The sequence below is a fragment of the Daphnia magna genome, linkage group LG8 (genome assembly GCF_020631705.1).
Source record: "Daphnia magna isolate NIES linkage group LG8, ASM2063170v1.1, whole genome shotgun sequence".
Lineage (NCBI taxonomy): Eukaryota > Metazoa > Arthropoda > Branchiopoda > Diplostraca > Daphniidae > Daphnia > Daphnia magna.
Genome location: NC_059189.1, coordinates 8565448 through 8636932, shown reverse-complemented (window position 1 = coordinate 8636932; position 71485 = coordinate 8565448). Strand labels below are relative to the sequence as shown.

The 71485-nt window shown below is 42.0% G+C and overlaps 5 protein-coding genes and 2 pseudogenes across 6 annotated transcripts in view; 6 read left to right on the top strand and 1 right to left on the bottom strand.

Annotated features, from left to right (window-relative positions):
- LOC116928671 overlaps window positions 1-1238 on the top strand; it is a 1245-nt gene extending 7 nt beyond the window's left edge. The window contains exon 1 of the mRNA XM_032935763.2: window positions 1-1238. This exon is cut by the window's left edge and continues 7 nt beyond it. Coding sequence (XP_032791654.2) covers window positions 1-1238 — 1238 coding nt within the window.
- Window positions 1239-8599: 7361 nt separating this feature from the next.
- Window positions 8600-9610, top strand: LOC116928669. Its single transcript, XM_045178432.1, has 3 exons — window positions 8600-8682; window positions 8755-8972; window positions 9027-9610. Exons 1-3 carry the CDS (start codon window positions 8600-8602, stop codon window positions 9608-9610), a joined length of 885 nt encoding a protein of 294 aa, XP_045034367.1.
- Window positions 9611-10531: 921 nt separating this feature from the next.
- On the top strand, window positions 10532-11235 carry LOC116928668 (annotated as a pseudogene).
- Window positions 11236-16751: 5516 nt separating this feature from the next.
- LOC116933862 lies at window positions 16752-19571 on the top strand. Its single transcript, XM_045177623.1, has 6 exons — window positions 16752-17453; window positions 17518-17660; window positions 17966-18023; window positions 18097-18273; window positions 18348-18923; window positions 18983-19571. Exons 1-6 carry the CDS (start codon window positions 17223-17225, stop codon window positions 19499-19501), a joined length of 1704 nt encoding a protein of 567 aa, XP_045033558.1. The 5' UTR covers window positions 16752-17222; the 3' UTR covers window positions 19502-19571.
- A 24828-nt stretch (window positions 19572-44399) lies between these two features.
- On the bottom strand, window positions 44400-47458 carry LOC123475218 (annotated as a pseudogene).
- Window positions 47459-47646: 188 nt separating this feature from the next.
- Window positions 47647-49436, top strand: LOC123466541. Of its 2 annotated transcripts, XM_045177621.1 has the most exons (4): window positions 47647-48049; window positions 48111-48618; window positions 48658-48709; window positions 48787-49436. In XM_045177621.1, the coding sequence occupies exons 1-4, from the start codon at window positions 47722-47724 to the stop codon at window positions 49432-49434; spliced, it is 1536 nt and encodes a 511-aa protein (XP_045033556.1). In that variant the 5' UTR covers window positions 47647-47721; the 3' UTR covers window positions 49435-49436. The 2 variants fall into 2 exon arrangements, with proteins under 2 accessions (XP_045033556.1, XP_045033555.1); XM_045177620.1 differs by having other exon boundaries at window positions 47648-48049; window positions 48111-48709.
- A 42-nt stretch (window positions 49437-49478) lies between these two features.
- Window positions 49479-50642, top strand: LOC116935904. The gene has a single exon (XM_032943111.2). It carries the CDS (start codon window positions 49479-49481, stop codon window positions 50592-50594), a length of 1116 nt encoding a protein of 371 aa, XP_032799002.2. The 3' UTR covers window positions 50595-50642.
- Window positions 50643-71485: the final 20843 nt, after the last annotated feature.

The following is a 71485-nucleotide window of genomic DNA, read 5'->3' as shown; positions in this document are numbered from 1 at the left end:
ACAAGACCATCCCAGGCGCAAATGGGCTGGTCGCATGTGCAAGCAAAGTCGGCTGGCTGATCTTCGGCACGATAGATGAAAAAAGTAAGGCGGAAGAACAAGTGTTGGCCGCGGCTATAGACGTGCAAAAGCCAATGATGGACTTAAAAGAATTTTGGAGTCTAGAACATATGGGAGTAACCCCGCAAGAAAAAGCAGAACGCGCATTCTTGGAGACCTATCAGGATACGATTCTGCGGGCAGCCGATGGGCGATACATGGTTTTGTTCCCCATCAAGATCGGCCATCGCAGAATCGAATCCAACCGGAACATCGCGATGATACGGCTGCAAGGGCTGCTGGGCAAAACCCAATTGGAAGATAAGCTGAAATACCACGAGATATTCCAGCAATATATCAGAGACGGATTCATCGAAGAAGCCGGCCGAGAATTCACCGGTGACTGCACATACTTACCTCACCGCTTGGTGATTAAAGTTAGCGCGGAAACCACGAAAATTCGGCCAGTGTTCGATGGATCAGCCCACATGAAGGAAAGACCTAGCATCAACGATGCTTTGGAAATAGGGCCAAATCTAAACCCGGAAGTATTGGCGGTCTTGTTGCGGTTCCGACAGAATCGGATAGCCTGGACCGCAGATATCACTCAGGCGTTTCTCCAAGTTGAGATCCGCCCGGAGCACGGGCAGTTGATAAGGTTCATCTGGGTCAACGATCCTAGAAAACCTCAGCCCAGATTGATCGAGTATAGATGGAAAAGAGTGCCGTTCGGGTTGTCATGCAGCCCGTTCATTCTCAAGGCCGTCATCCTCAAACACCTGAAAGGGTTTGAAGGAATATACCCCGAGACAGTGCGACAGCTACAACAGCAGTTGTACGTTGACGACTGGCTAGTGGGGGAGACCAATGTTGACGAAGCGGAGAAGCGTATTCGCAAAGCGAACACGATCTTCAAAGCCGCAAAAATGGAGCTGTTCAAATGGATCTCCAATAGTGCAGAATTGATTGAAAGACTGCCGGAGGTCCAATTTAAAGAGACGGTCACGAACGTGGCAGCAGAGGGAAAGTCAGCCACAAAAGCCTTAGGGTTGATCTGGGATCCAGCATCGGACAAATTTAGGTTTGATCCGACGCAGGTACTCAGAGAAGCACGAGAAATTGGTGACAGACCCACCAAACGGAAGCTTTTCAGCCTGGCACTGAAAATCTTTGACCCTTTGGGCTCATCGCTCCGGTGACGTTGGTGGGGAAATTCATCATGCAAAAGGTCTGGTTGGCAGGATCAGGATGGGACGAGCCCATTCCAATCGAGGTAATACCTCATTGGAAAACTTTCATTGACGGGATAACTGAGCTGAATAATACATGTCAGCCCCGATGGTCGGGGGAATATGACGGGAGACTCCATTTGTTCTGCGACGCAAGCAATGACGCCTACAGTGTGGTGGAATACCTGCAGAGAACCGACGGGGAAGACCCAGTGATGCTGTGCAGCAAAACGAGAGTAGCGCCGGACCCCAAGAAATCAGTCTCGATCCCGAGGCTGGAGCTTCTGAGTGGGCTCTTGGCAGCGAGACTCGGGAGCTACGTCGAGTAAGCGACGGAAACACAGATCAAGAGGATACTTCTGTGGACCGACTCAGCGATAGCTTTCTGGTGGATGAAAGGCGAGGCTGGTCGGTGGAAGCAGTTTGTCCATAATAGAGTAACGGAGATAAGGCGGACAGTGGAGACTAAGGAAATCAGACACTGTCCAGGGTTAAAAAACCCGGCGGACGTGGCTAAGGAGCTACGGTGGCACAATTGAACGCGCAGAAGAGTTGGTGGTCTGGCCTATCGTCGATGGGAAAAGAGAAAGAGTGGCCCCAGTCACCAAGCTCAGCGACCGAGCTCCAGTTGCAGGAGGTCTCGGTCGAAGAAAAGGCAGACGAGAAAATACAATGTGCGGTATCGATCGAAGCAAAGTGGTACGAGAGATTCAGCTCCATGCGGACCATGGTAAGAGTCTTGGACACGATGCTGAGAGCGATAAAGAAGTTCAAAGGCAAAGAAAGTCCGGAAAGCCAGGTTGCAACGGTCAGATACCGGGGTAGAAAGTTGAAGTTCCCCGTGTTGACCACAGACGAAACTCGAGAGGCAACGCTCGAGCTTTACAAAGAAGCCCAGGCGACTCACTACGGAGCAGTGGTGAAGAGCTTTAAAGCTGGGAAAACAGAAGTCCCACATGAGTTGAGGAAACTCGGCCTCATGTGGGACGAAAAAAACGAGTTGATCAGGTGTCGAGGCCGGCATCTAAATTGGATGGAATACAATAAAAAAGCAGCGCTCATTCTGCTACCGGCCGAACACATCATAACCAGAAGACTGATTGAACAGACGCATCTTTGGTTGAAACATACCGGAGTGATGGGGGCACTCAGAACGGATTTCTGGATTCCGAAGATGCGGCAAGCCATCAAAAAAGAGACGAGTAAGTGCACGAGATGCCGGAGAATGGACTCGAGGCACTTCGATGAGAAACCGGCGCCACTACCGTTGGACCGCCTGCAAATGTCGAACCCGTTCCCGATAACGGGAGTAGATTTCACGAGCCCGTTCCCAGTGGAGTCGCCGACAAAACGAGGGTATTCGTGTGTATTTTCACCTGTGCCGTAACGAGAGCTGTCCATCTCGAAGTTACGACCGACCAGGAGATCTCCACGTTTGTCTTCGCGCTGAGACGATTCTTTGCTCGGAGAGAGTACCCTAGGGCACTCTACTCCGACAACGCAGGAACGTTCACGTTGGCCGCTAAGTACCTGAGAGCAGCGTACAGAGACAGCAGGATGTTTAACACGCTGGTTGATCTCAACATAAAGTGGAGATTTTCACCGATTCTGGCCCCTTGGTGGGGCGGATTCGGGGAAAGGATGGTGCAGACCGTTAAACGGCTGCTATACAAAACGTACGGAAGCGATTGCATGGAGTACGATCTATTCCAGACGGTGTTGACAGAGATTGAGGACACCATCAACACCAGACCGTTGACATATGTGGCAGAAGACGATACGGAGCCACTAACGCCCAAGCAATTGGTCACAGGCTACCGACAACAGCGGCATCACCCAGTCGATGACGAGTAGAGAGAATACTCGGACCGGGTGACGCTGACAAAGAGAGAGAGGATCAGGAGAAACCTGGTGGCTCAATGGTGGAAAGATTTCTACACGGAATACGTGATGGATTTGGAGCAGTTTCACTGCCCAACTCCAGGACATGTGAAGGAGATCGAATTGGGACAAGTCGTGTTGATTCACGACGAGTCGGCCAAAATAACGAGATGGAAGTCCGGGAGAGTAGTCAAGTTAATCCCCGGCAATGATGGAAAGACGAGGCGTGTGAACGTGCTCATAGCAGATAAATTCAGAGGTAAAGAGTCGATCATGATAACGAGAGACCCGAAGAGTTTATATCCGTTGGAGCTCCACGCGGGCCAGATAGATGACGACCATCGGAACACCGGACCCTACGAAGACAGTGAGCTTTCGCGAACTCAGTTAGACCAAGGTCTAACGGGGGGAGTGTCGAAAATTCCGACGGACGAAGCTCACAGCCATCATCCGGGTGCTAATCCTTTGGCCGAAGAAGGCTAGACTCAGACGAGTCACCCTTGGTGGAGTGCCGCGCTACCGAGGGTAAGGAAGTCCATTAGCGGAAGCAAGTGACTTAAGACGGCCTACGGCTCGCGAGAGCCGTAGATTGGAGGCTGGAGCTCGAGACTGTGCTATTGGAACTAGCTGAGTGCTTTTCCATATATATGGAGACACCTGTTGAGGGTGAAAGGAACGACGTGAGGGTTGAACTCATTGAGGCGGAGCCTGCAGGGTTCATCCCGCCAGATTATAGGTTTCGTTCCCGCAGGGTTATCGGGAGGTTTACTGATCGATAACCGGCAATCATCAGCAGCGGTTCCCTCTATTACAGGATCGGACGGCCAGACAAATTAGACAACGATGTAGTTTACTGTGTATAAAAGGGGCCGTCGTGCCATGATAATACACTCACTTTTTCTCACCGAATTGTCGTGTAAAGGTCGCTCATTTCGCTCCAGTAACCCGTTCTATTCCAGAAAGGTCCGAAGCTCTCCTGCCGCCGCCTCCTCCAGCTTGCCAGCCGCCTGCACTGACGTGCCAGTCCGCGACCGAAGCAGCCATCCCGAGACTTCTCTTCAACCGCTACGAGTAATACTCTGGGGCCGTTTACGCTGTTGAGCCTGATAAGGCTTAACAGACTTTGAACGTGCTCTAGCCCGACAAGGCGAACAGCCGTCACCGGACTTACCAGTGCAAGCCCGATAAAGGCGAACGCAGTAGTCGTTTGGAAAAGTTCTACGGCACTACAGAGAAAGTTAAACCGAAGTAAAGGCACACAGTCTGGCAGGCTTACCACCGTAAGACCCGACTGACCTTCTGCGCCAGCAGTAATCTGGCCTTACGGGACAAGATTCCTGAAAATCCTTAGCCTACACACTTTTTTCCACCGAATTTCCTGGCTGATCTCCTTTATTGGTATTGTTGTTTTGATTGCATTTTTTCCTTGTTGTTGTTGTCTGTCTGCTGTTGCCACTCCGCTGCTGTTGTTGGGATTGCTGCATTGCTGCCTTTGCCGCCTTGCCGTTATCCTGGTCTACGTCTGTCAGCCGCCTTCCAGCCATCAACCGCCCGGAATCTTACAATCATCCGCACTTTAAGAAGATCTCATCATAAGTAATTAATACTCTAAACTTTTCTTGTACCTTTAGTTGTTGCTGTAGTGTCGCGGCAATAACCGCCATATTCGTGTTCCGTTCTTTACGGCCAATTCTACCTTCATATACGGACACCCTATAAGGTGTCAGGTCGAGAAAAATAAACAGAACATCTATACGCTGGGACTCCGGTGCTAGGCCTGAGAAAGAAATATACAAATACGCTGGCACTTCGGTGTTAGGCCTAAAAAATAAGAATATTAAGAAAAATATACAGTAAAAATATGTACCTGAGTCGGCAGTCTCCGACAAAAAGTTTACTAAAACTCTATATGGTCCTTCGAACATTTATTTTCAGTGGCAGAACAAAGCCAAAAAGCTGTGTACAATTTTTTCCAAAATCTACTGGACACAGACGTGCGCAGCTATACGCTCTGGACAGAGCTGGAAAAGAACTTGCCAAAAGGAGTATTCAGGAAATTGAGGTTGCCGGAACCCTTTCCGGAGCAACGCAAGCCAGACTCGAAAAGGCCAAAACCTTACTCGAGGCCAGCACCAGAACCGCAAGACGCCGTGCCACTGCTGAGCCCCGAAGAAAACAAGCTCCTGGAGGAGTTAACCCACACCCGAACAACACAGGCTGCAGTGATCGCAGCAGCACAAGCATCAGCCCAAGAAGCTGAAAGAAAAGCAAAAAATATACTTGAAGCATCTTTAATCTGAAAAGAAAGAGAAAAACTACGTCTCCGAGAAGAAGCTCTAGCCACCGTAGCCAAAAAAAACCCGGTTCAAACCCCGCCGGAGCCACAACCTGTGCCATCAAAACAACGACCCACCCTGCTGGAAAAAATAAATCTGGAAATCAAAGCGCAGACAATTCCCAAACCACTGCCGATAGAGGTCAGATCAGTCGCGTCAACACCCAGAAGACGTTACAGCAGAATCGTCCCAGCGGAGAAGATAAATTAGAGGCTGGCAAGAAAGTTTGCGAGGCACGGATTAGATACGTCCTCAGAAGAAGAGGAGGAAATTCTCAAATCTCTAGTGTCAGCATAAAAAACTGTTTTTGTTCATTGAGAAATAAAATTCTTTTGTTAAACAGAAAATAGCTTGAAAATTCATTTATTTGTAACTTAAGTAGTTTCTCTAATGCTATATTAATTTAGTTATTGTTTTTCACAATTATATTATAATTGTTTTTCTTAAACACGAGACGGGATTCTCTATCAGCTTTTTCCTCACCCTTGCCTGACCCAAACCTACCATCCCATCCAAGAAAGAAAAAACCAAATCCAGAAAAAGAAAAAGACCCGAAAAATATTTACTTAGGGAAATTAAGCAAATGCTACGTGGAAAGTCTTATTTTTAGAACACATAATATATTTTCTTTGAAAAATGATATATTTTCTTTTTGCAATCTAAATAGAAAGCTATCACGTCAAATTTTTCTGACAAATTTTTTTACTCAAAGAAATTCATTCTTATGTTTTACCAATTTATTTTCATATTGTGTCCGTATCTATCGGTATCTTAACTTAAGGAAGGTTGTTAAAATGACGAGATCATCAAAGAAAAATCTTCATATAATGAATTCATATTCAATATTCAAGTCATATTCAAGTCCTTTATATCGAAAAGGACAAGCCGAAAATGCAAAATTACCAGTAAAGTTTAACTTAACTGCAAAAAACACCATCACTAGAAGACATAAAGAATCAAGGTTGAGCAAATATTGCATAAACAAATTTTTCTTCTTGTCCATTCTTTTGAAATTTTGAATTTGATGTTTCTATATTTAATCTACTTCAGAGTGATGATGATGTGACTGTTTATGAAACAGGAAGAGAAGGACTGTGGTGATATGCTTGGTTTACGGACAACTCACGTTAACCAACGAATGGATTCCATCAAGACATTCATAAATGTTTCATGAAGTTCGCAATTAGTTTATTGTGTGATGAATAAATAAGACATTGCTAGTTATCTAGGACGTGTATTTCACAAGACACTTTTGTGACATGTGTGACAAAATTATCTCGTAAAGTAGACCTCTGAGATAACTAGCACTGTATTAAAAGATCATCGATATTACTTCATGCAAGCGTATAATGTCCAAGCCGTAAATGGGAATTGAAACATTAAATCGTAATCTATCGATATTGGTGAATGTTTTGTTTTCAATGAACTGTTGCTTTTGGTAGGATGAGATAGCATCATAGCAAAACAAACCATTAACAACATACAGATTCGCGAGAATGAATAACACCTGACGCTTATTGTTGGAGCCTTTTGACGTACAGTATCCTGCACAAAAATCCAAACACCGATTTAATTTTTTAAAGCCACCTATTGGCGGGGTAAAGGGTTTTTTGTTTGTTTTTCTTTAAGAGGGAGGATAGACGGGGTGATGGACACATAGGGCAGGGTTGGGTAAGTCTAGACATTTTTTTTATGCCTTAAGGTATTACGCTTTAAGGCAAGTAACAGGTCGGGACATTTTTGCAACCCCCAGGTTGGTGTGTTTTTTTGGACAGTTGGAAATGTTGGACTTAGGCTGTGTAATATTCATTACTTAAATAAATTATATAGCTGCCGGTGCACGGTTGTGTCGATACCGATGGCATATATGTAGAGCCTCGGATTGCGACGCCGTAGATCAGTGTTTGATTCCCGATAAGGAATTGTGAAATATTTCGTATCGTTAAGATATTCTTCATTCGAATTTGCTGGGAATATTAATTTCTTAAGAACAAATGGGATTATTATTTTTTAAATTATTTAATAAACAAAAAAAGCACATATTGCTCGATGAAAATTTGTTTTATAAATGAACGAGAATTTCTCATAAGTTAACCATAATAATTCATCACCTCATCTGGAATCGAACACCGATCTCCAGCATCACATTCAGAAAGGCTACAACTACACCATTGACAACGACGTAAACATTTACAGGCAGCCGAAACATAAGCTAAATTGTTTCGGTAAGCAACATTACCAAGCCCAAGCCCTAAATTTTCAGCTGTCGTTTTAAAGAGCACACCACCCTGGGGGTTGCAAAAATGTCCCGAACTGTAACTTGCCTTAAAGCGTAATACCTTAAGGCACTTTTTTTAAATGTCTAGACTTACCCAACCCTGCCCTGTCGTGTCCATCACCCCGTCTACCCTCCCCCTTAAAGAAAAACAAACAAAAAACCCACTACCCTGCCAATAGGTGGCTTAAAAAAATTAAATCGGTAATCGTATTTTTGTGCAGGATACTGTACTATTGGCTGAGTGTTGTTGGGTAAACGCCACCGCAATCAAAGGTGGAAACAATGGGAACCATCTGTGGAGAATGGAAACTTTATTTCTACTTTTAGAAAATGGCAATGCTGGCGGAATTGGTACGATTTTCTCTATCTAGCCCAAAAAAGGTCTTATATTTTTTGGTAAACATAAGTAAAGATTACTTTGAAGCCATTTCGAAAAAGGAAACACAAAACCTAAATATTAATGAAAAAATCTTAGCGGATTATTATTAAAAACTATTCCAGTCACTTAAGGAAGTATAGTTTCAGTAGCCAAAACAGCACTCCCACTTCCGACATTTAACGGAGATATCACAGCCTGGAAAGGTTGGAGGCTGATGTGGGCCACCTACGACCAAAACCCACAACTGTCAGAAATAGAGAAGTTTCAATATCTACGGAATGCGCTGAAAGGGAAAGTGGCCGAGTGTATCGCTCACCTACAATTTAGCAAGAAACAATATAAGAACGTGCTAGACTAACTGGAAAATAGGTTTGGAGATCAGAAGAAGCTGAAAAACAAAGTACGACTTTACGTACAGACAAAGTACGACTTTAAGGAATTCTGGACTCTGGAACACATGGGAGTCACCAAAGAAGAGCTAGAAGACCCGGGATTCCTAAAAACATACCAGGAAACGATTAAAAAAGGTCAAGATGGAAGGTATGAGGTACTGGTACCATTCAGGAATAACCGCAGGTCTATAGAGACCAACAAAAACATAACCACAATCAGGTTAACAAATATGCTGAAAAAGATGACCAAAGAAGAAAGAACGGAATATCACAAGATGTTTGACCAGTATGAGGATGATGGATATATAGGGGAAGCAGACACCAGTTACAACGGAGTTTGCAATTACCTACCATATAGTCCAGTCATCAAGACAGACGCAAAAACAACGAATATCAGACCCGTGTTTGACGGATCGGCGCACCAGCAAAATAAACCAAGTATAAACGACCTATTGGAAACAGGGCCAAATTAGAACCCAAAAATCTTGGCAGTCCTGCTAAGATTCAGACAAAGTAAGATTGAATGGACAGAGGACATAGCACAAGCATTTCTTCAGATAGCAATACAACAGGAACACGAACAATTGATCAGATTCTTATGGGTAGACAACCCCAATGAAGAACCAGTTACGATCAAGGAATATAGGTGGAAACAAGTCCCCTTCGGGCTATCTTGCAGCCCGTTTATTCTAAGAGAGCTGATCCTGAAATGCATGGAAGAACACCAAAAAGTCTTTCCAGAACTAACAAAACGATCAGAGGATCAACTTTATGTGGATGATTGGTTGGGGGGAGCTGACTGCATCAGCCAAGCGCTCATACTCATAGATCAAGCAAGGAAATTGTTCCAGTCAGCGAAAATGGAACTTAGGAAATGGACAACAAACCACGAAGAGCTGAGAAACTCACTAGAAAATGTGTTGCAATTCCAAAACGACATTATAGGCATGGCCCGAAACTCAGATGCATCCATAAAAGCATTAGGGGTTACATGGAACCCCACGACAGACACGTTGCAGTTCAACCCAGACAAAGTTGTTGAAGACGCTAAAGAGCTCAATAAAAGACCAACTTAAAGGAAGCTGTTTAGTCTGGCGTTGGAGACGCGATTTAATTTTATTCATCCTTTGTTATTGCATGTATACATGGCGTTATGTAGACCTTTATTGTTTTAGGCTTTTGGCCCTTTAATTGTTGCATAGCGGGCAGGATGGCATCTCATTGAATTTTAGGCCTTGATTTATGGGTTTAAGTATTCACTTGTGGATGTCAGTTGACATATTGCGTTCTCGACATTGACACTTCGTCTTAGACCTGATTTGAATCTTTGTGCATTTCCGTGGCATTTAAGAGAGTAACTTAACATTTCAATTGTTCGTTGAATCCCCATTTTATGTTTGTTAATTTTAAAGATAAGGATTGCCCGTGATTGCATGTTGTCTGTCGTTAGACTTGGAAGAAGGTGCATGAGAAGCACATGTGGAATTGGTGAGACACGTTTTAAATTGCTAGTTCAATTATTGTTACGACTTGCCTGACCTAATTGAATTTTGCATGTTCAGACATTGTCTCTGTCTCCCCATTTGCTTGGGAAACCTGCGTGGCAGGATTGATTCACCCAAGCCTGGTCCCTTCCAGGTATGCGTAAAGTGTTTCATGTGTAACCTATGGCATTATGTTAATTGCATGATTGTACTCCGTAGGATTTGTGTTAGCTTTTGATTCTTTATTGACGCGAGTGGTTTGTTCATTTGACGTTCGGAGTGAAATACAGTCCACTTTTTTACCACCGAGCTACCATCTGGTCCTTCGAGCCGGAGACCTGATCAACATTGACTGACCTCGTAATTGAGTTGACAGGCCCATGACTGATTGATTGAAGAGATTTGGAGCTCATCTTGTGTTCTGAACTGAATTGATTGACCTGAGAAAGATCCTGGGCTCGCATTCTTGATTCAGATAAGCTGAGTGAAACGGACGGCTCTCTTTGCTTTGCTATGGGGACTCAATCTGTAGCAGAATGGACTTTGGAGGCCTGTAAGGCCAAGTAACGAGGAATCCGCTTCAAGATTACTGGCTGTTACAATCGCATCCAGAACATCGTGACGAATACTTTGTCACGCCGAGACGCTGAGAAGCAGCTTACTGATTCGCGTAAGCTCTTGGGCGAGTTGGAAACGATCCACGACCTGATCATAGAGCTCGTGGATGACGATGACGTGGCAAGGGCCCAGAGCACACAACACCTAACGTATGCCTCAGCAGAAGACGGTGCATCAGCCATGGTCGAGAATTACCTGCTAAGGGACAAGATGATACCTCTTCAGTGGTGCCAGAGACAGAGGAACAGATTGCACGACGAATAGCGTTACAAACCGCCGAGCAACAAGTACGAGACGCACGCGCTGAATTTGAGGCTGCCGAGCAGGCACTCATTGACCTGGGAGATGACATATCTGCTCTGGAGGAAGGGGAAGCGAATCCGTACGATTCGGTGTCACAATCTGGACGAAAAGCACACAAGGAAAAGGAACCGAGTTTGACTGACGTTGCTGAGCCACCTGACCGCTGGATTGATACATATCTGGCCGGCAAGGAGATGCCGATTGTTCGTGATAAGGGGGCCAAATCGTTGGTCAACGTCCAGCTGGAGGCTTATACGGGCCGTGAACTTGATTGGTTTGCTTGGATCAGCATGTGATTTGCGCTGGTTCACATTACGTGCAAGACTCCTAGCGAGAAGCTTGCCATATTGAAGAATTATTTGATGGGAGACTTAGCCGATATTGTGCATGGCCATGGACGAGGTGAGGCTGGTTACAAGGAGGTTCTGCAGCGATTGAAGAGCACATGCGGGAGTCGAAAGGTGATTCGAGCGGCCCATCTTCGGGAGTTGGATCAGATAGAGGCTCCGCGCAATGACCACATTCTTTCAAACGCTTTGCTGAGCGTGTACGAACCCATCTCTTCAACCTGTCGATTATTGGTGAGACGGGCAATGTTGACATCATCGAGAGACTGTCCCTCAAGCTGCAGCTAACGGATCGTTTGGCCTGGAATAATGGATGGGGAGCCGAAATCGATCATCGGAATATCAACGATTTTGGCCGCTGGCTGACAGCCAGAACAATGGCATACCAGAATGCGTATGCGATTGCGGATGAGCAGCAACGGCTAGCGAATGGAGTAAATCGGAACGAGTGCCCGCAATCATCCCAGGTGCCAAATAGATTCCTGCAGCAACAGCAGAAAAGGAACGTCCTGGCTTATCATGTGGCGTCTGCTGGTCAAAGGGAGAAATGAAATGGATCCGCCGGATCGAGTTGGGGAGTGGATGAGAAGGAGAGACGGCCGATGGATTTTCATTGCTTCAAGTGCAAAGGTGCTTATTGGCTTGAAGATTGCCATTTCTTTAAGGATCTCCCGATTAGTGAGTGGATGAGCTTTGCTCAGCGTCGAGGGCTGTGTTATGGCTGCTTTGGTGTTCGTCATGGGGCCATAACCTGCACTTTGAAGAAGGCCCGTGGCGTCAAAGGCTGTAAACTAACACACCAACGACTTCTGCATAAGAAAAACAGTGTGTAGGAGAGAATTGTTCGCCCACGTGCAGCACGCTCTTAACAGCATCAGATCGCGTTCAAGATGCTTCCACTGGACGCCGAAACAGCTGACGGAGAATTGGTGCCGGTAAATATCCTTATTGATGAAGGAAGCGATTCAACTTTGTTTTGCACAGCGCTGGTCCGTCGTCTTCAATTGGCTGGGCAAAAGCAAACTTTAATTATGGAAGGAGTGGGTGAGGAGTCGTCCACCCATAGAAACTTGGAATATTTGTAGATGAAACTGAAGACCGCCCTCTGTAAAATTGTGACGATCCACGGCTCCACGATGCCTTCGATTGCCAAACCGGTCAGAATTGTGGATTGGGAGAAGCTGATAAAGCTCTGGGCGCATTTGATTGACTTTCCGCCCTTCCGTGTGTGCAGCGGACGTATTTATATCCTGATTGGATTGGATCATAGAGCGCTAATCACCCCAATTGAATCCCGTTTTGGACGGAATGATGAGCCGACAGCATCTAAGACAAGAATTGGCTGGACCCTACAAGGAGCGGTTGGAATCGGAAATGAGGGCAACCCAGCAAGAGTTCATCGAGTGTTCACCCCGTCAGATGCTGGTCAGCGATTGGTGGAGCAAGTCAGGCGCTTCTGCGATACGGAATCGTTCGGGACGGAATTCCAGGCGGATGGCATGTCCAGCGAGACTAGGAGAGCAGTTATGAAAATGATATCGGAGCTGGAGAAGCTTCCAATTGGTTACGCAGCACCAGTTCTTTGGAAAGATGGAATACCGCCGGGCATTCCGGATAGTCGTTGGACGGCCGAGACAAGATTGGTGAGCTTGAAGAATCGGTTCAGCCGGAATCCGGAGTACGAAAGGTTCTATCATGCTGCCATGGAAAAGAACTTCATGAAGGGATACGCCCGGCGAGTTCCGCTGGAAGAGGTTGCGGAGAGGCCAACAAGATATTTCTTGCCTCATTTTGGAGTCCCTATGGTTGCTGGGCGGCCGGAACTACTTTTAGTGTTCGATGCGGCCGCCAAATCTGGAGGGAAGTGCTTAAAATATTTCATCACCTGTGGAACTGCATTGCAGAACCCTCTTCCAGCGGTCGTTATCGGCTTTCGTGAGGGAGACATAGGCTGGTCTGCGGATATTGGAGCGATGTTCAGTCGGATCCGGCTGAAGGACATTGATCGACCGGATCATCGGTTCCTGTTGCCAAAAAGGGATGGGTTCATTTCGATCTGCGAAATGACACGAGTTACGTTTGGGGTGTCATGTTCACCTTAGGTAGCCATCCGTACCACATGGCGAGCAGCTGACGACGCTGGACTAGACATGAAGGAGGCAGGTGACGGAGTTCGCTCAGATATTTATGTTGACGACTATCTGGCTTCAGCTGGCAATATGAGGGACGTGGTTAGAAAGGCAACTGGAGTCAAGAAGGTGCTTGCGGATGGCGACGGATGCTTTCACCTTGGACACTGGGTGTCCAACAGCAAGGAGTTATAAGCAGCTGTTCAGCCGGTTGCAGAAAGGGGAGCTGCTGTTGGAGCGATGTAATGCAGCCTTAGTGATGATCCGGGACTCATTCTTGGAATTGTTTGGAACCCTTCCACCGACAGGCTGTGATTTCGTGTGAAGCTGACGACCGTCAACTACACCAGGGTGGGCTTGCTGGCCCAGGAAGCTGGATTATTCGATCCTTTAGGAATAACCGCACCGATGACAGTCAAAGCGAAAATTAAGCTGCGTGAATTGGGGGTAAAATGCCTGAGTGGGACGATGCGGTGGTTGGCGATGAAAACGCTTGGTGGGAGCAGTACTTCAAAAAGATCGAGCGGTTGAAGGAGGTCGAGTTTGCCCGTTGCCTCTTCCCAAAAGCGGAGGAAATTGTGCGGACCGAATTTACACTTTTTCGGACGCGTCAGAAGAAGAGTGTGCTGCGTCCTGTTACAACCGTGTGGTCTATCGGGATGGTCAGGTGCTGGTCCGGCATGTTAAGACAGCCCCCAAACTGGCCCCTTTGAAAACGGTCTCGGTTTGCAAACTCGAGTTGAATGCTGGCTTGATAGGTGCACGGCTCGCCAAAATCGTCCAGACGGCCCTGAAGAGGAAAATGGATGGGCGATTCTTCTGGACGGACAGTTCTACTGTCCGAAATTGGGTCCGTGCTGTCTCATCACACTACCAGGTTTACGTCAGCCATAGGATTGAAGAAATCCAGACTCTCACTGAGCCGGATGAATGGCGTTTTATTCCTGTCCGTTTGAATCCGGCCGATGCAGCGACTAGATACCAATTAGAGGAGGATGAGATCCCGAGCTGGTGGTTGGATGGTCCAGCCTTTCTTTATGAAGAGGAGTCGGGATGGCCAACAGATCTACCTTGGATGGCGACCAAAAAGGAGCTGCAGTCCATCCATGTACATTTCAATTTGAGAGCAGCGGAACCATCGACAGCGAAGGATTGGCGAGCCGCCCGGAAAGCAGCTCAGGACGTTCCAGCATTGATCCGGTTGGAGGAGGAGTTACTTGACCTCGTGAAACGGAGTCAACAAGAGACTTACCCGGAACTGAAAAGGTTGCAGCAAAAGAAGCTGCTCCTGTTGACCCCGTTTATGGATGAAGCCGGCTTGCTGCGGCTTGGCGGAAGGCTCAGCTGAACCAAATTGCCTTAGGACGTGTTGCACCCGCCGAAATTGTCTGGCAAACATCCGCTCGCGAGACTCATCATCCGTGCATCCCATGAGAGTATGCACCACGTCGGAACTCATTTCATGCTGGCCCATACCCACCAGCATTTCTGGATCACCAATGGACGAGAGGTGGTCAAGCGAGTTCGTAATGAGTGTGTGGCTTGCCGTCGCTTTCACCCTAAGGCAGCTTTACAGATGATGACCGATGTGCATCGAGCTCGACTTGGCGCTGGGCTACCCCCTTTCACCTACACATCAGTCGATTATTTTGGGCCCATCGATGTGACACATGGGCGTGGAACAGTTAAACGATGGTGAGCTCTTTTTACGTGTATGGTGACAAGGGCATTGTAGGTGGATGTCGCTATTTCTCTTTCAGCGAGTGACTTCTTGATGGTGATGCGGCGTTTTGTGTTAGTGTATCGTGAGCTGGCTCACATGTTCTCTGACAATGGAACCAATCTGACAGGAGCTGAACGTCTTTTGCGTGTTGAACTGCAGCGTTTGAAAGGTGACAGTGTGTTTGAGACGGCGTTAAGAGCCCTCGGAGTTGAATGGTTCTTTCATCCGGCCCAGACGCCACATTTTGGAGGCTCGCACGAGTCACTAGTGCGATCAGTGAAGAACGCGTAATACGCCGCGCTGGACCAAGAGAAAGCTGTGTTACGCACACCGAGTGATGAAGTGTTGCGCACGCTCCCATTTGAAGTGGCTGGCCTTGGAATTCCCATCCGTTGACGTATACCAGCTCTGACCCCGATGACTTTCGGCCGTTGACGCCGAACGACTTTCTCAATCGGGCTCCTGTGGCTGACTTGCCGGTCGGAGATTTCCGACAGACGCTCCCACGTAATCATTATGATTACGTCCGGAGAATGACGAATCTCTTTTGGGACGTGTGGCGCGGATCATTTTTGCAATCGATGGTCAGCCGGAAGAAGTGGAAAATGCCTACGCGAAACTTCACCGTCGGTGTGTTTATTTTGGATGATTGAAAAAATGTTCCACGCGGACGCTTGCGGACCGGCAAGATCGTTAGGGTTTACCCAGGAGCGGATGGCAGTCTATTTTACCCGACCAAAGTATACTTAATATTTTAACTTAACTAACTTAACTTAACTTAAACTTAATTAACTTAACTTATAATTTTACTACTGAAGAAACTAAGCGAAGAGAGGAAGACAGGAAATTTGGGTGGGTAGGGGACGAAGCCCGAGTAAATCGAGAAAAATAGGGGATTTGGGTGGGTAAAGTAAAGTATATTATAGTACAGTAATATAATAAATTAGTAAAGTACAGTGAATGAAAGTCTACACAGTTTACTTAATAATTTAACTTTACTAACTTACCTTAACTTAAACTTAATATACTTAATTTATAATTAAACTACTAAAGAAACTAAGCGAAGCGAGGAAGACAGGAAATTTTGGTGGGTATACTAAGTATAGTAAAAATAAAATATTTACCAATATAAGTTATCCGTATTAAAAAATGAAAACTACACACCATATAGTCTAACAACCGAATGACCGGGCGTTATAATCACCTTTTTTTTCCGGCCCGATGGGAGAGCCTCTTGCGGGTATGTAGTTTTCCTCCATGCCTGTAAATCGCTAGATAGCAGTCCCACGGAGTGGAAAATCATTCGTATATTTATTAATATTTATTTTATAAATTATTTACAAAAATGGCAATGCTGATTTCAATTACTTCTGCTATTTATATTTCAGTCATATAAGAAAAGTATAGTTAGAGTACAATTAAAATTTCCAAAATGACATCGGTCCAAAAAAAACAGTTAATGAGTGATTTGAAAACTAACCTTGTAGACAAAATAATTCAGTTACAAAATGAATACCAGCTGAAATAAAACCTCTTCTGGAGACAAAAGTAAAAAACATTAAACCAGAAGATTGGACATTAGAAACATTGAAAAATTCGGGTTATACATTAGGGGAGAACGGGGCAGTTAGGGTAGTGTATATGTTGGCACTATCGATATTGAGATATGTTTTAATGAAACCTAAGTATAGGAAAAATTCACGCTTACGCAACCCGAAAATCTCCATCGTTTAAAAAAAAAATCATTAAAAAAGTCCTAAGGGTTCAGTAATAAATGAAACAATAATTTTGGCGCCTTAAAATCGTGTCATCAGCTTTGACAGATTTTTTCAATTTACGGGTTTCAGAAATGGAATAAAACTTTCAACAAATAATATTCTTGAAGGAAATTCTTTCCTCTTTCAATCTGATATTTGAGTTTATTATTTCTCCTTAGAGGAGTTACTGAAAAATCAATTTGATTAACGACACCTATTCTTGAGGCAAAATGGCCTGGCAACGTTGGGGCAGTTTGCGGGTATAAAATCTCTGTCGTCTAATGTCAAAATGGTGAGTCTTAAAAAGTCTGTCAATTTTTGTTAAAGATGGTTAGGCATTACATTAGAAAAACTGAACGTTGTATGTATCCAGATGGTTACATTTTGAAAGCTGTTAAGAAAGTTGTTGCTGAGAAACAAAAAGTATGTGATGTTTCCAAAGCAACCTCCATCCCAAAAAGATCTATACTGAGATATGTCAAAAATTTCTTGGCTGCTGGAATTCAAGATGAAGCTGAAGCAACTACAAGCATTGGGGGTTACCAAAAACCTCGTAAGGTAAATCTACTTATAATTTTTCTGTGTATGTGTTGCAATGTTAACTCTTTCTTGTTCGCTCTAGGTTTTCAGCAGCGAACAAGAAAGCAATCTTAGCAGTTACGTCAAAAGGGCCAGTGACATTTATCATGGAATCACTACCACAGACATGAGAAGATTGGCTTATCAGTACGCTACCCAAGAAAAATGTATTGTCCCTCTTTCTTGGTCGGTCAAGAAGGAAGCTGGAAGAGACTGGCTATCTGGTTTCATGCGAAGACATCAAGACCTTTCAATCAGAAAACCACAGGCAACATCTCTAAGCAGAGCTACCAGCTTCAACAAGCATAACGTTGATTCCTTCTTTGACAATGTTGAGGTCATAAGGTCTAGAGGCATTCCACCTTCTCGTTGGTTTAATGCTGACGAGTCTGGCTTTACCACAGTTCATGCACCTGATGGAATTATTGCTCGAAAAGGAAGAAAACAAATTGGTTCCATAACTTCAGGTGAGAGAGGCACACTGGTTACAGTCTGCCTTGCAGTATCTGCCACAGGAACGTCTATTCCACCATATTATGTCTTTCCACGGTAACATTCCTTTTAACTGAAATGTCGTCTTTTGCTAACATATTTGTCTCTTTATTTCAGAGTTCATTTTAAGGAATATTTCCTCAATGGTGCCCCTCTTGGTTCTGTTGGATCAGCCAATAAGTCTGGCTGGATGTCAGACAAAGATTTTGTTTTGTTCATGAAACATTTCATACAAAACGTTCGGCCTTCGAAAGAGAACGAAGTTGTTTTATTTCTCGACAACCACTCCTCTCATCTGTCGATCGAGGTAAGCCTATTGCTTCTATTCAAATTCTAGCCTTTTAATTATTTCTTATCTTATTGTATGTTCAATCTATCTAGGTATTAAATTTGGCGAAAGACAACGGAGTGGTCATGATAACTTTCCCTCCGCATTGTTCTCATAAGCTTCAACCCCTTGACAGAAGTGTGTTTGGTCCATTTAAAAGATACTACAATTCGTATTGCAGTTCATGGATGAAGGACCATCCAGGAAAACCTATGAGCATACACAACATCGCAGAGCTGGTTGGATTAGCCTTCCCGCTTGCAACAACACCAGCAAACATCACGTCTGGGTTTAGAGTGGCCGGGCTAGTCCCATTTAATAGATTTATCTTCGATGGTGACGTCGACTTTGCTCCATCTTTCGTCACGGATCGTCCTTTTAATTCATCACCAGTCCCTCCTATTGATGACTTCATAGAAATCCCAGCATCCAACGATAACATCGTCGAAGAAGGCCAAACTCCCGTTCCAGTCCAAAAAGACCAAACTCCCGTTCCAGAGAACCACATCGAGGCCAATGTTTCAACTACAATTCTACCCGACTTGGACAACATTGTGGTTATTTTCGAAGAAGATCCTTTGGCGACAGTTGAAAACGTTAATATTTCACTAGATGTTCAAAACGGAGAGGTAGGCCTAACTTTATTTCAATATATTTGCTGCAGCCATTAAATTCAATTTTTTTATAGACATTTGACCTGAGAGGTGTTCTCGAGGAGGATTCCAATAGAAATCCAGTGGAAATTATGAGACCCTACCCTAAAGCTGGACCGAGGAAAGGAAGCAGCACCGGCCGAAAACGAAGCACTGCCATCCTAACTGACACACCTGTTAAGGCCCAGCTGGAGAAGGAGAAGATGGCCACTGATGCGAAGAAAAACAAACTTGGCAAAGTCAGAAGAAAGTTAAATCCAACACCAGTGAAAAAAACTGCCAGAAAGTCAAGAAGAGCAAACCAAGAAAACAACAACCCAACCATTCCTTTGCAAAATTTACCCAGACCCTCTTCCAGTGCTCAAAATTTACCCAGACCCTCTTCCAGTGCTCAAAATGGATTAACTGATTCTTGTTTCTGTATTATGTGTCAAGAGAGTTTCTCTGAAAGCAGGCCCGGTGAAAAATGGGTGCAATGTGTGAAATGTTTGTTGTGGGCCCACGAAAACTGTGTGACCAAGAGTAAGCGGTTTTTATGTTTCGATTGTTCTTAGTTTTGTTGATGAATGGCCAATTTAATTTGTGATTTTCAATTTACTGATGTATCGTTAACATTTCCACAAAGAATATGCTTTTGAATCTTAACTTTCTTTATTTATTTATAAGTTTTACTGATGTACCGTCCCTTGGACTGTTAGTCCATAAGAATAACATGGGCTTTTATGCCCCCATACATGGAGCGAAGTGCCCCTTCAACGGGGCATCTCGTCTTTTAATTTTGATGTTTTCAAATTCACTTTTTGGCCTAATAAAGGTGAGTTTCTGTAAATTAAAAATTCGAGGCATATAGCTCATTCTCCTCTCTTTCTTTTAAGATAATCGGGAGTTTCGAAAGTTTATTTTTAAAGGTATGGTGGCCAAAAAACAAAAAATCGCGTCAACTAGTACAACTCTCCCCTATATAGATTTCTAAGTGAATTGATGACATCATCATTTACTGAGGAATATCTTAAAAGTAGTATATATATATATATAGTAATCATCATTCACTTTGAACGCTTGTGCGTTTTACCATAAGCGCCCGTGTTAAAAGCGCACGACTCCGACCCGCTTATTCTGGTCAAACGTATAAGCTATTTCTTATACATTTATATCGCTTAATAGCTAAAAATATTTTCTATTTATTGGTGAGATTGAAAAATTTTTCTGATTGCTGGTTTTCCCATCAAAGTAAAACCCAGCTATCTTTGAACATGGTGTTTCTTACATGTTAGCTTATGGAGAAAGGGTGTTTTTATTTGTTTAATTGTACACAAACAGCTTGAACCATTTGCATGCCGTTTGTTGGCATTGATGCGGATTTCATTCCTCTTTAGATGCTAGAAATCCCCTGGTACTAACTTATGAAATGAATTCCCTGAATTAATTTTTTGTCGACACATGTGTAATTTTAAGCGAATCGGCGCGGTGTCCCCCTCTGGCATACTCCCAGTACCACCCTCTACTTTGTACTTACAAGCGCGCGCTGAACAAAGGTTCAGCGGGTGGTACTGGGAGTATGCCAGAGGGGGACACCGCGCCGATTCGCTTAAAATTACACGTGTGTCGACAAAAAATTAATTCAGGGAATTCATTTCATAAGTTAGAACCAGGGGATTTCTAGCATCTACAGAAGAATGAAATCCGTATCAATGCCAACAAACGGCATGCAAATGGTTCAAGCCGTTTGTGTACAATTAAAGAAATAAAAACACCCTTTCTCCATAAGCTAACATGTAAGAAACACCATGTTCAAAGATAGCTGGGTTTTACTTTGACGGAAAAACCAGCAATCAGAAAATTTTTTCAATCTCACCGCTAAATAGAAAATTGTCTTAGCTATTAAGCGATATAAATGTATAAGAAATAGCTTATATGTTAGACTAGAATAAGCGGGTCGGAGTCATGCGCATTTAACACGGGCGCTTATGGTAAAACGCAAAAGCGTTCAAAGTGAATGATGATTACTGTATATATATATATAAATGTCAACTAATAACAATGTAATATGTAAATCACAATTTAGCACACAATAAATATGGAAAAGGTGGGGGATTCCCGAGAGACGTCCCATATTGGGTCGATCCGGCAAGATGACGCGCTGATAAAGCGGATCACGGAAGAGTCAGCCAAGGCGATGAAAAAATGCAAGGAAGATCTCCTTATTGAGCTGAGGCGGACTCGACTGATGGAACAAAGGGAGACCTCCGAAACGGGGGAGACTCCACATAAGAAAGACCAGCGGCGAAAAGCCGTCACTCAAGCAGCGCGTCGCGGCAACCATTTCTTGTGATACGAGAGACAATACCCCGGCGCTTTCGACTAAATCAACCAGATCTTCCAAGTCTCATAGCAGCAAACACTCACGGAAGGAGTCGCCCGGGGAAACACCTCGGTCCAGCAAGGATTGCCGAAAGGTCGCCGCGGAGAAGGTGCTGGCTAAACAATTTAAGAAGCACGGAATAAACACCGACGACGACGAGGAAGCCGTCCTCAAATCCCCGACAAGCCCTTACTCAGCCTGAAAAACCCCAAAGTCTTTTGTACATTTCTGTTATTGTTGTTGTACGAAAAATAAATATTTTTGAAAACCGAACTATCGTGTCTTAAGTGACTCAATTCTTCGGGAAGAAAGGGATAAAGAAAAATGACGGAATCGAGATCAGTCAAGACCCGAGCGGCAGTGGCGGCAGAGGTTTCTGAGGATCGGTTCTCGTTGCAAGAAGTAGCGTTGGACGAAACGAAAAACGACATCGCCAGCCTTAACGGGTGGGTGGAAAGAGTCGACGCTAAGTTCACAAAAGAATGTCAACGGCTGAGCCAAGAAGCTCAAACTGTAGCCGTCAGGCAAGATGGTATGCTCGTGACGTTAGATGCAAAGGTGCGAACGCTTGAAACGGAAGTTCGCCGAATCGGTGTGTTACTACCGCAAGTAGAGTTCCAGCAGCGTACAGAGACAGCAGGGTGTTTAACACGCTGGTTGATCTCAACATAAAGTGGAGATTTTTACCGAGTCTAGCCCCTTGGTGGGGCGGATTCTGGGAAAGAATGATGCAGACCGTTAAACGGCTGCTGTATAAAACGTACGGAAGCGATTGTATGGAATACGATCTTTTTCAGACAGTGTTGACAGAGATAGAGTACATGATCAACACAAGACCGTTGACATACGTGGCAGAAGACGATATGGAGCCACTAACGCCCAAGCAATTGGTGACGGGCTTCCGGCAACAGCAGCACCACCCGGTTGACGAAGAGGAGATAGAATACTCGGACCGGGTTATGCTGACTAAACGAGAGAGGATCAGGAGAACCCTGGTGGCTCAATGGTGGCAGGATTTCTACATGGAATACGTGATGGATTTGGAGCAGTTTTACTGCCCAACCCCAGGACATGTAAAGGAGATTGAGTTGGGACAAGTCGTGTTGATTCACGATGAGTCAGCCAAAAGAACGAGATGGAAGTCCGGGAGAGTAGTAAAACTAATTCCCGGTAATGACGGAAAGACGAGGCGTGTGAACGTGCTCACAGCAGATAAATTCAGAGGCAAAGGGTCAATCATGATAACGAGAGACCTAAAGAGTTTATATCCATTGGAGCTCCACGCGGGCCAGATAGATGATGACCATCGGAACACCGGACCCTACGAGGACAGTGAGCTTTCGCAAACTCAGTTAGACCAAGGTCTAACGGGGGGAGTGTCGGAAATTCCGACAGACGAAGCTCACAGCCCTCTTCCGGGTGACAACCCTTTGGCCGAAGCAGGCTAGACTCAGACGAGTCACCCTCAATGGAGTGCCGCGCTAAGGAAGTCCATTAGCGGAAGCAAGTGACATAAGACGGCCTACGGCTCGCAAGAGCAGTAGATAGAAGGCTGGAGCTCGAGACTGTGTTATTGGAACTGCCTGAGAGCTTTTCCATATATATGGAGACACTTGTTGAGGGTGAAAGAAACGACGTGAGGGTTGAACTCATTGAGGCGGAGCCTGCAGAGTTCATCCCGCCAGAATAAAGGTTTAGTTCCCGCAGGGTTATCGGAAAGTTTTCTGATCGATAACCGGCAATCATAAGCAGCGTTGCCCTCTATTCCAGGATCGGATGGTCGGACAAATTAAACAACGGTGTAGTTTTCTGTGTATATAAGGGGCCGTCTTGCCATGCTAATACACTCATTTTTTCTCAGCGAATTGCTGTGTCAAACAAAGTTTATTAGTCTCCCACTAACCCGTTCTCTTTCAGTCAAATCCGAAGCCCTCTTGCCGCCGCCTCCTCCAGCTTGCCAGCCGCCTCCCCAGACGAGCCAGCCCGCGAACGAGACGTCATCCCGGAGCCTTCTCATCACCGCACAAAGAGTAATACTCTGCGGCTGTACACTCTATTGAGCCCGACAAAGCCCAACAGAATCTGATCGTGCTCTAGCCCGATAAAGGCGAACAGCAGTTTCAGGACTTACCAGCGCAAGCCCGACAAGGCGACCGCAGTAGTCGTTGAAATAGTGCTACGGTACTTCAGATAAGTTAACCGTAGCAAAGGCATACAGTCTGGCAAGCTTACCACCGTAAGACCCGACTGACCATCTGCGCCAGCAGTAATCTGGCTTTACGGGATAAGATTCCTGAAACTTTCAATCGTTCTCGGCACTGCTCTAGCCAGACAAGGGGAAGGCAATACCGAAGACAACTAGTCGTGGCCTGATAAAACAAGAGCTGTTGTCGTAAGAGTGTGCTATGGCATTTACTGATAAATTTATCTGCCATCAACAAGGATACTCCGGCAAGCGTAACCCCGTAAGGCCAGACTATAACTCTAACCCAGCAGTCTCTGGCCCTTCGGAATAATATTCCTGAAAATGAAATCCATCGGTAAAACAATTAATGGACAAGATAGAATGGCGGAGAGGACCGAAATAGCTCACGATAGTAAAACAGTGGCCGAACATCAATAAAAGCAGACAACCCTCTCTTAGAAGAAATAAAGAAAGAGAAACCCCAAGAAAAAAAATTAGCCAATGCTAAATCCAATCATCAACACGTTGGTATGAGAGATACAGTACATTACGTACAGCTGTAAGAGTCTTGGCTGCGATTAGACGAGCATTGCGCAAATTCAGAAAGCAGTCGGAACCGGAAAAATCAACTGCGCAGACGGGGTAAGGGTCTTCAGAATTCCGTCCGTAAAAGAAATAGAAAAAGCAGAAATAGAATTCTGGAGCAGCTGAGTCGGCAGTTCCGACATTTGAATTTTATTCAGAAGCAAAACCTAAAAGCGGGTGCCCCCATCCGTAGCCTACACACTTTTTTCCACCGAATTTCCTGGCTGATCTCCTTTATTGGTATTGTTGTTTTGATTGCATTTTTTCCTTGTTGTTGTTGTCTGTCTGCTGTTGCCACTCCGCTGCTGTTGTTGGGATTGCCGCCTTGCTGCCTTTGCCGCCTTGCCGTCATCCTGGTCTACGTCTGTCAGCCGCCTTCCAGCCATCAACCGCCCGGAATCTTACAATCATCCGCACTTTAAGAAGATCTCATCATAAGCAATTAATACTCTAAACTTTTCTTGTACCTTTAGTTGTTGCTGTAGTGTCGCGGCAATAACCGCCATATTCGTGTTCCGTTCTTTACGGCCAATTCTTCCTTCATATACTGACACCCTATAAGGTGTCAGGTCGAGAAAAATAAACAGAACATCTATACGCTGGCACTCCGGTGCTAGGCCTGAGAAAGAAATATACAGATACGCTGGCACTTCGGTGTTAGGCCTAAAAAATAAGAATATTAAGAAAAATATCCAGTAAAAATATGTACCTGAGTCGGCAGTCTCCGACATAAAGTTTACTTAAACTTTATATGGTCCTTCGAACATTAATTTTCAGTGGCAGAACAAAGCCAAAAAGCTGTGTACAATTTTTTCCAAAATCTACTGAACACAGACGTGCGCAGCTATACGCTCTGGAGGAGCTGGAAAAGACCTTGCCAAAAGGAGTATTCAGGAAATTGAGGTTGCCGGAACCCTTTCCGGAGCAACGCAAGCCAGACTCGAAAAGGCCAAAACCTTACTCGAGGCCAGCACCAGAACTGCAAGACGCCGTGCCACTGCTGAGCCCCGAAGAAAAGAAGCTCCTGGAGGAGTTAACCCACACCCGAACAACACAGGCTGCAGTGATAGCAGCAGCACAAGCATCAGCCCAAGAAGCAGAAAGAAAAGCAAAAAATATACTGGAAGCATCTTTAATCAGAAAAGAAAGAGAAAAACTACGTCTCCGAGAAGAAGCTCTAGCCACCGCAGCCAAAAAAAAACGGTTCAAACCCCGCCGGAGCCACAACCTGTGCCATCAAAACAACGACCCACCCTGCTGGAAAAAATAAATCTGGAAATCAAAGCGCAGACAATTCCCAAACCACTGCCGAAAGAGGTCAGATCGGTCGCGTCAACACCCAGAAGACGTTACAGCAGAATCGTCCCAGCGGAGAAGATAAATAAGAGGCTGGCAAGAAAGTTTGCGGGGCACGGATTAGATACGTCCTCAGAAGAAGAGGAGGAAATTCTCAAATCTCCAGTGTCAGCATAAAAAACTGTTTTTGTTGATTAAGAAATAAAATTCTTTTGTTAAACAGAAAATAGCTTGAAAATTCATTTATTTGTAACTTAAGTAGTTTCTCTAATGCTATATTAATTTAGTTATTGTTTTTCACAATTATATTATAATTGTTTTTCTTAAACACGAGACGGGATTCTCTATCAGCTTTTTCCTCACCCTTGCCTGACCCAAACCTACCATACCATCCAAGAAAGAAAAAACCAAATCCAGAAAAAGAAAAAGACCCGAAAAATTTTTGCTTAGGGAAATTAAGCAAATGCTATTTGGAAAGTCTTATTTTTAGAACACATAATATATTTTCGTTAAAAAATGATATTTTTTCTTTTTGCAATCTAAATAGAAAGCTATCACGTCAAATTTTGCTGACAAATTTTTTTACTCAAAAAAATTCATTGTTATGTTTTACCAATTTATTTTCATATTGTGTCCCTATCTATCGGTTTCTTAACTTAAGGAAGGTTGTTAAAATGACGAGATCATCAAAGAAAAATCTTCATATAATGAATTCATATTCAATATTCAAGTCATATTCAAGTCCTTTATATCGACAAGACGAAAATGCAAGATTACCAGTAAAGTTTAACTTAACTGCAAAAAACACCATCACTAAAGGACATAAAGGATCAAGGTTGAGCAAATATTGCGTAAACAAATTTTTCTTCTTGTCCATTCTTTTGAAATTTTGAATTTGCTGATTCTATATTTAATCTACTTCAGAGTGATGATGATGTGACTGTTTATGAAACAGGAAGAGAAGGACTGTGGTGATATGCTTGGTTTACGGACAACTCACGTTAACCAACGAATGGATTCCATCAAAACATTCATAAATGTTTCATGAAGTTCGCAATTAGTTTATTGTGTGATGAATAAATAAGACATTGCTAGTTATCTAGGACGTGTATTTCACAAGACACTTTTGTGACATGTGTGACAAAAGTATCTCGTAAAGTAGACCTCTGAGATAACTAGCACTGTATTAAAAGATCATCGATATTACTTCATACAAGCGTATAATGTCCAAGCCGTAAATGGAAATTGAAACATTAAATCGTAATCTATCGATATTGGTGAATGTTTTGTTTTCAATGAACTGTTGCTGTTGGTAGGATGAGATAGCATCAGAAAACAAACCATTAACAACATACAGATTCGCGAGAATGAATAACACCTGACGCTTATTGTTGGAGCCTTTTGACGTACAGTATCCTGCACAAAAATCCAAACACCGATTAAATTTTTTAAAGCCACCTATTGGCGGGGTAAAGGGTTTTTTGTTTGTTTTTCTTTAAGAGGGAGGGTAAACGGGGTGATGGACACATAGGGCAGGGTTGGGTAAGTCTAAACATTTTTTTTATGCCTTAAGGTATTACGCTTTAAGGCAAGTAACAGGTCGGGACATTTTTGCAACCCCCAGGGTGGTGGGTTTTTTTGGACAGTTGGAAATGTTGGACTTAGGCTGTGTAATATTCCTTACCCAAATAAATTAGATAGCTGCCGGTGCACGATTGTGACGATACCGATGGCATATGTGTAGACCCTCTGATTGCGACGCCGTAGATCAGTGTTCGATTCCCGATAAGGAATTGGGAAATATTTCGTATCGTTAAGATATTCTTCATTCGAATTCGCTGGGAATATTAATTTCTTTAGAACAAATGGGATTATTATTTTTTAAATTATTTAATAAACAAAAAAAGCACATATTGCTCGATGATAATTTGATTTATATATGAACGAGAATTTCTCATGAGTTAACCATAATAATTCATCACCTCGTCTGGAATCGAACACCGATCTCCAGAATCACATTCAGAAAGGCTACAACTACACCATTGACAACGACGTAAACATTTACAGGCAGCCGAAACATAAGCTAAATTGTTTCGGTAAGCAACATTACCAAGCCCAAGCCCTAAATTTTCAGCTCTCGTTTTAAAGAGCACACCACCCTGTGGGTTGCAAAAATGTCCCGAACTGTAACTTGCCTTAAAGCGTAATACCTAAAGACACTTTTTTAAAATGTCTAGACTTACCCAATCCTGCCCTGTCGTGTCCATCACCCCGTCTACCCTCCCCCTTAAAGAAAAACAAACAAAAAACCCACTACCCTGCCAATAGGTGGCTTTAAAAAATTAAATCGGTGTTCGTATTTTTGTGCAGGATACTGTACTATTGGCTGAGTGTTCTTGGGTAAACACCACCGCAATCAAAGGTGGAAACAATGGGAACCATCTGTGGAGAATTGAAACTTTATTTCTACTTTTAGAAAATGGCAATGCTGGCAGAATTGGTACGATTTTCTCTATCTAGCCCAAAAAAGGTCTTATATTTTTTGGTAAACATAAGTAAAGATTACTTTGAAGCCATTTCGAAAAATGAAACACAAAACCTAAATATTAATGAAAAAATCTTAGCGGATTATTATTAAAAACTATTCCAGTCACTTAAGGAAGTAACAGTTTCAGTAGCAAGAACAGCACTCCCACTTCCGACATTTAACGGAGATATCACAGCCTGGAAAGGTTGGAGGCTGATGTGGGCCACCTACGACCAAAACCCACAACTGTCAGAAATAGAGAAGTTTCAATATCTACGGAATGCGCTGAAAGGGAAAGTGGCCGAGTGTATCGCTCACCTACAATTTAGCAAGAAACAATATAAGAACGTGCTAGACAAACTGGAAAATAGGTTTGGAGATCAGAAGAAGCTGAAAAGCCATTACACCACAGAATTGAAAAAACTACTAGCAACCAGGCTACCAAACACAGCTAGGACAGAACAATTACAAAAAATATACGACGGGGTAAACAACACTAAACTTGCGTTTGAAAACTTAAAAATAGACATGGCCAGCTGTGGGGATTGCATCACATCAGACATACTAGACGCCCTACCCAAATCTCTGACAGCTAGATGGTGGAGGTTACAAATGGATCGAAGAAGGAGACCCCGACGTGACTGCCATTCTCAAAGAACTAAGCAAAGAAATTAAGCTGAAAGAAATTTAGGAAGGAAGGCCACAACAAACAAGAGAACCTTTTGACTTCAGAAAAAGGCCACAAGACAGACCGGTAGGCAAACTAGCGCCGTGCTGCTTCTGTCAGCAAAACCATTTACACCACAGGTGTACCACGGGAACATCACAAACAAGATGCACCATTTGTCAAAGAAACAGTATGTTTTACCATTTTTTTTTCAGCCGATAGGAAAGTAACTATGGGTTCAATGTGATGAAAAATGTGATAAATGATTTCACTAAAAGTAAGTAAACTATCAGTTTGGCGATCTTAAATATTTGTAACAAACTTCCTTTTTTTGTTAACTAGGTGGTTAGGCTTGAAACGTGGAGACATACAAGAGTCTAAGGACTATGTTTGCCCCAATTGCCTTTGAGACTACGATAAGAGAAAGCTGTCTTATTCTTAAGGAAATTTTCTTCTTATCTTTAATCCAGAATGTGTGAGAAATCCAAAATGTGTGAGTTTTCGCTTCAACAACCCGTTTGTTAAACAATCTATTTATTTCGTCCATCATCGTTCTTGAAGCCGATCCGCGTTTTCTTGTATCTAAAAAAAAAATTTGCGAAAGATCCTATTAATATTTTTACTAGCTTATGTGTAGTTCAGCTTCCCAAAATGACGCTGATGTAGGAAGGATTTTGTATGGTTGTTTGCGTAAGTTTGCAGATGACGAAATTCTAATAAACGAGGGCCTTTAGTATATGGAACAGTGGCGAAAAGGAGAATTTTTTCTAAATGCAATTGTATTTTTCGTTTTAATGCCTCTGTTGGTCAGAAACTTGAAATCTAAGAAGACTTGCATCTTTTGTATTCTTTTTTTCAATGCCTCTGTTGAAAAGGGGGTGTGGTGGAACTAATAACAAAGGACGAAAGAAGGAAATAAATCTGCAAATAATTAATAACTATGCTGTATTAAGTGATCCATGAAAAAATGTGGCACTTATCATTGCAAAACCACCTATTTACATTGCGGAAGACCTTATTTTTAACTTTGTTTTGAAACCACTTCAATTTGTGTTAATGTGTGGTTATAGTTGTCGGTGCGAGCGGATTGATTCCGGGCTCACTGACTCCACCTGATAAGGTGATTGGAGCATCAGGAGACTTAAGCGGCTATTTGCTCAATCATTATCACCATCTCCAACAACAAGGAGCTCAACAACAACAACACCATAACCCTTACGCCCTGACGCATCCCAGTTCAGCCATGGCTCCTTCCCTTCAAACTCTGCCGTCTCCGCTTTCCACTCCATCGCCACCTGTGCCCATCGATCGATTTGGTTATTTTCCAAAAAATTTGTTTAATTGAATTGAATTTAACGTGCTAATTCAGAATACCATATTAGTTCATGTGATACCATATTAGATTTTGATCGATCTAATGTCGGAGACTGCCGACTTAGGGTATGTTTTTATAGGTATATTTATATTTTTTCTAGGCCTAACACCCAGGTGTCAGCGTATGTTTTTTCTGTATATTTTCTAGGCTTAACACCGAGGTGTCAGCGTATGTACTTCTCAGGCCTAACACTACAGTTAGCGTATATATATATTTTTTAGGCCTAACACCTTTCTGAGGTGTCAACGTATGAAGGAGACATTGCCGTAAAATACGGAAAACGATGGTGGGTTATGGCTACGACACAAGCAGCAATAACATAGATCAAGAAAAGATGAAAATATATAAATAAATAAATTTATTGATGTCTTGGTATCTTCAGGCACGGATGGCTGGATAAACTCCGGTTTCTGGGCGGCTGGATGTTGCACGGATGTCAGGAAAGGCAGCAAGGCAAAGAAACGGCAGCAATGGCGGCAAAAGGCAACAAGGCAGACCAGCGGCGAGCAGCAGACACAACAGCCCAACAAAACAATGGTGTGTTTAAACAATAAATACCGAAATGAAGGAGACCAGGCGGAAAATCGGTGAAAAATGATTGTGACCATGTTGTCTAAAAGTGATTTGACCTTCTGTACTTCTTATCGTGCTTTTTCTTTTGGCTGCATGCGGCTGCATGCGAAGCTCGAATTTTTGATAGCTCCTCCAGCTGTTTCTTCTCTTCAAGACTCAGCAATGGCGCAGCACTTTGCGTTTCTGGCAACGGCCTCGATTATGGGGTAGAACTTCGGGTGTCCGGTTTCTTGCTTCGTGGTTCTGGGAAGGGCTCTGGTAGTCCTCCTGAAAACACCCCTGGGAATTGTATTTTCTAGCTCCTTCCAGAGAGTGTAGCTCCTGACGTCGGAGTCCAGAAGGGTTTGGAAAAAATTGAACACAGCTTGTTAGTATAGTGGATGTTCTGATACTGTAATTAGATTTGAAGGACCATATTAAATCTTGTGAGATTTAATGTCGGAGACTGCCGACTCAGGTAAGTATTTCTATGTGTATTTTATTTAATTTCTAGGCCTAACACCGGAGTGTCAGCGTATCTATTTTGTATATTTTTCTAGGCCTAGCACCGGAGTGCCAGCGTATGAGACTTTGTGTATTTTCTTGCCTAACACCTTATAGGGTGTCACCGTAAGGAGAGAAGAAGTTGCCGTAAAGAACGGAAAACGAGGGCGGGTTATGGCCGCGACACAAAAGCAGCAATAACCTAACAGATTCAAGGAAAGATGAGAATATTAATTTTACTGATGGCTGGATCTTCTCGAGTTGTGGATGCTTGGATAATTTTGGTTATTTGAATGCCTAGGTGTTCGACGGTGGCTGGCAAATGGAGATAATGGCAGCAAGGCAGCAGAGGCAGCAAGGCGGCAAACACAGCGAAAACAGAAAGGCGGCGAACAACAAGCAAACGAAAACAGGTAAGGAATTCAACCAGTAAACAATACCAAATAAGGAGACCAGGCAGGAAAGTCGGTGGAAAAATTGTGTGGTCTCTGAACCATCAGGCTCGGGTTCTGGAATTTCTAACAGATTGTGCCTTGGCCTCAGCTACTAGATATTCCATGAACTTTGCACTGAATAGGTTCTTTCCGCCACCTAGAAACTTCTTGTGATCCAACAAGCTTACATACTCAGGGTAAATCTGGGAGAGGAAAAAGCACCTCGCTAAACAGTGATCTCCACAACTTAATTGCCGTGCGCATAGCTCTGGTATCGTTCTGGGTTTTATTTTTATGATGGTTACGCTTGAATGAGAAGGACAGAGGTTTGGCTAGATCTAGGATTTTTTACGGTAGTTTTCGGCTGGCTTTTTCTTGGCCTTAGAAACTTGCGAACGTTTAACCGCCTTTAGCCGTAAATAGAGCGATTCGTCCAGAACCGGATTTCCCAATAGATCCTGTCTCCCCTTCAGTCTTGGTCTAAAGGCCTCTCTTGCCTCCTTTACGTCTTGTGATGTTGAGCTTGTTACCACCCATTTTGCCACCGAAGTCGATTTAGCAGATGAGAGAGTAAATTTCTTGAAGCGCTCTGTCAGAATGTGAAATAGAGATAAACTAGAAGATGAGCTAGAAGACGAACTAAAACTTGAAGACGAATCGATGGAGGAGCCACTGTCCTACGACATTCTTGCACTAGACCTAAAAGTGGTCTGAGGTGGGCAAGGGGGGTGTTTTCCCTCGTTGCAATTTTTTTGCAACCCCTGTTAGCGAAAATAAAAGGTCAACACTCAGTTAATGTCAAATAAATTTACCAAAAATTGCTTCATGACTTCCAAATCGGTAAATTTAGATTGCAAGAATTCCTGGCAGGATGATGATGTCTGATTTTAAAAAATCATACAAGTTACAGTACAAGTTTTTAACTAAACGATTTGAACTTTTTCTTTTGACAAACCTCAAGTTCACCATAATTTGATGCTGATGTTGATTTTGTTGTACTCGAGGTCTCAGCAGACGGAATCACTTTCTCTGTTTTACGGGTGTCCAATTGCTTCACGACTTCCAACTCAGTAAACTTAGATGGCAAAAATTCCTCACAGGATGATGCCTGGTTAAAACGGGAAAAAAATACTAATTACAATACACGTTTTTTGCTGAAAAAGACAACAAATGAAGAAACAAAATTTTTTGGGACTTTTTGTTCCTTTCCTTTGTATTTGGGATTACTTTAAAATAAAATTTTATTAAAAACCAAACGCATAGATTAGAGAATATAAAACACCAATTTTTAGAACATCCAGTCATTTTTGTCTTTCTGCGTTCTTGATGCCTTACTGGCTTCCAATGCCTCTGCTTGTGCGACTCGCATCAAGGCTTCCTTACTTGCAACCGGATCTTTGGCTTCATTGGTCTCCTCTTCTGTTTGACACGATTTTCCTGCTTTTAACAATATGATTCTGTAACCGAAATGTTTTTCTGGGTCAGGCCCTATTTTTAGAAAAAAAGAAGGACATTATTTATTAAATTTACAATGAAACTGTAACACTGGTTAAAACTTACTGGGGAATCTTTTTCTTGATTCACGAAGCATTTTCTCTCCACTCTCAGATCCAGGTAACGTTTTGCCCCCGTGCAACTGTTGTTAAACTGAAGCTTGCAGGAGTTGGTTTGTGTGTGACTAAAATAGTGTCAACAGAAAAAGTTTGTTGAATTTAGTCACAATAAAAATCGTGATGTAAAAAAAAGGAAAATAAATAAATTTTGAAATTGGCCTACCAGCTGAGAAGATATGGAAGCAAGGATTCGGTCTCAAGTATACCTTGAAAGACTAGACCTATTCAACTTAGACTTATTGCACTCAACTAAACGATCATAAGTTATGGTTTCTGGTGGCCTTGCATCCTCTAATACTTCTTTAAAAATATCGTCTAAAATTGCAACCTGCTTTCTACCTGCCTTTGCCTCTTGCTCAGCTTAAAAAACGCACAGAATTTTAAATTTAAATATGTTTAAATACCTGCAAAACTAGATGCAGGGCAATGTTTTTAGTAAAAGATTTGTATAACTGTGTCTACCTCTGCCTCAGCTTCAATTTCTCCCACACAAGACTAGAAGACGAAAGTAACATTTAGTAAAAGATTTCTCTAGCCCTGTTCAAATTTAAACAATTTTGGTGGATATTGATGTTGATGTTCAAGCTTTGCGGGTTGGGCCTTAGGGGCGCTGGAAATGGGGAACAAAATATGCGCTAGTGGGGTCAGCATCGACGACTGCTCACACGGGATGAGCAAGCTCACCTCAAACATGGACTACTATAACTTAAGGATGGGATTCTTTCCCAATCTTTCCTTGTTAAAGGGTGCTGGGTGGGTTATTTTCGCGAAAAAAATTAAAATATATCGTTAAATGCAGCTTTAAAAGGAGATTCTAATCAAAAAACTTTTTCTTTATAAAACGTATCATTCAAGAAGATATTGTAATTTTAATTTTAGAAGGAGAGGGAAAATGGCGGGCCACCGGTGCAATCATTCAATCACAAATCGAGCCAAGTTGACAGTGTCTTGAGCCATCCATAAACATAAACACAAACAGAACTCCAATCTCAGTGCTGTAGTTTTTCACTTACAATACACTTTGGAGACATAATTTCTACTGATCAAAGTCTCATTTTTGCGTTATTTGCTGCTAAACGTGTTATCTCATTTCGATTGCTTCTTTATGCAGGTTTTGGGGGTGAGTTCGCACTAGGAACTTACTAATACTGATCTGTATCCACCCTTTCCAGCATCTTTATCAGTGAAGCAAAGGTTCAGCTGAAGAAGACCATAATAATTTCCTCTCAATCATCTTAGTAGCTGTTCTGCTGGGATAGCAACGATTGTCCCCTGTGACTAATGTCTCCTCGATTTTGCTACAGTTGCCCCACGACTCGTGCAACCCAAAACTAATGCTCCTTAACTAAAGCCCCCTCTTTTACATAACAACTGACCTCCGTTTATCGGCATTTAGGAGATCAAATAAGGTTTATTTTTTTATCTTGAGCGAGTACATGGAAGTCGGGTTCGTCTATCAGGGGGAGTTATTCGAGAATTTCCATCTGCTGAGAGGTGACGAGGTACTTGCGTGACACGACGTGGCCGACTGGTTACCGGAGTTATTTCTGGAGGAGGAAGATTAATTTGCTCGACAGGAGGAACATTAACTGGCTCAACTTGAGGAGAACCGGGTGAAACATAGTTAACTGCAGGTGCTTTGATAGTTTTAGCCAAAAACCGCTTTGTAAGCTGAATGGTTTGCCTTTCAGTCGAATGGGCACGGTTTTGAGTTGTCAGCTGTAAGAACAATTAAAAAGTAATTAAAATATTTTAATTATTACAACGTTTTTAAATTTACGTCTGGTTCAGTTAAGTTCCTCGATTTTATAAGGAACTCACGCATGGAAATGACACACTTGAAAAAATCCGTTTCATTTTTGGCTATGGCCTCATTGCGTTTGCGCTGCGAGAGGGGTTGTCGTCGCGTTGTCCTAATATCTTCAGATTTAGCTAGGAAATCCCGAGCTTTTGAATCCTCAGCTTCGTTCAAAAAATATAAAAAAACAATCATCATTTAAATTATTGTTCCTAATTTTACAAATTCAACGTAGTTTTCAAAAATATTTTTGCATTGTACTTACAAATAAAATCCCAAAGGTTAAGATGTGATGTTCCCATGCGGTCATTCAACCACCTATGCCACGATTCCACCAAATTATTTGTCCGGTTTATAAGGCCAAAAACGCTGAAAACTTGAGGAGTAATTTCCCCGAACAAATAACTACAAAAATAGTTGTTCAGCTTCTTTATTCCAGCTTGAATTGCAGCTGTTTCATGGCGGAGATCATCATTATAATAAGCTTTTATATTTTTTTGTTAAAAACGTTGGTTACAATTTAGAAAATCATGTTTATAATATAAGCCAAGTACTTGATAGCCGGCCAACATTTCATCCGGTGGCAAAAGGGCAAGCGCTATAAGCTCCTTTAAATATTTTTATATGACAGCGCGGTTCTTATACGCAAACTGAAGACCATACTTTTGTGTTCTTCTCCAGATAGCCTGAAAAAAAATCGATTTAAAAAAAGCTTGAAAAAATTTCAGAAGATAAATTTACCAGAGAATAGTGAAAGAAGCAACCAATGTATTGGCTTCCATGAAAAGCAGCCGCCATCGATCCTTGTATTGCCGCCACTTAGTCGGATATGATGAGATCAACAGCAATGAAATGGTCCGGATAAAGTTCATCAAAAACATCGATTACTTTTTTTAGTACAGCATCGTAAAGAATGCGTCATTTTATAGTCATTAAAATGTATGCAAATGGAAAAGCCTAACGGAAATTTTGTATTAAATATGAGTCTATAACATCTTTGTTAATAACAATTTACCAAATGACCTTTAGTGATGTGGATAGTACAAAGTTGCTTAAACAATCCAGGAACTGTTCGAAAAGTTGCGTCAGATTGCAGCCTGGTAGCTACACTAAGTTTCGGCAGAAGTGTCGGGGATAGAAAGACCAATGCTTCTCCTTCAACCGTCTGAACGATGCCTCTAAAGAATTTCCCGCCATCAATGGCATCCCTTAATAAAAACAGATTGGTAATAATAGCAATGATTATAAGTAGTTATTTGTAGCATTACCTATACTCATGATAGTTTTCCATCAATTCCAATATTTCCTCAATGGGTATTTGTGGTTGACTTCTTCTTTTTGATCGCTGCATCCGATGCTGCATTGCATGCCATAACCAATATGAACCCCAGCATATCTTGAATCATACAATGGACGATGTATATTTCATTTAGGCGATAATGAAGATTGGCTTACTCTCTACGAGCGGTGTCCAAAACGATCCTATATCTACAGCAATCCACAGCAGCAGCATCAACAGACGCATTGACTACACGAAGCAATTGTTGTTCTTAATGCTCCGGCGGATGATTGTGATAAGCGTCACCATGTCTGCTAAAAAAAGCGTCTTCTAACCCCGATTTAACTCCGACACTCTGAAGTTTTTTGTGGTACTTGCAGTGGTATATATTGTGTGCTGATGTGTAAAACTAATACATTTCACAAATATAGTTCAATTCAAGTTTAATACAAATTAAAATTCCTACGTTTTCTTCTGGAAGTAGTAGATAAAGTCTTTCTCGGAGTTGTAGCGGGTACCATTGTACTTAACACCTTTAACGGGTTCGACCACAATCTCGTCCTCTTCATAGAACATTTTACTAATCAAAAGAGTAGAGATTGGAAAGAGAGATGTGCAAGATGTGCTAGAGAAGAATGATTGAACCTTGTGACTTCCTACTTCCTATATTTAATTTTATTCAACAAGGTTCCGAAAATTGCGTAAGTCGGAAACCAATAAGAGTCAAAGAACGGAAAAGGAGGGCAGGAGCAAAAAATCGGCCAGAACAAACAAGGATTTAACTACAAACATTTGTTTTTGTCGTTATATCCTCCTGGGAGCTGTGCGGTAGCCGATGCGTGATCAAACACCCGATCCGACGCGCGATCCGACGCTTGGTTTGCCTTCTTACAGACCCATTACTGGCCATGTTGACTGTATTTAATCCTATAGTGAAGTTGAGATAGCCTCCCCGATCCGGATTCTTTAAAGAAGCCCTGGCGATGATATCCTTTTACGCTGACTTGGCAAGGTAAAGTGTTGATGAAGTTGAGCTGCATGCGACCATCAACGGGTATCGTCGCGTATGTTGGTTCAATGCAGATAACATACATTAGTAGCCCACTTGAACGAATATAAATGCGAAATCCAACCAACGATCGTTTTTCTCTTACTTCATTCTGCGACTGATAACACAAACTGAAATGCAAAAAAAACTTAAAACCGATGGCTGGGGGGAAATTGTTATATTTTTGGGGGAAGCATTTGCTAGAGGGGCAATAGTTAGGGGGCCAAAATTCTGGGGGGGGGGGCAATAGTCATGGGACAACTGTAGCAATTAATGGGAGGCATTTGAAATAGAGGGCAATCGTCCACATGCCGTTTTGCTTGGTATTTGAATCCATTTGATGCTCAAATTTCACCATCACCTGCCTGTAAGCCTCGCTATAATTTTTATTGGTAAATTACTTGACATTAATTTTTAAAAGTAAGATTCACAGAATCACATTGGTTATTATTTATCAGGTCTCTTTATTGGAATATTTTTAAGCCTTTCATGTATTCAGCATGTTTCTGATTGGGCTAAAGAAGCAGCTTTGTTTCCTAGAGGACTCCTAAAGACTCTTTTCTTGAAAAAATTGATAGCTGTGGGCATTTTAAAAGAAAGACTTTTTAGAAACTCTTTAGTTGACTCTTGTATTGTTAATATTTTTCTACTTCTTGGAACAAGGAACATAGGATGTCTTGATGCCAACCAAGTGTCATTGAAAAGATTGTAAAAAAAATGTTAAAGGTATTTGACAAATGTGTAATAATGTCAGTAAAGTACTCTTTTTGTTTTCTTAAATTAGCAGGAAAAAACTAAAGCTGGAGGACTCAACATTTGTTTCTCGTTACTAGTTTGGTAATAAATTGGTAAAATGAAATGTCTTAAGACCTGTTACTTCAGATCAATTATTTTCAAAAGTGAAGATTAATTCCATAGTCTTCTTCCACAAACTTCTGAGACAGACACCCATCAACAAAGGATGGGTGATAGATGATATTGTAACAGATTCACTGGGTTAAGGGATGTATTAAGTCATAAGTAGCCAGCTTCTGACTAAGATGCACAACACACAGTGTTTTGCATCTTTTTTAAAAGATAAGTTAAGATAAGATAAGATAAGATAATTTTGATATCTTTTGATATCTTTTATCTTTCAAAATTTTTGTGATATCTTATCTTAGCTTATCGGGTTTTTAAAAGATATTAAAAAATATAATTTGGCCAGGTTACTATTTTTTTCGCAAATGGTTCCCTCTGTTGTCTGATAGCGTTATTATAACGTTAGACGTTAACGTTAAGTCTTAAAAAGCTTCACAGCGTCACTTTGACGTACAATGCAGACTACAGAAGTGCAGATACAGTCAGAAGCAAGTTCTAACTTCTTAGTTCTATCTAAAATCTAACACGGTTTTTGGTTGACAAGTGAATGACTGAATGGTTCACTGATAGTCTGACGCTGATGGTCATAGATTCTCGTAAGTAATTGCTTTCTTAAAGTAACCCAATGGTTTTCTATTTAACCTACGAAGACACCATTGCTTCTAATAGGTCTCTAACATGCAGTGTAACGTATCTTTTATTTTTGGTTATCTGATAAGATAACACTTTTTTCGCTACTGCGAAGACAGATAAAGATAAGATATTGACAAAATTAAAAAAAAACAGATAAAGATAAGAAAAATATCAGATAAGATAAAGATAAATTTTCGTGATATCTTTATCTGATAAATTGTTAAAGATAAATTAAAGATAAGATAAGATATTTAAGCTTTTAATTTATTGGAGAACATTGCATGACTGTAACTTAATATTACTAATTAATGTTAGAATTTCTTTTAATAAACATTAGCATTTGGAAAAGATTTGCTTTCATTCTGCTACGTTTAGCGTGAAGAATATCTGCTGCGGTACTAAATACACGTTCGATGCTCCCACTTGAAGCAGAAACAGCAAAAATATTGTCACGTGGTCAATGACCATGTTCTGTGATCCGGTATGCAATGCTACCGGACGTGTGACGTCAGTGTTCCCCCCCCCCCCATATATAGTCCCCCGCGGTCGTGTATCAGGCGGCAGTCTTAGTCTTGTGAACCGTCAATGCAACATACTGTTACATGGTGGAGATGCAGAACCTCCGGTAAGTCTCTTTTGTGGTTGTGTTTCTGTTCGATTCTGTGCTACGGAGGCGGTGGCTGTCAGGGACCCCTGAGAGTCGACGACCCAACTGGTTTTGGCACCTTAAATTGTTGGGGTACGGGGTCACGGCTCCGACCGTAGGGCAATCGGGGGAAGCATAACGAAGGAGAGACGCCGGGAGGAAAACGGTGTAAAGGGCTAAGGCGGGGCAGACGGGTACATTGAGGGAACGTGGATAGCGGAAACCATGAGCCGAAGTGGTCGGCAAGAATCGGGGCAGTGAACCGTGAGCTGAAGAGTTCGGCAAGAAGCGGAGAAGTGACCGTTAGCCGAAGTGTCCGGCAAGAATCGGGGCAGTGAACCGTGAGCCGAAGAGTTCGTCAAGAAGCGGAGAAGTGACCGTGAGCCGAAGTGTTCGGCAAGAATCGGGGCAGTGAACCGTGAACCGAAGTTTTTGGCAAGAAGCGGAGAAGTGAACCGTGAGCCAAAGTTGTTGGCAAGAAGCGGAGAAGTGAACCGGGAGCCGAAGAGTTCGGCAAGAAAAAGGCGGTGCGAGGATTGCGGGAAGTAGATGATAGGAGAGGAGGACGTAAGGAGCGGGGAGAGAATCCGAGACGCTCGGGGACGGTTCGGGGCACGGGGTAGTTGGGGGATACCCGAGATCGGGAGTGCATCCCAGGGGCGGGCGAGGACGCGCAGTCGACCGTTGAGGGAAAGCGGAACGGAAGAGCGAGGAGAAATAGAGGACGGGGCTAACGAACCCCAACAGGAGCAGCGACCGGCATCCGTTCGGCAGGAGTATCATCTCACATTCAGTGAGGAGGAAACTGAGCGATGGGAGGACGCCGAAGAGAAAGAAGGATCGGGAGAACACGGAGAAGAGCAGCCAGAGTGGGATTTCACGGATTTGAGAAGAAGATCATCCAATATCAGTAGCTACATCCGGGGATTCAGAGCAGCTCAACAGCAAGTGGGCGCAAGGCACGCGATGGCCGCACAGATAAAATTCCAATCCCCACCCACCTTCGGGGGGAAGGACGGGGAAGACGTCGTGCAGTGGATGCATCGATACGAAAAAATCGGGAGATATAATCGATGGGGAGATGAGGAACTTTGCGACCACGTGGAGCTGTCGCTGTCCGGGGCAGCGCAGAAGTGGTACTCATACAAAGAGGCCGCGGGACAACTAGCAGCCGAATGGGAGGATGTTGCAGGACCGCCAATTGTACCAGGAGTTAAAACACAGCTGTTGGAGCAATTCAAGCCAGTCAATCAGAATCGATTCAATGAAGCGAAACTGAGAGAACGCAAACAAGGAATCGAAGAATCCACGATCGAGTATTTTTACGACATCCTGGATTTATGCCGCATAGTAGACCCGAATATGTCCGAAGCTACGAAATTGGCACACCTATGGAGAGGAGTCAAGCCAAGTTTACTAGAGAAACTCTGGAGTTTGAAACCCAACTCATGTGACGAATTCCTTCAAGAAATTAAGCGGTATCAGGAAATGACTTCCCGAGCAAGACACGAGGAATGGGCGATGGGCGTGGTCGGAAAACAAACACCAACGGCGGGAAGTGAGAGAATGGATCGAATAGAAAAATTGCTAGAGGGACTGATGGGAGCCGTTGCATTCAGGAACGCATCAGGGGCAGCCGCACAGCAAGGAGAAAGAGCGGAAAGTCAACAGTATCGGTCGGATAACCGATCGATACTGAAATGGACTTCGGATGGGGAACCTATCTGCAGCAGATGTAAGACGGAGGGACACATCGGGAGAGAGTGTCCAACAAGAACAAACGGTCAGGGAGGCCTGAGGGCTCGGACGCTGGCCGGACAGGTCGTATGCTACGGGTGTGAAGGGATAGGACACATACGTCGCGACTGCCCGAGCTCCCAGCGAGAAGGAGGGGCACCACAACAGCAACGGCAGGTGCGATTCACTGGAGAGGGTAGGCAAGTAATTGGTCTAGTAGGGACACAGCATGTAGACCCGGAGGTGCTAGCATGGCCAATTCTGAAAATCGACATCCAGAGGATGGTAGTACTGGATGTGTGGTGCTGGGGAAAACGGGTGGCTGCCGTTATAGATACAGGGGCGGGAGTGTCCGTGTGTTCACCCAAATTAGTAACAGAACTAGGGATAACAGTGACACCATGGTGCGTAAATCGTCTAGTATCAGTTGACGGCAAGGAGATTCAACCGGGAGGAGCCGCAATGCTGTCAGTATCAGATGGGAGGATGACCGTAGAGGGGGAGGCTTTGGTTCTGGACGGCGACATCGACTTACTTCTGGGGAAGGACATGTTGGAAAAACTTGCAACGCGGGTGAAGATTGGGGCGCTACCGGAGATCTTCATTGGAGACACTGCCATGGGAGCACCGGTGGAAGAGATGACGGAGGAAGCACCGAAACTAGTAGTCCAGAATGGATGCTGGATCCCACCCCGATCGAGGAAAGTGGTCGCAACTCAACCACTAGATTTGAATGGGTTTGGCGAAGGTGCACTGGTGGAACCATCCCAAGCATTGCAGAGGACGAAAAGGGTGTCGACGGGTAAGGTCCTAGTTAGCGGCGTGGGAACAATCGGACAGATGGCGATAACCCACTTATCGGACCACAAACAATGGATCGAAGAGGGGACGGTGTTAGGAATAATCGAGCCAGTGACCGAAATCAAGGAGGGAGACACGCTAGTAGCCGTCGCGACAGCAGGGGCAGAGAAGAAAGCGCGTCGAGAGCACAAATTTGACAGCAGGATTTGAGAAGGATTAATGCCGACAGACAGAGAAAAGATCCGAGAAGTGTTAGTGGAATATGGCGACTATTTTTCGTGGCCCGGAGACCAACTAGGACTGTGTACGGCAGCAGGGCAGACAATAGAGGCCAGGGGAAAGGACATCCGTGACCGAGAGGCTGAAACTAGAGAGACTATACCCCTGAACGAGGAGGTGCAAGAAGCTCGAAATGAAAGGGTAAACGATCAGGTGCGTCGATCGACACGAGTCCGGATGCCACCGGTACCATACGGACAAATGCCGCAGGTGGCAGTGGGGGCTCTTCTCCTTCTGCTAGGACTACTAGGACCACGGATGGGGGAACTTTTCCCACCTACTCAACTGCGGTCGGTAGACGACTCAGTAGACGACTCGGAGAGGGAAAAACGAGCGGCGGAACATCATACATACCCATTCGAGCTATGGGGTGTGGGAGCAGCGTTGTTTATGGCCAGTGTGGTTGTGTTCAGCATCCAGTGGTGCCGCGGGAGAAAAGGAGACGTTAATAGGGCCGACATTCGGGAACGCCTACGGATAGTGGAGGAGTTCGTAGAAGAAGAAGCTAAGAAGCGACGTGCGCGGCGGTGAAGTACCGCCGAAAAAAAAGAATTATGTTTTTTTTGGGGAGGAGGGGGGTGTCATGTGGTCTATAGCATGTACCAATGTTCCCGGTTTTCTTTCGGTATATCTTTTTTGTAATGTTTGTTTTTTAGTAATGCATTCGGGGACGACTGCAGCTAGAGGGGGGGATGTCACGTGGTCAATGACCACGTTATGTGATCCGGTATTCAATGCTACCGGAGGTGTGACGTCAGTGTTCCCCCCCCCCCATATATAGTCCCCCGCGGTCGTGTATCAGGCGTTAGTCTTAGTCTTGTGAACCGTCAATACAACATACTGTTACAATATCTTTGGCTATTAACACCAAAATTGGAAAACGATGGGTGTTGTTTTTCCAAAATTGTAATGACCTTCGAGGTTTTGTTTGTCCGTTTGCTTTCAGCGGGTCAACCAACTCTCTCATCGAGGAAAGGGGCTCATTTAGAAATGTATCAAATTCCTTAATGACAGCAGCAGAAGTACTACCAGACTGATTTTCACTCGGCTCATCCAGTAACGTGCTGTATAGTTGACTGGCTTCGTTGCTGGCTATAGCGCATATTGGTGCACAATCGTTCTTCTCAGTTGAATTGGGCTGTGATACTTGGAGTTGTTGAGCTCTCATTTCCAATTCAGCTTTAACGGCTGCTACTACGTCCCAGTCAGACTCACTTGATTTGGAAATCCATTTCTTCTTGAACATTGGATTCAGCATTTTTCCTATTAATCAACAAAGAATTATTAAAAAGAAGACAAAGTGGCTTTTTTATATTAAAAAAATTACCAAGAACATAGAAAGTATCTCGTAGAACATAGCTTAAGCGCCTTGCGAGTAATTCTTTTAAGACGCTGGCAATTGGTTTGCAGTATTTGATCTGACTTGAAAATGGACACGCCGGATTGTTGTAAAGCTTCCCGTTTGAGTCTTTTATGGTTACGCTTACTTTGTTCAACAAGTCTAGATAACAAGTAATAACATTTCCTGTAGTCTCATAGTCTCCTTGCAAATCATTGGTTGCATCTTCAAACGGCTGTAAAAGAATTGTTAGTTCTTTCAACACGCCGAGTTCGTGATGGGATAGTTCTCCCCACTTTTTAGTTGCATTAAGTTTTGATTGAAGTTTGCGGTCCTTATCGATTGCTTTAAGTAAAGCTGCAATCATTCTTAACTGAAAATTCCATCTAGTTGCGTTTTTAGCTACCAAATGAAATCCAACTGCTTTGTACACAGTTTCAGTGTCCAAGACACTCTTACGAACAAAATTGACTATCTCACTTGCGTGTTCGACTGCTGCAACCCTAGCAAATATCTTGCGGGGCAAAACCAGTTTTTCCCGGGTATTTTTCACCAGTTTTAAGATAAAACCCCGTGGTTTACCCCTGGTGAATAACCGCTTGTTTGCGTGCGGAAAACGGTTTAAAACTAGTATTTATAACCGTTTTAGAACCCACCTTCCATATAATACTGAGAGGTAGTACAGTGAGCAAAAAGGTGAAGAAAATCGGTATTTTACTGGTGGTAACTACGATTTATAAACCAACCTTCCGTAAGAAAAAAAGAGGTAACACAGCGAGCAATAAGGTAAGAAAAACCGGTAATTTTCTGGTAGTAACTACGACTTATGAACTAGAATTTAAAAATGGTTCCAGGTACCCTACTTTTTAAAACTACTGAGCTTCCCCTTCTTTTTCAGATAGTTTACTATTAAGTTAAAAAGACGAAAATGGAATTGAGAAACCATCAGCGTTTATTGCGTTTTGTCTTTGCATATGAAACAACCTTAAATAAAACCAAAGTACGAGTAACTGCGAAAGGCAATAAATTATAAAATGACAATTTTCTGACTTTAGAACGACATTGGCAAAGAATAAACGTCAATTCAATAGGTTTGAAACGGTGTTGAATCTTCAATTACAAAGATCTGGTGCTCGAGCAAAAGCAGGCGGAGGTCTAAAATTAACAACTTCTTTTTCTAGAATAGTCGTGTAGTTGTAGAGAATAACCGCGTCACTGTCATCATTTGCATTTGGAAGCTGAGGAGCATCTGCTGACGCATCCGTCTCCAAGGCACCTGGCACATTATTCTTCTTCCTGTAGTTTTTGGCATTGTATTTCCGGCAGTTTTTAATCATTTCAATTAGCCTCCGATGATCAACGTTTGCAGTGTTCCGCGAAAGATTAAAAATAACGAGAGAAACTAAAATAGAAAAAAAATAGAAGGAAATAAGGGCTGTTTGTAAGCGCAAACAAAAGATGCTTACCTCCTATAACTGAAAGCATATTCATCAGACCAGAGAGTCCGGGCCTTAAGTCATTGACCCGACCAACACTGCATTTTCTGACTAGTTTCGTCACATAAAAACAAACGATACGCCTGGTTTACAAAAGCGCCTATTGATTTGGACGCCTTATATCGCTCAGATATGAAGAAAACCTGTGGAGAACATAAGATAAAAAATTAATTTTGAAATTTAAAAGAAAATGAACAGCTTCTAACCATGCTTATTGCAATTGTTTTGTCCGAGAGAGCTGTGTTGGTAGCAATGAGTTTTTCTACTGTATCGCAAGAAACAATTCTGAAGTTGGACTCCACGATCCATCTATGGTAGTTGGCGTGCTTGGTAGCTTTTAAGGGCAAATCATTTTTGAAAGACTCCTCCATTCTTTTAGAAACGGAATCTAACTTTTCGATTACTGTACTTCCAAGCCCATCGAGCTTCTTTTCTACTTGCTCAATGGCTCTCATCAATGTCTGAACGTCGAATGATGAAAATGCCTGAGATGACTGATAGCCATTCAATTGCAGGAGATCGCCACCTGTGCGAAAAGGTTTCAATAATATAAAAACACTTGAGAGAAGCATGAAAATGAGGTTCAATTACCGTTTGCCCATGACAATGGAGTGTCATTATTTCTGTTCAAGCTATGTGTGTAAACAGCATCCAACCTCGTGAACTCATCACAAGTAGGAAAAGATGGAGGACTTTCCAACTCTTTGTCATGATGGCCAACACCTAGCAACAACAAAATAGTCAATGGAATACGAAGTAGTAAAGTGACGAAAATAAAATTTACCAATATTCGTTGAACGTGTTATAACGTCGTTGTTTTGAGTGCCATTCAAATATGCCCCATGTCCACGAGTTTGTGTTTGTGAAATGGACGGCAAAGCGTTGGAACCCTGAATATCAATATTATTCCGATTCTGCTCTAGTTCATCTTGTACGTGGCCTGTTTGCAAATTGAGACGACATATAAACATGAACATCATATATACATTCAATTAAATGAAAAAAAAAATAATCACTTGTAGACGGTAAAGGTGCTCCATTGTTGACCATTCCACTTGCTTTGTTAATAGCTCCACATAATGCTGCTTCAGTTCTTGTGCCAACATCATGCGGTTGTGGACTAGGAATAACGGACGGACGAAGAATATTGCTGCCGTCACCACTGCTACCATGGGGCGCCGGTACAGCTGCATTCGAAACTGGCATGGATGAGTTGTTCAATGAAACCAACTCAGAGTTGGTGGTGATGTTGCCCACACAAGCTCCAACATTTAAGTTCGTTGGGAAATTTTCGAAATCAAACGGGGTGTTCGACTGACAAGATCTTAAGCTTTGAGTCCTGATGGCAACAGCTGGATTGAGGTTGGAGCTGGACGATGGTGTCTCTATTAGAGAATTATTATTCGTTCTTCTTTCCTTGCCTTTTCCGGAAACCTTCTCTTCCAATGGACGCTTTTGAGCTGCCTTCCTTAATCCTCTGCCCAAAATACGATCACTGTCGGAAATAAAAGCGTCTGACAGTATGGGTTGACCATTAGCTGCAGCTTTGGCGGCCTTTATTGCTTTCGTAAATTTAACTGCATAAATAAACATTACGGTACAAACAGGTGTGTAGAAACAAATACATTAATTAACTTACCAACCTTGGTTTGGTTTAAAATGGCATGAATATCATATTCCATCCACGACTCGAATGGTATTTGGAATCTTCTGAATGTCTTCTCTCCCCAGTCAATCGGACTTTTACCCCCAACTGTGAATCTGGGTTGAGGATAAAGTAGATATTCCATGTTGCTCGAAATCCATCAAGTTGGGATAATACTGTGCACTTGTCGCTGTATGCGGTCTTCTCCACATTCCAGTGTGGTAACAATGAAAAACTTCACTTCACTCGATGAGTTACCTCCAAGTGGATGACTACCAACTTCAGGCAAAATTTCATTGTACGTTCCCTTCCAGAATTGCTGAATTCTTCCAACCTGAGATAGAAATCATTAGTTACAGTAAAGTGAACAAAAGTATTATCTTTCTAAAATTTCAAAGAAAAAGACCTGAAATGTTTCTTCGGCAGATGAAAACGAATCATCTTGTGGTTCATCACTGTCACCAGAGGATGCCATCTTCAATATAAAACGCTATATTATCCTGAAAAAGAACCATTAAGAAGTTAATTAACTGATTAGTTCTGCAATCACGTGTGAAACATGTGATTACCACGTGAGAAATTCACAAAAATCGAATGACGGAAAAAAGTAAAAATCAAACATGAAATATGTCATCTCACAATCAATTTAAATTTTGAAACGTGAAGTTTAAAGCACAAATCACATATTTCGGTGAAATTTTACCTGAAAAATCGTCGAATTAGGTACTTAGAAAAATCACGAAATTTGAAATCGAAAGCAGGCTTAGGAACACACAAGTTTGCCACTACGTCACAAAATGGAGTTTCTGCACGCCACCGTTACTGAGAGATCTGGCATCTTCTTTATTATTTAAATCGGATATGAAATCCATTAAGTCTTGATGAATAAATTTTTAACAAATTACTGCATTTTAGTTCGATATAAGAATAGGAAATATGAATTGAAACAGATAAATCCAATCAGTTGGTCAAACGTAAGTGGCAACAATGATCCCTAGGAATGTAGCAGACGCTTTTCATTTTGTGGAGCGCATGACAGTCACGTTTTTCTTTCTTCCTATTCTGTGCTAAGTTAGGTTTTTTGCAGTTTTGAACTAGAATAGTTGTGTCAAATGTCCGAGTTGTTACCGTTCAGTGATGTTCAAACTAATCAAATACTGTTGATTGCTGGATACTTTAAACGTGAGCCCAAGAAGAAGGCTGGTAACGTAACAGCGGAATATTCAAGAATCTTACAAAGAAAAGCACGAAAGTACATCGACGAGTGGCTTATGAAAGGTGTCCCACCAGTTACGTTTGATAAATTAGCAAGATCAGCACCATGGATTTTTGAAAAGTTTGAGTTGACGAAGTCTGTAGTTCAAGAAAACATATCCACCCAGCCATGTCAATCGACATCAAAGCCAACACCTGTTCCAGGAAACACAACTACACTTAATGGTAACCCAATCTAGTACCGTTTCCTTACATTATTTATTATTAACAACATATACTTCATTAGGCTACCATACATCGCAGGATACTTATGGACAAGAAGGTGGAACGTCACACATTGCTGAACTGTTGTTTAGTGAAGATGATGATGATGATGGAGATGATACGTCACATGAATTTGAAGGAATGCCAGCTAATTTTTTATGTGGTGGAGAGTATTTGGAAAAAACACTGACTATCAAGAAAATTTTACAGCATTTTGCAGTGTCAACGAATCAAAAGAAAAGTCATATGACATACTTGTTGAAACTGTTGATTGAATATCAGCCTCTTCCAGCCTACGACTCATTGCCAGCTACAGGCCAGCAGTTACTTTATATAGATGGGAGAGATGTAGTGAATCAAAGAAGCGCACAAACCTTGACATCGTCACAAACACCTAGCTCTACTGAACAACCGACGAGAAAAAAAAAGAGAAAACCGATGCCTTTACCCCCTGTTATAAATTTGGACGACGAGGGCAATTGCCTATACGTGCACTTTGGGCTAGAAAACGCATTATGTGGTGATTCTGTTGGCATCTATTTTAAACACGCGGATATCCTCCAGTATGCTGGCATCTATAGGACAAATCCTGAAGCTTTGCCCTTTTGTTTAAGAAACAAGGTAATTTTTGTTTTTATTTGATGAAACAGTTGGCAAAAAGTCGTTTATTTCTGATCTCCTTTATTTCGTTTTCCTAGATTTACAAGATGGATAAGAAAGTTGAAGTGGAGCAGGCCAAAGCATTTCTTCAAGGTCGTCGCTTGGATGACACGGACAACGCAGTTTTGATCTCTCGTCATGTGACACACTTTGAGGTGGATTTAAGTGCGGATGGAGTTCAGTTTTTCGACAATTCAGAACAGTCTGAATGCATCCCTATCTGTATGATAGTCCATTCAGTGAGTGAGTCTACTGATCTATCCAAGTGCAAGCGTATTTTACTTAAAGTGCGAAAACCTGTTATTATTGGCGTTGCTCATTGCAAAACAAAACCAGACGTGAAGAAATTCCTTGCCCCTTTGATTCAAGAATTAGTGCGACTTGATCCGACGAATCTGGATGACCAAGTTACTGCTGGTCGACAATTTACAGTGTCAATTCGGTGCATCATAGCCGATTGGCCTATGCGATCGTATCTTAAACGAATAAAGGGACATTCAGGATATTGGTCCTGCGAACGCTGTATTCAGGAAGGTGTACGATGCATTCATCATCCCACAGTGCCACTGAAATCAGGAGAAGAGCCGAAAACTAGTATTCAATTTTTGGAACTGAACGCCCCCCAAGAACTGATGAGGATTTTTTGTCATATTGTGAAAGCGATGAAAGTAGAGATAACCACATAACTAATGTTAACGATATAAGTCCATTTGTTGAATTGAATGTTCCAATGGTTACTGCATTCCCCATTGAACCGATGCATACAATGTATGCATGTTGTTTTGGCAGATTACTAAAGGGAATAGTATCAGTTCAAAAGGAGGGTAAAATAAGCAAAAATCTTTTGTCTTTAATAGATTCGAGACTGCGACTTTTCAAAAAGTGCAAGCCATTTGAGTTTGACAGATACCTTCGATCACTTAAAAATTGCGTAAACAAGTATAAGCATCATGAATTAAGAGATTTGTTGATGTACTTTCTTTTTCCAGTATTTAGTGGCATTTTGAGTGAAAAACAATTTAACAACTTAATGTTGCTTCAATATGCGATGCTCTTAATGGGAGGTTTTAGCCCAAACCCGGTACCAAAAGAGGATGCCTTGCGAGCATCGTGTGTTTTGAAATTTTTTGTTCAGCAACTTATCGATTTTGGCTATCCAATCAGGCCGACTACACACACAGTTATTCATCTTCCGGAAGACGTTATTCATTTTGATTGTGGAATTGAATCTTTGAGTGCTTTCCCTTACGAAAATTTCTACAGATTCTTTAGAAACATTCTTTCTTCGGGAAATAAACCTTTAGAGCAGATAAGAAACAGATTAGTAGAAAGATCGAAGTATCTTTTGCCCACTTCTTCGGATGGGATGATCATTAATTCATCACAACAGCTTTTGTTGGGAAAAGAGCAAGAAATGAATTCTAGTAACAAGGTCGTTTTAAGTTTCAAAAATGGAAAAGGGCCCGATAAGGAGAAAAAAATCACGTTCCGCGATTTCGTTTTATCAAACAAATTCCCTAACAATGTTGCTCTAATGAAAAACGGAAATGTAGTCGTCTGTTCTGATATCATCGAAAATCCCCCCGAAAGTAAAGTGTTGCTCATCATTGGTTCCAAATTTTCCTTAAAAGAAGATGCGTTCCATTATCCTTATCCCTCATCTACCTATGGAACTCATATTGTTTCTAAACTTGAAAATAGAATAGGTGAATGGAATTTAAATTGCTTACAGGGGAAAATGTACGCATTGCCGCATAAATTAAGTGATTATAATGATTTGCCAGACATTAGAACAAGCACTTGTAAGTGGTTTGTAACTCCTATTCGTCACACACTGCCTATGTAAATTTTCTCCTGTCAAATAATACATAAGTTCTACTGTTTCTTACAACTCCAGGCGATTTATGTTTACATTCTTTTAAAAATCAAGCAGCATTTTCAAATTTTAAAGCAAGATTCTGATCATATGAATCTGCTGAGCACATTGAGGAGCATTCTCATGAGTTGTATCTCATTTTTACAGGGATGGGTCTCATAACAAAAAAAGGACGGTGGAAAGAACCAGTTAAAAACTGAGTAAAACACGGTGAATAAAACCCGTTTCTCAAAATGATAGTGAAGGGGAAAAATACCCTTTTTTAACGGAAAAGTGAAGGTTCTTAAACAGTGGAAATCACTGAAACTGAAAATTTACCACGTTTAAGTACTAGGGAAGGGTTGAATGCGAACCCAAACCTGAGATAGCTTTCATTGCATCACCAACAACCAACTGAAGTGGGTGTGCTCTGCAGGTTGCTCTGTAGGTAGCAGTAAGACAGTACTCGACAACTTCTCGAAAAGATGCTGATGGAGAAGATAAAAGTTGTAAATCTATACCGTATTCCACTTCTTCAAGTTCTTCTTGAGTGTCTAAATCAGGAACTTTTATTTCTTTAATTCGGTTGATAAGTCATCTATGATGTCCAATCAAAGAAGAACCTCCGTCATCAATCTCAAGTTCTATGAAAACCTCATTACTTTTAGGTTTCTCAGTGGATGCAGTTGATGAACGATCTTCGATACGATCTTCGGCTTGAGAAGGAGCAATGTGAGTGAATTTATCTGGCATTGATTCATTTGCAACTTCGCCTGATTCCCACCCTGGAATTTGATGAAAACCAGCTGCTGCCATGTTTGAACCACCATCGGTCATAATTCGAGACACCTTGAAATAAATAGAAAATATGTTCCTAAATATCATATCATAATTTCATAAAACATGATACCTTATTCGAAGTAATTTTCCAATCTTGTAAAAGCTGTTCATATTCAGCAAGAATCGCTTGGCTAGTGTGCCTTCCATGCATTTTACGAACTCCCAAGAATACCACAAACTTTTCAAAGTCGTCAGACACAGCAGCTGAACATGTAAATCTGATGTACCCATCCATAGATTTAGACGACCAGATATCCATGATATTGTTCAGTGATCTACATTGAGAAAGCTTGTTTCCCATTTTTGTTTCGATTTCCCTGTGAAGTTTTGTCAGGAGTGTGTTTCGCATTCTTTCGGGAGTTGGAATCGAATAACCAGGTATGCTCAACTAAAAAAAATGTATTTCAATAAATAATATCAAATACAAATTTACGGAGCATAATACTTTTATCCAATTACGAAATCCTCTTCTTCTCAGCAAGTTAAATAGGCAGATTGTCTTCACCAAACATTTTAGCTAAACCAATGTCAAGTTGTTGTTGCCTTCCTTGACTCATTTTTGAATGGACAGAATAGGATCGAATTTAAGGCTGTTTGTGGTTCTTTTTCTCAGAAAAAGATTCAAATTCTTCTTTATAACGGTGTAAAAGGTGGCTTTTGAAATTTTTAAAAGATCCCTTGTCACCTGAGAAATGGTTGTTTCCTTGAGAGACTTTGCATTCTTTCATACATCTTGCAAACACTTTTTCCTGAACATTGCAACGCCAATCTTTATAAAAATGTGTCCTCCAAGAAGGGTACTTATTCAATTCAAAAACTGCAATGGGTGTGGTATCAGGTGGAACTACTAAAGGATTGTTATTGCCAAGTGAAGAAGCTCCAATATCAACTATCTCTTCGTCACACTCAGACGTCACGTGACTTACATCAGATTCATCCTCATGACTCCCTTCATAATCCAAATCAAGTCGGGATCCCTTTCGAGGCAACGGCTTCTTTCCCCTATTCGATACCTTTTTTCCTCTTGGCATGATGACAGCGAAAAATATTGATCACTTCACTTTACGACTTCGCAAAAAATGAAGCTCTGCAGACGAATTTTGGTGACTACTGTCAAAGGCTTTGTAAATGCACCCAATAACTAGTTATCTGTTATCTTATCTGCTATCTTTAGAAAAAATTGCAAAAGAAAAAATAAAGATAAGATAAATATCTGTATTTTTTAATCGCAGATAAGATATACAAAAGATACAAAATTATCTTATCTTTTCGTATCTTATCTTATCTTTTCAAAAAGATACGGAACACTGCTAACATGAAAAAACTTTCATATTCAACTTTTCCTTGAATGCTTTTTGTGGCTTATGGTCTTGTGCTTCAATCTTCAGAGTTTTTGTTGAATTTTTCTGACAAAATGGAAGGTTTTCAAAATTTAAGGTATGTTTTTTGAACTTGCACATTCAGTTCAGTTGCTACAGAGTTTTTGGTAATATGAAACCGAACATTTTTATTCATGTGTGTTTTGTTTTTACATAATAAAAAATGCCAATGCCATGAGCAAGAACAAAACATGTAGGAAGAGGAAGAGGTCGGAGAGGAAGAGGTACAGCATCAAAAATGTTTAATCAACCCTCATTAAACGTTGAAGAATGAAATGAGAACGAGGTTCAAGAAAAAGAAGAACAGGACTTGGCCAGCTTGATAACGATGGCTAATTCAGATTTCGAAGAACATGCCGCTCTGGTTGAAGATGAGGAAGGAGTAAGCACTAGTGATGCTTCAACAAAACAGCCCTCACTACCACCCGCAACCATACCAATGCCATCATTTACTGTGAATACTTGGCCAAAGTGGCGATCACATTTTTTCCAGGATTGGCGCAAAATCCCAATGAGAAAAATTTTTCCGCTTGCAAGCTGTGCCACAAGTATTTTGCGGGAGACAAGACGTTTTTTACCAACTTTAAAGTCCACTGTACTTTAGTACACAAAGACGAGTGGGATTCTTTTCGTTATCCGCTACGCCACTTGAAAGCAAGCCAAATGGCTCCTCCATGGTAAATTTTGTCTACCCTACCAGGCCAGTGAGTAAGGTAAGAAAAGATTTGCTCGATCGGCGTGTTACAAGATTGATTTGCGAAGAAAATCTTCCATTGCACATCGTTAACCGACCCGGATTCCGCGGTTTCATGCCGGTACTTGTACTTTTTTCTATTTTTATCTGTATGGTGTTTAAAATTTCTAAAGTTTTTAATTCAATATTAGCTTGCAGTTCCTGGCTATCAACTACCAGCTGCCAAGAGAGTACGCAACCCTTAAATACCAGATTTGGAGGAAACTGTAAAAAAAAGTGATGAAAAACTCGGGAAATGTTCTAGTTTTACCATAATATTGGACATCTTATCTTCAAAGAACATGAATGGGTACATTGGATTCACCTGCCAAGCGGTGACCACTGATTTTGAGTTGTTTAATTGCTTTTTGGTCGTGAAAGAAATGCGTAGCCGCCATACCACCGACGCAATAGCTGTCGAATACGAGGATATATTACAAAAATGGGATAGACCATTTACGAAGGTAAGCTTGAAATGTCAATTAAAAGTAGCCCTTAATCTATGACTTTTTATTTTTTTTTAGTTTCAGGTTCATAAACTTATGACAGATGGTGACAGTAACATGATTGTGGCACATTTTAATGGTTTTCCTGGATGGGAAGAAGATGAAGCTCAACATTTTGATGAAGAACTTCCCGAAATAGAAGCTCGCTTAGTCCAATCTTTGCAGCCAGTTGCTGAATCAACTGGTGACATGGAAAGGGTTGAACTTGAGCTGGATTTAGAAGACCCATATGGAGTTCTTGATCTTGATTTACCACTTTCCGACGAAGATATTTTGGAAGTAGTTGGAGATGGAGAAGATGACTCAGAAATTCAAGATATTGAAACCAGCTTAGAAGATACGTATCTATTCCAAGCCCCTACATGGACGATTCATGTGGACGAACAACATTACGTCTTGACGTCATCATTACGATCCACCTGCATCGCGCACACCCTTCAACTAGTCATTAAAGATGCGTTGTAAACACTAAAGGTAATTGTATCTGTTTATTGATTTTCTACTCCTTTTTTGGTTAAGCTTGAGACAGGGTGTTGTCCTCACGGCCATCAGTCGAGCCAGCAAAATCGTGAACTATGTCCGTCATAGTGTCATTGACACTAAAACGTTGGTTAATTCGGTAAATTTCCCGATACCAGCAAAAAAATTACCGCGATTGAATTCCCAATATTTAAGCTGAGAACGCTTATTGAAGCATTCAAAAAGAACCCAACTCTTCAAGGAAAATTCAACGCGACCAAGAAGCACGGGAAATTACCTGTGACTGAACTGAAGACTCTAAAGGAATTAGTAACCGTCTTGGAGACATTTAAAGAAGCGACCGACGAATTCCAGGAAGACTACGAAACGGTTGGAGTAGTCACATCAGCATATATTGACATGCTAACTCAAGTTTCGCTGACTACCCCTTAATATTAATGGCTGAAGTTTACCAAACACTGCGTGTCCGCTGCACAATGCGACCTCGCATTGTAAAGAATTTGTTGCAGCCCTCAAGGCTTCTCTGGAGAAATGCTTGTCTTATGTTCTTCAAAACCACTTCTATGTTCTAGGTAACAAGATCATAAATTAATATCTTTGATTTCATTTAACAATCTGTTTGATCAAGAATCAATGCTGGACCCTCGCTTTAACAAATCATCTGTAAGACCAACGGGAAATATAACAGAGTCCGACATGTTGGGTGCTGTTAAATCAGAGCTCGAAAAGTTCTACCGCAAAAATGGTATCAGGATATTATCTTCTTGGTAATGTACTACCACTAATTAAATTTTCTTAAATCCCTATTAGCCACTGAATCTAAGGACATGGAGCATCAACCACCGCCAGATCAAGAAGAAGACATCGTTGGTCCCGGTTATAGCACGGTTACTGAGCAACGAAGATCTAGCTCAGTGGGTAGCAGCAAAGCTCTCGAGGAGCTGGAAATTTACCTTAATGAGCCAACTCTGCCGATGGAAGAAATAGGACCACTGGAATTCTGGCGTCTGAACAGCCATCGCTATCAGCAAAGCGAAACCGTACGAAACCCTGTTTATTTCAATCTCTTTTGTTAATAAAAAATAATTACAAGTGGGCAAAATTAACATGAAGAAAGGTTTGTGTTGATGTGTGGTACTGTTATTGTTAGGGTGTAACATATAACATAAAAGTTTAAGAAATAAAACAAATGCCTAAGGAGTGGAGTAAGGGGCTAAGAGGAAGAGCACTGTTTGCAATGAATTTAGTAATAGTTTACAAAAATTTCATTTAAAAACCGATTTAATCGCCGTTTTAAACATCGATTTGTTAATCGATTTATCTTTTATCTTATCTTTATCTTATCTTTATCTTATCTTATTTTTAGCGTTTTTCTGGTTATCTTATCTTATCTTATCTTTCGGGATCAGCAAATTATCTTATCTTAATTAGATAAAACAAAAAAATATGCAAAACACTAAACACACACACAGAGCATTATAGAGAAACTGCACTAACAGGCGGTTAGTAACAGCCCTAACAACTAGTCTGAATCACTACATTTGACTTCTGACCGGCCATAGACGAGCTTTTGAATCCTCTGACACTCAGCCAGAGTGATAAAGTCCATTGAAATCGCACATTTGCATCTCTTAGCATCCGGCGCTAAGCGACAAAGTACATGGGCGCTACATCCCCCCTCCTACCTACTGACATGGGTTCCCTGAATTGATTAACAAAACCCACCAGGCATAAAATACAGAGTCCCCATGTTTTCTACTTTAACATTTGATAAAACTTATTCGGGTTAAACGGCAACATTCACGCGGCCGCATTCGGGCCGGGCTGGCCTTGATCCTCTTCTCCTGGCTCTCGCAACTCCACAAGACGAGCCAACAGTAGGGTGTCCACGTGGCTACTCAGCCTCCGATACTCGATCCACAGGTACACCACCAGTGGCACGGGGAACTATCATCAGATCAACCATTCCAAAGGATAACGCTTGGCGTTCCCCTCTTCCGATTGGCGTCGTAGGCGTTCAGCCGCTTTCAGATGTGAGCTCGTCCCCTCTAGATCTATACGCATAGGCTTTATAAGGCGCCATCGTCCTACCCACGGGTTTGACATTATCAGGGTTTACCTGCGGGTTGGCGCAGTTACGTATACCCTTAGGAAATTAACGCTTGTGCTAATACAGTGATCATGTTTTTTAGTTAATCAATCATGTTTAGTTACTATATCAGCAGACGACAGTTATAATTTGCAAAAAACTTAGGAGTGTGTCGAATACTGCTTCTAGTTTATATTTGAAAAAATGACTGAAGTCAACTAGACCGGTTGTAACGAAAGAAAGCATGGTATCTTAAATACTTTTTATAGATTTTAAACGTCGTTAAAGACAATAAGACAGGAGATATTACACAGTTTGCGTATTGTGAGTGTGTTCTTCCGAAGTCTAATACTGATTCTACCCCATGTAAAGCTACCTACATTTTTGTTCCGAAACATGGTACAGGAAATTACATTAAACATTTACTTAATAAGCATGGCATCGTTATTGCACCAGTCAAATCCTACAGTGACAAGGTAATTGTGTTATAAGACATATGAGGCCATGAATTGTATTTGTATTATTTTAGGTATAAAATACTTAAAGTTTGAAAACGGTGTGTGCCAGACATATTGTCTTGCAGAATTTGCCATTTGTTCACGTTGAAAGTCAAAGTTTTCTTGACATTGTTGGGTAACTTAACCCAGCTGCAGTAAAGGTGATGGTCAAAGCCGATACTATTGCTGATCATGTAATTAAATATATCTGGGTATTAAAGAAGATGTGATAAATGCTATGTGTGATGTTGGTGTGTACGTGATAAATTTCACACGCGACGTTTGGACCTCCCCTTACAATTTCGGGATTTTTGCTATAACTGGCCACTGGGTCGATAAAAATAGAAATTTGAATGTGAGTAGTAACTGATTTGAACTTCCTTGTTAATGAACTAAACATTTTGAGGTTTTATTGTGCTAGGACGTGTTGTTTACTCAGAATGGGACGCACGAAGCAGACGCCCATCGACAGATGGCGTAGAGCGGAGTAAGGGGTGGAGGGCTGACGTGACTAGTAGTCGGTTGGAGGGAGGTTGAATTCGGCCGGACGCTCATATCCGTCTCACTTAATCTCGTGTAATCGGTTTTCCATTGACTGACAATACAGCAGCGTTCATCGCCTTTTTACACGGACCTAACAGGACGTGGTTATTTGGGTAACTGAAATTGAGGATAACATTCCGGGGAAAATCTTACTTCCTATTTAATTGAAACCATAAACGCTTATGGCATTGTAGACAAGCTGTTTTGCATAACTGCAGACAATGCTTCTAGTAACAGCACGTTAGCAAGAGCACTGCAGAATGCTGCATCACAATTTAACGCTGCCGAAAAAATGCTTGGGTGTATGGGTCACATCGTTAATCTAGCGGCTAAAGCCGGTATGAAAGTTCTAGGCCATATTTTCGCATCGGAGACCAGCTTAGCGTTGATTGACGATAAACTAAAGAATGTGGAACCATGTTTTATTTTTATTTGTATTAATATTTTTTAATTAAAAATAGGTTGAGGATTTGGACCCGACCTCTTTGTCTCCCAATCCTGGCTCGGTGGTAACATTATTTCGAAACGTTTCAATTTGGATTCAGAGTTCACCCCAACGAACGCAATCTTTTTTGCGTCACGTAAAGCTAGCTAATATAGAACCTAATGACCTTACAGTTATTCTATATGGTGAAACGCACTGCAATTCCTCTTATTGCATGTTAGTTAGGATAAAACGACTTAGAGTACCCCTAACTACCTTCTTAGCTTCTGAGAAATTTCATAATTTTTTGATAGAGGAAACAGATTGGGCTCAGTTATGTATATAATTTTGATGTTAAAACCACCTGATGACATACTGAATTATCTGTCTTAGTCTCGCTTTCCCTCTATTAGTACAGTAATTCCTTCATTTGTTGCCTGCATAGAGGAGATAAAGGAAGTAGCTGAATCGAATCCAGCATTTTTGTGTTCATTCAAGTGTTCAAGTAGCAATTGACTCGAAGCCAGATTTCTATTATCAGGCTGCATTAAAAAAAACCTATTTATGCCACAGCTACCATATTAGATTCTAGCTTTAAACATTTTTATTTTATTACCCTCGTTATTTCAAGGGTAGGAGAGACAGTACTTTATTTTTAAAAAACAGTTTTTGAAAGATGTGGAATCATACTCAAAGTTTTCGGGGACAAGTTCAGAGAACGAACAAACAATTTCTTCAAATCCAACGTGGATAAATCTTATGTTTAAGAAAAATAAACAATCGTCATTAGATTAGGAGATTAAATCAGATTTGGCTGACAATATTTCTTCTGAGCACACTGATCCTATTTATTTTTGGTCTGCTCCTTCTCAAAACGATCGATTTCCTTGTTTAAGTATGATGGCAAAAACTTATTTTAGCATTCCGTCAACTAGTACGCCATCAGGACGTTGTTTTTCTGGTGGATGTTTGATTTGTCACCACACTCATTGTTCATTGTCTATTGAAAAGTTATCTGCTCTCTTGTGCCTCAACAGTTGGTTGAAAAACCGATACACATTCAACCTATAAAAATTGTTTAAGGCCTATTGGTTTTGTTCTCGATAATTTTTTTTTCGTTTAAAAACGTGGGCAATTTCTTTGTTGTTGCAATTTTTTTTTATTTTATTTTTTGGAGCGAAACAGTTTTTGTTTTCAGATGGAGGGTTAACATTTAAAAATCGACACAACACGCAGGTAAAGCAGTATTTGGGCGTGATGACCCATCCTGACCTTGTCGGGTATAGAATTTTGTGTTTTGCAACCCAAACTATTTTTTTATATCCCAAAGGGGACCGCGAATTACCCGTAAATCTGTAAACAGGTAGGAGGCCTAAATAAGCCGCTCGGCATCCGTGCAGCTTCCTCGCCGATGAAACTCGTTACGTTCACTGGCAGCATCTATCGCAAGCTCACTTGCAGAACCCCTTCATCCGAGGTTGCCGAACACAACCTTGGGATTTTTATTTCTCCTGCTGCTGACAGCACTTGTTGTAGGCCAATTCCACCGATCCTTTTTCCAGGGCACTGGAGTACTATGGTTACGTTGTATTTACCAGCGTAATCTCACTTCCTTCCTGCAATGTAGGACAGGTCAATTCCGGTCCACTTCTTACTGTCTAGGCGACAGTTCCTCTGGATTCATTCCTGCTCCTGCAGAAAGACCGCGGCCGTGCAACTCTTCATCCCTCCTTTTCGGTCAATCGACTTTAAGAATAAGCACACACTGCCCATGTAGGAAGCGCATTTCCGGGCTTCGTCTACGTTGAACTCAACAAACAGCTGCCGATCTGGCGATACCCCTAAGTATAGAGCCAATCCCACGTACGAATGGGATACCGACTCCTCTTTGCTAATGGCTACCGGCATAGGAAACACTGTAAATCTGCAAGGCATAATTAAACTCAAATCGGCAGATGAAAGAACAACTCCTGGTACGCTCTCCAGCCATTTCCTCCTTGCAATGCTCGTGTCAGTCCCCAGCCTTGGGGCAAGGCTTGTCGAACCGAATCCAGCGCTTTAGCCAGTACACTTGGAGGACAAAGGAGTGGTGACAGTCTCCCTATAGCTGCATCTGATAAGCTGGTTTGCCAGCCGTGCAGGACGTAAGGCGTCAAATCCAGCGCCCTATTTGCCTTCTTCACAGACCTCGTTACCTTCTGTTGGAAGAGTAATTCCTTGGCAAGGTGGGTAGTGTTGCCACGGGGTGATGTTGAATTCTTCAAGCCAGATTGTCTGATTCTCCGTTTTTCTTCAAACAATGCTGTCAGAGAAATTTTTTCTGAAGTGTCCCACGCCACCTAGGGGTGTATTTTAAAATGCTGTACTTAAATCAAACAATCAGCTATCTAGTGGACCTTATTAACATTTATTTTAAAAATTCATCGAAAATATTAAAAATGAAAAAACTAATTTTTTAAAATCGCATTTTAACAATTAAATTCTGGGTTTCTTTATTAGATTGCATTTTCCACTTTAAACTGGGTTTAAGATTAAAAATAGAATATGATTCATGGCCTTGCTTTAAATAAATGACATAGATTAAGAATTCCAACACTTTAACTACTAGTTGGCCTAGGATTGCGTCCCAATATTGCACCATATTTGCCAACTGGCTTTGGACCTTGATATCCGTAGTTTCGTCAATCAAAATCAAAAAGAAATTTTTTCTAAGTGTTTCGTATAGGATGCAAGCGACGAAGAGTGGACACAGTCGATTCAATCAATGAAATCGGAAAATTCTGGTGAATCAAAAGAAAGACAAGGGTCATCTCATATTCTGTAACAGCATCGGCTAAAAGAACTCTTCCCGAAACCATGTCTGTCAAACATTGTCGTTGTTTAACGACAGCTTTATAATTTGGTGCAAACATGATGTGGTGTTGGCTCTTTCAGTAGTCCTTTAACGTACTTTTGTGGTTCCAAAGAATTTTATTGCACGGGACGCAATTGTTTTTGATGATTTCGGATTTTTCAGTGGAACCAGTCAATTTTTCTAGCCATGGTTTAAACTGTTCTTCATTCAACCAAGCTTCGTTGAGCTGCTGGTAACGAACAGGGTTTGCCTTATCTGACTGACCGGACTGATCAGGCTTATCGAGACGGCCGGGTGTGCTCGGCAAATCAGAAACAAGTTAAATTAAACAAGTTTTGAACATTGAACGTTGAGCTCTTGACTAGGTTCTGTTACCATAACAGAAGTTAAGCACGATTATTTTTATTCAAACATTTCTAAGCTTAGATTTTTTCATGAATTTTCCAGAAAAAGGATCGCTTCACGATGCACGCTGATCGGATGCACCGCTCCGTGGCATCCCTGAAGGTGGGTCCAGCTTTTATTAAAGACTTTCCTCAGCTGCGCCTGCTCTCACCGCATCTGACCCTTCGCCGCCATAAGAGCGCTGATTTCAGACTCTTGCTCCGCCAGGTGCCCCATGGTCACATTTAACAGGGTCACCTCTTCTCGGAAAAGATGTACCAGCTCCAGACCTTTCTTGTCAAATGACTCGAGCCTCGAGGGCACTTATTCCAGGTCCTATGTCGTAGCGGTCCCGAAGAGCAAGTTAAGCAGATAGCCTCCTCAATCGAACAGCCCACGCTCCCGCCTGGTTCAATTGCCTTTCAGAGCTCGTTCCAACTCCCGAAATTACTGCCTCCATCACTCCGCTCTTGCCTTGATTTCAGCCCAGTCACGCGCTGGACCTTGTTGGGGTGCGTTGACCAAAAATTGGGTGATTTCCAGAAGGAAATTCCCCGTAATTTGCTTTGTCAAACGCTCGCGCTATATCGTCTACCGAAGCGGCGACAAGTTTAATTACTTATTCAGCTCGCTTAGTGGGCACGTCATAGATGATAACCAATTCCGAGTCATTGGTCTACACACGTTAGCCAAATTCGCGAAACTAGCTATGATTGTATAGCCTAGTTAGACGCGAGAGAACCTGCAACATCATTTTAAATAGCAGTATACTGAAGCCACAGTGGCTTGGTGTCTTGGCGTCTAGCGTATGCTGAAGGAGGAAGGGGTGAATTAAATTTGATGATTAAATAAAATGGTAAGATTTTTGTTTAAATATGGGTTTGATACAGTGCCGGTCCAGTTATAGAACCGCCTAGCTATAGAACCGGCTCGGTTATCGAACCGATTTTTCTTTGCCGTGTTCCAGCGCCACCGTTGGCCGTATTATGAAATATATCGATTTTCTATGGCGGGAATGAATGGGTTTTGCCTTTTAAAACATGCAAAAAAAATATTACTGTAATGGGTTTTATCTTTTTAGGCAATGTTGTACATCGGTTCAATTGCCCAACTAATAATAATAGGGGTTAAAGTTATTCATACCAAATACAATAGAATACATAGCTTCCATTATTCATTCTTATCTTCTTGCACCTTGTTCCATTCCAATCCTTCTACCAACTCTAATTTCTTTTTCCTTCTGATATGACAGCAGTTCTTCTAGTTCATCCAACCGCTTCCTCTGTGAATGGTCCCCAACCAATGAAGATACACTAATATCTCACCATTCATAGCTATAGACTATATTACACATATATTTAAAATCTTTTTAAGTTAGTCATAACACCGGTTCGAACACGGGACTCTAGATCCATAGCGAACAGCATTACCACTCTGCTATGTGCCCTTACATTCTAAGACCGTCAAAGTTTGAGGGATGAAAGAACCGACGATAGGTGGCACTAAGATCGGGTGCTTGGTTATAGAACCATTCAGTTATAGAACCGCGCACAGGCCGGTTCTATAACTGGACCGGCACTGTAATAAAATTCGAAACAGAAGAACTTAAAAAAACACTTAAGAAACAGTAATAGAAAAACTTTTGAAATCAATAATAAAAATCGAACTAGAATATAAAACAGTGAAAACTGTGAAGACAGGATCATCCATTGGCATCTTTCATACAGGAAAACATGAAAAATTGCAAGTTCACTGAATTTTCATCGTATGGTATACCACCATTGTTTTTTTATGTTCATTTTTAATGTCTGATATAATATTTATAACTTCTAGAATTCAAAGAGGAACCTGCAATGAAGCGGTCATTTTGTTCAGTGTTCAACATTACCTCTGACCTTCCTGTGTCTAGTCTTTCATTATCCCACTATATTCCTTCTTCCGAGTTGATTTTGAATGATAAGGTGCCAATTGTGCCAATTGGAGAAGGCACTTCTGCCAGAGTTTACTCTGCTATGTATTGAAGCCAGCAAGTTGCTCTGAAGCTCTTCATGTTTGACAATCCAAGACTTCCCCAAATTTCATCGTTACTTATCAAAGAGGCAGAAGAGCTGCTGAAATTGAAACATGATAATGTTGTCAAGTGCTTTGGTGTCTGCACTGAGAAAGAAGGGCTGGTCGTAGAGTTTGCTAAAAAAAGACGATTACCCTTGGTACACTTGAATGTGACATCCACTCTTTGAGACAACTAATTGATACAGTTGTCGAGAGCTTCCCCTCAGAATTTGAAGCAAGAAGCTGTGTACCAGATCTCATGTGGTCTGGTGCATCTCCATGACAACAATGTAGTTCATGGAGATTTGAAAAGTGCCGACGTCTTGGTAACTGGACCAGATGGAATTTTCATTTTGAAACTTTTGGACTTTGGAGTGTCTCACAGACACTAGCTACAAGGTTGGCAACAACGGGAAGCAGTGGAGGAACCAAACGAAATCCAGATATCAAGGCAGGCACAGTTCCCTTCGACCCACCTGAGTACTTTCTGGCTGGTAGGAAGACTAAATCAAGCAATGTATATTCATTTGCGATGATGATGTACGAGCTACTTCATCCTGCCTATCTACATCCGTGGGAATCAAAATTTCCTGTAGGTTGTGCTGATGGACTCCCTCAGACTTTGCCTTTGTCAATCATCAATGCTGTGAAACGGGGTGAGAGGTCAGTGGTGACGGAAATTTCCGATTATGTAACTTTCATGCAGAAGTGCTGGGCTCAAAATCCACAGAATCGAACAACATCAGGGGAAGCCAAATTAGCTATTCAAGATATACAGGTAAAATAGATTGATTATCGATGGGAATAAGCCGACTTTGTTTGTTGTAAAAAAATTAATAGGAAAAGAGCCATTTGGACACCTTACAAGAAAATACAGTTACGAGTCCCGAAAAAGGATTGCTAAGGAGACGATTAAATTTCGAATCTAGTGTAAGTTCACGTAAATTTATTAATTTTGAAGCCGTACACTACTTTTATCTATTTTTTCATTAGGGGTCTTGAGTATCGTCTACCTCTACTATGAGAAGTGATAAATCTTTAAATTCTGATTCTTGCGAAGGAAAAGTGATTAAACAAACCAAATAATTCCATAACATGAATTACTTTTGTTCTTTCCTCCTATATAGAGGGCAAGTGGTAAACGTGCATCTTCGAGCTATCGTAATGCTAAGCTGTCTTCTTTAACTCATATGTGGGGTGGTGCATCTTCAAGCGACGAAGAATCGCAAACAAACACACCGCCGATAATTAGATGTCCTTCAACACCTATGACACCTACACATGAAAATAAGCATTTTTCATCTCACCGAAGCGATGAGACCCAGACGGTCAAAGATTTTCAGCGCTAGACTGAAAAGATTCCGTTTGGTGGCTCTGTCACCAATTTCACGGGCTTCTCTGAGGACCTGCGTCGGATCAAACCTGAATTTGTCCGATACTGGATCCTAGATTACCCCTAGGGTCTTTGTTGCCGATTTATTTTCAGCTGCCACGCTCGTGACCGTCTCCTTGAAATGAACCTCCGGCAGTCTCTCAATTAATTCTGCGCTATTGGAGGTCCATTTACACAATTGCATTTTCGCGGCTTTGAAAATCGTATTCGCTTCGCGAATGTGTTTCTTCGCTTCCTCAAAGTGTTCTCTCCCCCTTACCAGTCGTCGACGTACAACTGCTGTTGTAATTGTCTTATGGTCTCGGGGTATTTCTCTTCGAACCCTTTCAGGTGTTAGAGGATGACGGCCTTGAGAATGAACGGGCTGCATGACAATCCGAACGGTACTCTCTTCCATCGGTACTCAATCAACCTGGGCTCGGTTTTCCTAGGGTCATCTACCCAAATGAACCGGATCAGTTGCCCATGATCCTGGCGGATCTCAACTTGAAGAAACGCCGAAGTGATGTCGGCTGTCCAGGCTATCCGATTTTGCCGAAATCGTAACAAGACCGCCAACACTTTCGGGTTTAGATTTGGCCCTGTGTCCAGCGCATCATTGATGCTAGGTCTCTCTTTTAGGTAAGCTGATCCATCGAACACCAGCCGAATTTTCGTTGTCTCCGCGCTCACTTTGATCACCGGATGGTGAGGCATCTTCGTTGTAAGTCGACCAAGCGGCCTTCCAACTTCCCCACGCGGCTATCTCTCCATTAAACATCGGAAGTGATTACTCTGGGCGATTGACGAGTGCCGTAGTTGCCGGCACAGGGACTTGTTTCTGGGACTCCGCCAACTGATTTAACACCGCCATTTCACTCAGAACTTCGTCTAGCTGCTCGCGGTCATTCACTCTTTCTTCCGCAATTGAGATTTCCGCTAGGTTCCGTGTAATCTCCTTTATTCTTTCATGTCTGGTTTGCGCTTTGAGGGTATTCACTCGCCGCTCCCCTTTGTCTCGTGACGTCTTCACTACAAGAGCGGCACCCATTAACTCAGTCAAAAGGGTGTAACGTTCGGCCGTCAACTCGTCTCTTGTCTCACAAGAGGTGGTTGACGCCGACGCGCTGCTTTTCGAAGACAAAGAAGAGAAGAAAAGAAGACACTACCCAAAGGAGTGTTCAGAAGACCCCGGCTGCCAGAACCCTTCCCTGAGCAACGCAAACCTGAGACCAAACGGCCAAAACCGTATTTGAGGCCGGTGCCAGAACCACAGGACGCCGTCCCACTTCTAAGCCAAGAAGAGAAAAAACTCCTGGAGGAACTCACCAACACAAGAACCACCCAGGCAGCCGTGATCGCCGCAGCCCAGGCATCCGCCCAGGAGGCAGAACGGAAAGCAAAAAACATTCTTGAGGCCTCTCTAATCCGGAAAGAACGCGAAAAGTTAAGACTACGTGAAGAAGCACTAGCTGCCGCGACTAAGAGGTCCACGGTTCAAACCCCGCCAGAGCCCCAACCGGGGACGTCCAAGCAAAGACCTACCCTTCTGGAAAAGATTAATCAGGACATACGGGCACAAACGATTCCGAAGCCCCTACCACTGGAGGTCCGCTCAACCGCTTCTACACCTAGACGGCGCTTCAATAGAATAATTACATCCGAAAGGATAAACAAAAGATTGGCCCGGAAATTTGCCAAACACGGCCTGGAGAGCAGCTCGGAGGAAGAAGAGCTGCTAAAATCACCTGTCTCAGCCTAAAAATAATAAAATTATTTGTTGCTGTTTTGGATTAAGAAAAAATAAAAATTCTTACTCTGATTAAAACAAACTCTTAAACTTTATTTAGTGTAAACCAAGGTAGACCAATGGTTAGCAAACGAGACTAGCGTCACAAAGGTCTTAGGTTCAAAACCTAAAAAATAAAAGGTGAGCGGACGTAAGGCTCCGGTGTCTTAGCCGCAAGTCTCCCGGCGGCGGACGATTTGGCCAGCGATTTTCCCCGCAGCGAATTTCCCCGATTCATTTTTATCGGGGAAGCTTAGCGGTGTCCCCGATTAGAATGTGATCGGGGCCGAGCCCTAGTTGTTGCCAGGTAACGCGTCATATTCATACGAGGTATTCGAGTTTACAGGCCTCAAGCATTAAGTAGGCCTTGCACAACCCTATCGGGGACTTCCCGAACGGAGTGAGGGACTGAGGGGCAGCGGGCACGCCCTAGTGCCTATCAGGAAATAAGCACGATCTGGCAACAGGGCAATGTATAATCCATACTCAAACATTTGAAATCCAACTGGCTTCCTGGTGTGTCCGCTCCCCCTACTGCTCCCTGATTTTACCCCAGTCCCTTCGATTCCCTGATTTTACCCAAGTCCCTTCAACCCCCCCTACCTTCCCCTCAATAAAGTGCGCCACACTTTTTGTTCAGATTTAATTGAACCAATAGTAGTACTTAGAAAATGAGCGAAATTAAACGCAGGCCGGTGCCCCGAAGCAAAGAAGCTCCTGGAGGAGTTAACCCACACCCGAACAACACAGGCTGCAGTGATAGCAGCAGCACAAGCATCAGCCCAAGAAGCTGAAAGAAAACCAAAAAATATACTGGAAGCATCTTTAATCAGAAAAGAAAGAGAAAAACTACGTCTCCGAGAAGAAGCTCTAGCCACCGCAGCCAAAAAAAAAACGATTCAAACCCCGCCGGAGCCACAACCTGTGCCATCAAAACAACGACCCATCCTGCTGGAAAAAATAAATCTGGAAATAAAAGCGCAGACAATTCCCAAGCCACTGCCGATAGAGGTCAGATCGGTCGCGTCAACACCCAGAAGACGTTACAGCAGAATCGTCCCAGCGGAGAAGATAAATAAGAGGCTGGCAAGAAAGTTTGCGGGGCACGGATTAGATACGTCCTCAGAAGAAGAGGAGGAAATTCTCAAATCTCCAGTGTCAGCATAAAAAACTGTTTTTGTTGATTAAGAAATAAAATTCTTTTGTTAAACAGAAAATAGCTTGAAAATTCATTTATTTGTAACTTAAGTAGTTTCTCTAATGCTATATTAATTTAGTTATTGTTTTTCACAATTATATTATAATTGTTTTTCTTAAACACGAGACGGGATTCTCTATCAGCTTTTTCCTCACCCTTGCCTGACCCAAACCTACCATCCCATCCAAGAAAGAAAAAACCAAATCCAGAAAAAGAAAAAGACCCGAAAAATTTTTGCTTAGGGAAATTAAGCAAATGCTATTTGGAAAGTCTTATTTTTAGAACACATAATATATTTTCGTTAAAAAATGATATTTTTTTTTTTTGCAATCTAAATAGAAAGCTATCACGTCAAATTTTGCTGACAAATTTTTTTACTCAAAAAAATTCATTGTTATGTTTTACCAATTTATTTTCATATTGTGTCCCTATCTATCGGTTTCTTAACTTAAGGAAGGTTGTTAAAATGACGAGATCATCAAAGAAAAATCTTCATATAATGAATTCATATTCAATATTCAAGTCATATTCAAGTCCTTTATATCGACAAGCCGAAAATGCAAGATTACCAGTAAAGTTTAACTTAACTGCAAAAAACACCATCACTAAAGGACATAAAGGATCAAGGTTGAGCAAATATTGCGTAAACAAATTTTTTTTCTTGTCCATTCTTTTGAAATTTTGAATTTGCTGATTCTATATTTAATCTACTTCAGAGTGATGATGATGTGACTGTTTATGAAACAGGAAGAGAAGGACTGTGGTGATATGCTTGGTTTACGGACAACTCACGTTAACCAACGAATGGATTCCATCAAAACATTCATAAATGTTTCATGAAGTTCGCATTTAGTTTATTGTGTGATGAATAAATAAGACATTGCTAGTTATCTAGGACGTGTATTTCACAAGACACTTTTGTGACATGTGTGACAAAAGTATCTCGTAAAGTAGACCTCTGAGATAACTAGCACGGTATTAAAAGATCATCGATATTACTTCATACAAGCGTATAATGTCCAAGCCGTAAATGGAAATTGAAACATTAAATCGTAATCTATCGATATTGGTGAATGTTTTGTTTTCAATGAACTGTTGCTGTTGGTAGGATGAGATAGCATCAGAAAACAAACCATTAACAACATACAGATTCGCGAGAATGAATAACACCTGACGCTTATTGTTGGAGCCTTTTGACGTACAGTATCCTGCACAAAAATCCAAACACCGATTTAATTTTTTAAAGCCACCTATTGGCGGGGTAAAGGGTTTTTTGTTTGTTTTTCTTTAAGAGGGAGGGTAGACGGGGTGATGGACACATAGGGCAGGGTTGGGTAAGTCTAAACATTTTTTTTATGCCTTAAGGTATTACGCTTTAAGGCAAGTAACAGGTCCGGACATTTTTGCAACCCCCAGGGTGGTGTGTTTTTTTGGACAGTTGGAAATGTTGGACTTAGGCTGTGTAATATTCCTTACCCAAATAAATTAGATAGCTGCCGGTGCACGATTGTGTCGATACCGATGGCATATGTGTAGAGCCTCTGATTGCGACGCCGTAGATCAGTGTTCGATTCCCGATAAGGAATTGGGAAATATTTCGTATCGTTAAGATATTCTTCATTCGAATTCGCTGGGAATATTAATTTCTTTAGAACAAATGGGATTATTATTTTTTAAATTATTTAATAAACAAAAAAAGCACATATTGCTCGATGAAAATTTGTTTTATATATGAACGAGAATTTCTCATAAGTTAACCATAATAATTCATCACCTCGTCTGGAATCGAACACCGATCTCCAGCATCACATTCAGAAAGGCTACAACTACACCATTGACAACGACGTAAACATTTACAGGCAGCCGAAACATAAGCTAAATTGTTTCGGTAAGCAACATTACCAAGCCCAAGCCCTAAATTTTCAGCTCTCGTTTTAAAGAGCACACCACCCTGTGGGTTGCAAAAATGTCCCGAACTGTAACTTGCCTTAAAGCGTAATACCTAAAGGCACTTTTTTAAAATGTCTAGACTTACCCAATCCTGCCCTGTCGTGTCCATCACCCCGTCTACCCTCCCCCTTAAAGAAAAACAAACAAAAAACCCAATACCCTGCCAATAGGTGGCTTTAAAAAATTAAATCGGTGTTCGTATTTTTGTGCAGGATACTGTACTATTGGCTGAGTGTTGTTGGGTAAACGCCACCGCAATCAAAGGTGGAAACAATGGGAAACATCTGTGGAGAATGGAAACTTTATTTCTACTTTTAGAAAATGGCAATGCTGGCAGAATTGGTACGATTTTCTCTATCTAGCCCAAAAAAGGTCTTATATTTTTTGGTAAACATAAGTAAAGATTACTTTGTAGCCATTTCGAAAAAGGAAACACAAAACCTAAATATTAATGAAAAAATCTTAGCGGATTATTATTAAAAACTATTCAAGTCACTTAAGGAAGTAACAGTTTCAGTAGCCAGAACAGCACTCCCACTTCCGACATTTAACGGAGATATCACAGCCTGGAAAGGTTGGAGGCTGATGTGGGCCACCTACGACCAAAACCCACAACTGTCAGAAATAGAGAAGTTTCAATATCTACGGAATGCGCTGAAAGGGAAAGTGGCCGAGTGTATCGCTCACCAACAATTTAGCAAGAAACAATATAAGAACGTGCTAGACAAACTGGAAAATAGGTTTGGAGATCAGAAGAAGCTGAAAAGCCATTACACCACAGAATTGAAAAAACTACTAGCAACCAGGCTACCAAACACAGCTAGGACAGAACAACTACAAAAAATATACGACGGGGTAAACAACACTAAACTTGCGTTTGAAAACTTAAAAATAGACATGGCCAGCTGTGGGGATTGCATCACATCAGACATACTAGACGCCCTACCCAAATCTCTGACAGCTAGATGGTGGAGGTTACAAATGGATCGAAGAAGGAGACCCCGACGTGAATGCCATTCTCAAAGAACTAAGCAAAGAAATTAAGCTGAAAGAAATTGAGGAAGGAAGGCCACAACAAACAAGAGAACCTTTTGACTTCAGAAAAAGGCCACAAGACAGACCGGTAGGCAAACTAGCGCCGTGCTGCTTCTGTCAGCAAAACCATTTACACCACAGGTGTACCACGGGAACATCACAAACAAGATGCACCATTTGTCAAAGAAACAGTATGTTTTACCATTTTTTTCAGCCGATAGGAAAGTAACTATGGGTTCAATGTGATGAAAAATGTGATAAATGATTTCACTAAAAGTAAGTAAACTATCAGTTTGGCGATCTTAAATATTTGTAACAAACTTCCTTTTTTTGTTAACTAGGTGGTTAGGCTTGAAACGTGGGGACATACAAGAGTCTGAGGACTATGTTTGCCCCAATTGCCTTTGAGACTACGATAAGAGAAAGTTGTCTTATTCTCAAGGAAATTTTCTTCTTATCTTTAATCCAGAATGTGTGAGAAATCCAAAATGTGTGAGTTTTCGCTTCAACAACCCGTTTGTTAAACAATCTATTTGTTTCGTCCATCATCGTTCTTGAAGCCGATCCGCGTTTTCTTGTATCTAAAAAAAAATTTGCGAAAGATCCTATTAATATTTTTACTAGCTTATGTGTAGTTCAGCTTCCCAAAATGACGCTGATGTAGGAAGGATTTTGTATGGTTGTTTGCGTAAGTTTGCAGATGACGAAATGCTAGTAAACGAGGGCCTTTAGTATATGGAACAGTGGCGAAAAGGAG

Excerpts from the sequence above, each read along its gene's own strand:
- LOC116928669 (XM_045178432.1), top strand. The coding sequence starts at position 8,600 with ATGGGAGTCACCAAAGAAGAGCTAGAAGACCCGGGATTCCTAAAAACA. Across the intron at positions 8,683-8,754 it reads AAAAAAGGTCAAGATGGAAG|GTTAACAAATATGCTGAAAA; the intron begins GTATGAGGTACT and ends AACCACAATCAG. Across the intron at positions 8,973-9,026 it reads GCACCAGCAAAATAAACCAA|TCCTGCTAAGATTCAGACAA; the intron begins GTATAAACGACC and ends AAATCTTGGCAG.
- LOC116933862 (XM_045177623.1), top strand. The coding sequence starts at position 17,223 with ATGGTTAGGCATTACATTAGAAAAACTGAACGTTGTATGTATCCAGAT. Across the intron at positions 18,024-18,096 it reads CCATATTATGTCTTTCCACG|GAATATTTCCTCAATGGTGC; the intron begins GTAACATTCCTT and ends GTTCATTTTAAG. Across the intron at positions 18,274-18,347 it reads CCTCTCATCTGTCGATCGAG|GTATTAAATTTGGCGAAAGA; the intron begins GTAAGCCTATTG and ends CAATCTATCTAG.
- LOC123466541 (XM_045177620.1), top strand. The coding sequence starts at position 47,722 with ATGTCCGAGTTGTTACCGTTCAGTGATGTTCAAACTAATCAAATACTG. Across the intron at positions 48,050-48,110 it reads AAACACAACTACACTTAATG|GCTACCATACATCGCAGGAT; the intron begins GTAACCCAATCT and ends ATACTTCATTAG. Across the intron at positions 48,710-48,786 it reads CCTTTTGTTTAAGAAACAAG|ATTTACAAGATGGATAAGAA; the intron begins GTAATTTTTGTT and ends TCGTTTTCCTAG.
- LOC116935904 (XM_032943111.2), top strand. The coding sequence starts at position 49,479 with ATGGTTACTGCATTCCCCATTGAACCGATGCATACAATGTATGCATGT.